At 37.0% G+C, this 60,948-nt stretch overlaps 2 protein-coding genes across 4 annotated transcripts; both read right to left on the bottom strand.

Moving 5' to 3' along the window:
• Nucleotides 1–8,348: 8,348 nt before the first annotated feature.
• Nucleotides 8,349–28,297, bottom strand: LOC119775074 (RNA-binding protein 6). 2 transcript variants are annotated; one of them, XM_038272949.1, is made up of 23 exons: nt 28,186–28,297; nt 27,564–27,617; nt 23,899–25,285; nt 23,717–23,806; nt 23,527–23,596; nt 22,712–22,785; nt 16,282–16,356; nt 15,916–16,189; nt 15,671–15,828; nt 15,474–15,574; nt 15,306–15,375; nt 14,930–15,035; nt 14,799–14,854; nt 13,731–13,851; nt 13,513–13,610; nt 12,008–12,358; nt 11,768–11,917; nt 11,621–11,686; nt 9,724–9,948; nt 9,562–9,636; nt 9,358–9,455; nt 9,191–9,242; nt 8,349–9,110 (listed from the first exon to the last, which is right to left on the bottom strand). In XM_038272949.1, the coding sequence occupies exons 1-23, from the start codon at nt 28,215–28,217 to the stop codon at nt 9,018–9,020; spliced, it is 3,876 nt and encodes a 1,291-aa protein (XP_038128877.1). In that variant the 5' UTR covers nt 28,218–28,297; the 3' UTR covers nt 8,349–9,017. The 2 variants fall into 2 exon arrangements, with proteins under 2 accessions (XP_038128877.1, XP_038128878.1); XM_038272950.1 differs by having other exon boundaries at nt 14,930–15,014.
• Nucleotides 28,298–32,696: 4,399 nt separating this feature from the next.
• On the bottom strand, nt 32,697–51,763 carry camkva (CaM kinase-like vesicle-associated a). 2 transcript variants are annotated; one of them, XM_038272953.1, is made up of 12 exons: nt 51,472–51,763; nt 38,845–38,985; nt 38,609–38,740; nt 35,841–35,915; nt 35,619–35,757; nt 35,351–35,471; nt 35,155–35,230; nt 34,928–35,064; nt 34,751–34,829; nt 34,037–34,124; nt 33,232–33,576; nt 32,697–33,061 (listed from the first exon to the last, which is right to left on the bottom strand). In XM_038272953.1, exons 2-11 carry the CDS (start codon nt 38,937–38,939, stop codon nt 33,265–33,267), a joined length of 1,254 nt encoding a protein of 417 aa, XP_038128881.1. In that variant the 5' UTR covers nt 38,940–38,985; nt 51,472–51,763; the 3' UTR covers nt 32,697–33,061; nt 33,232–33,264. The 2 variants fall into 2 exon arrangements, with proteins under 2 accessions (XP_038128881.1, XP_038128880.1); XM_038272952.1 differs by having other exon boundaries at nt 32,697–33,576; nt 51,472–51,762.
• Nucleotides 51,764–60,948: the final 9,185 nt, after the last annotated feature.

The following is a 60,948-nucleotide window of genomic DNA, read 5'->3' as shown; positions in this document are numbered from 1 at the left end:
AACAAACAAGGGGAACAGCTGAAAATCAAGAAGCCCTGTAGGATGAACCTCAGCATTTTCCTATTGCCACAGAAAAATTCTCAGGCATGAGAAAGGCTGTGTCTCAGAAAAAAAACAAAAAAAAAAACAAGAGGAGATGTGAAGAAAGCAAAGGGAGTTGGTTGGCAGAAGATGAGGTTAGTATGTTAGACAATGAGATGATCCAAAAGTTCAACAAAACAGAGATTTGGTGTTATGTCAAGGTCTCTGGGGCTGTGTCATGTTAGCCAAGAAAGACGCCCTACAGTGTGGTCCAAAGTTGTGCCACAGAGTCTTGGTAGAAAGAAAGAGTTTTCTAGTCAGTCATTAAGAGGTACCGGTTGTACCTGAAGAGAAGGAATCTCTCCTTTTGTAGCTGGAAGTCTTCAAAGTCAAAGATCTGAGAAGGATTCAGAATGAAGAAGCAGGGCACCCAGGAACGGTCCTTGGTCCATAACTTCTCAAGTCCACTAGGTATTGAAAACCTGAACCAGCAAAACAATCCACAATGCTTCAAAAAGAATAGGCCAGATGGGTATTGATGACCGGGATTTGCAGAAGGCACAAGGAGCGTGTGAGAACAGGCTTGAGTTGGAAGACAGAGACAGTGGGATGTTGGTAGACATACCGAGTAGGATGAACCTTGAGGTGGGCGGGAAGCTTTAGGCGGACAGCAAATTAACTGCTAACAGTTTTATTTTCATAAGGAACCTGGAACATAGGAACTGGAGAGAGAGTTACTTGGAGAGAGATTTAAAGGGATATCTTTAGATAACAACTATACCTTTTAACCAAGGTCTTACATGGGGCAGATGGGCATTTTCTATCTGCAACTTTTTTCCTGTGACAATGGGAGAGACAGGAATCAAACAGTTGGCAGGATATAATCTGGAAAAAAAGGTTGGATAATTGAAGACTGATATCCTAAGTAAGCCTTAAAAGGGAAAATACCAGAGAGGAATGAAATATGAGAGTTGTCTGTACATTCAACCCAAGTGAGAAACTTGCTCCACTTAGTGAGACTATTGCTGCACATGCAGCCAATCCTGTTTTGTACTTCTTGGTGTAGACAATCACATTGTTGGTTAGCTTGTGGATGAAAACTACATGAAAGTCGGGACTGTCTGCTAAGAGCAGCACAGAAAAAAAATTCACACTAATCCAGTGAACTTGGGTTCTATATAAGAAATTATTTTGGAAAGGATGCGGTACAAAATGAGAACATGATTAATGAGGAGTTTATCAATAGTGGAGGCTGAAGGTAGCTTTAAAAGAGGTATCGGGTGACGAGCTTTGTAGAATCTATCAATAATGGTGAGAATAACTGTCATATGTTTAGAGGGAGGTAAACCTGTAACAGTCCCAAAGATTTTTTTGGAACCAGGGACAACTTGGAACATACAAAGGGTGTAGGAGTCCATCAGTGGGTTGATAGGAGCTGTTGTCTCTGGAGCAAATTGAGCAGGAAGCGACATACTCAGAGACATCCTTGTTAAGAGAAGGCCACCAGAAGTAGTGACAGAGAAGGACAATGTTGCAGCTCATGCCAGGGTGGCAGGAAAATCAAGATGAATGGGATCCATGTATAAACCTTATTTCTGGTATCTGATGGAACTCACAGATGTCTTGGAGGATCCCTAATTGAATCTGGTTCATTTTGAGTGGCACAATGAATCGGGTTTTCCAGGTTCCAGGTGAGTGCACTAATTAGACAGGACTGGGGAAGAACGGAACAATTTTGCAGGTTTCTTCTTTAAAGAAGAACTGCAGAGAGAAGACATCAGGTTTTATATCTTTGGATCCAGGACAAATGTGTGTAAGAACAAAGGCAATAGCAACGTGACTGTCTGGGGTTTAAGTCCTAACTGAATATAGATATGAAAGGTTCTTATGGTATCTCTGCATTATGATTGACTCCTCTTGGCCCTCCAGCCATTCTTTCCATTCCTCTCCAGGAGCTCCGATTTCCCATGACATAGTACTGCTCTACTGAGAGGAAATGCTTAGAGAAGAAGGTGTTAGGATGAAGCTAAACATCTGTGGAGGATGGTTGTGATATGACTGCCCCCACTCCAGCATCGGAGGCATCAACTTACAAACTAAAAGGGGAGAATTTTTCAGGATGGGGTAGAGGAAAACCTCTCTTTAAGGGAATGTTTGGTCAGCTTCAGGTAACCAGGAGAAGCCCTAAACAGAAGGGAGAGAAGTTGGGGAATATTTATTTGGTTATCACTGTCGGGTAGGACATCTGTTCCATTTGCTCCAAAACATAAGCACCATTCCTGTCAGGTCCTTCTGACCTTGGAAGAACAAATGCAAACTAAATATGAATTAAAGGATTTACATTTCTAAATGCTCCCTATTGTGTTTTATTAAATTATGGCACTAACCAAAAGCAGGAAGAGAGACTAGAGTTACACTTTATTGCATTTTTTAGTTTCATCTCTGAAAGAAAACAAGTTATACATCTACCTTTGCACAGCATACAGTAAAGTATCATCTGCACACACTTTTCAGCAACTAAGCAATAAAGTTAGTAATTTGTTGCTTGGAATATTGCGATGTGACTAACAGAGTTAGTTTCTTGTACTTGTGTCAGTACCTGAGACAAAAAGGATCCCTGGTCATTCCAGCACTTAAATCTAATCATGTGACTCAGTCTGGAACATGCAATTAGATTATTACTATTTTATTGCTTTTGTTGAGGGGGGAATATTTTGCTGCCTGCAGGCAAAGTAGTCTCCTCCTAATTATGCATGTTCAGCTTTCATGAAAAAAAAAAAAACATTGCTGTTCCCCACCCCCAATGCATTTAGCAGAAATAAGTGGATGTCTTTACTGATGTCTTGTAGGGAGTCAGCAAGATAAAAAGTGCAATTTGTCAAGATTAGTAGCACAATAATCTATTCTATATCTATTTGAAATGGTTGACATAGAGACAGTGGTCTGTACCCCTGCTACTGAGTAAGGATCCTTACAAGAAATGTGTTCCCTCAACCCAGTGAGCTGAATGACCATGAACAGTAGCTCTGACATCCACCAATAAAAATACCTTTAAAATATAAAAAAGAAAAAACATGCCAATGATGCCTTACACTTTGCTTATGGGGAACATTTTGGTCTCTAGGATGCTATCCTATCCCTAATCCACAGAACCTCACATTTGGACAAGGATTTGTGACAATTAGGATTCCTATTTTGGATTTTCTAGAGGGCTTTTCACTCCAACCATCTCCCTACACTTTCAAACAAATTGTTAGGAATGCAAGTGCACAGCAGCTTGGTTGTATCTACAACAACCTTCTAATGCTGCAGTATGTTGAGTTGAACAATATCACATCTCAGAGTGTGCTCAGCAGCACAGGAGTCGCTCAGGGGACTGTGTTGCTCCCTTTCCTCTTTACACTGTACGCTTCAGATCTCTGAACTTACTCACTTTCAGATGTTTGCAGACCATGGAGCCACATCTATCATGGGTTGCACCAAGAATGGCCAAGATGATGAGTATTGGAGTTTGTTGTCACACAAACAAATTACAACAAAAATATTTCATAAGTTAAAGCTAATAACAGATTTCAAAAACTCTAAATATTTTATGTAGTTTTATTAAATGACTTTGATCAAATTATTTTTGGTATATTTCAACAAGCGTTGGACATTAGCTAGGTGTAATTTTTAAATTCTTCCCGACAAAACGGATGAAACTGAGTCAGGATTGTCAGCCAACTTATTCACAGACACACCTTTATTGTATTTCCCTTAAACACGCGTGTTAATAACCTGACTGTATAATTTGGGTCTTTGTCCATTTGGAAGTCCTGTTTTTTTGCAAGCTTTAACTTTCTGGATATTGTCCTAAGATGATGCACAAATATTTCCATTTCATGTTCCCTGGTTTCCCACAAGAATATTGGGCTCATCATAAAATGATTTCATTTTAGTTTAATCAGAATACTCCATATTAAATAAAACCCCCTGTGGATTTCTTCTGAAGCAAAAATAGTAAATTTTCCAATTAAACTTCTGCCGATTTTTGTGTCTAATCTGGAGTTCAACATCGTGGTACGATCTTTGTCCATGTCGCTCTCATAGACAGACTCTTGCTCAAGCCGTTTTCTAACCTCCCCATATATGCTCAAGGCTATTATGTATGTCAAAAGTTATCTTGATAACATTTCAGAGATGATATGAAAGATTAGTAACCATTAACACACACTGGCTTTTAGTTATCACTTAAAAGGACAAAAACAGGTAGTAAAATTTGTCAAGCTGAATTTTGCACATAGCATGTAATAGTACAGGATCTTTCTTTCCTTTAGGAAACTATAATCACATGCAAGTCCTTAAGATAGTCAATTTACTCCAGGATACATGTCTGGCTATAGTGGACAAAGAAAACATTTGAAATATAAACTTTGAAATGGCATTAATGTAGCCATGTTTTAAAGCTTTTCTATTGTATGAATTTGAATAACCTTACAAATCCATTCGTTCCCATCAAACTTTGTATGCATTCGTTCATGCTGCAACCACAAACATTATGTTTTTTTTAAAGAGAAAAGAAAATTGTATTTCTAAAGCTTTGCAATTAAAATTCTTAAAATGTTTCTATTTAATCTGTAATCTTCTGTTTAATACCCCTACTGTATATAAAACCCAGAGCAATTAAACGTCCTTCATTGCCAGCACCATGTAATTTAAAATCAGTATAAAACAGCTGTTCTGTAAAGGCATCAAAGGTCTGGTAGAGAACATTTCTTAACAACCAGCATCACAACAACAATAAACTGTGAACATTCAAGAGAGCATAATTTTCTCTGTCATTCTATAATAGAAAGGATGTTTATAATCCACCCAAACTGAAAGGACAAGAAGAGCATTAATAGGAGAAGCACTAAAGAGGCTCATTATGAGGGAGGAGCAGCAGCAGTAAACATCTCCTGATGGATAATCTGTTGATTCAAACAATTGATTATTTACTGTAAAAACTAACCTCTATGGCAAGTTGTAAGAAGTAAAATGTCCTTAGTCCGTAGATGACAAAATATAAGAAAGAAGGTGATTTGTTTGATAAGACCAAACCTTACGCTGAAGCCAAACTGCTACATGTGGCAGAACAGTAACTCTGTAAGATGAAAGGACAACTGTGAGATATTAGGAGGGGACATTTAGTTGTGGAGAAGCTTTTCTTCAGAGGAAACACAGCAAACTGGTCGCATATGATGAGAAAATGGAGGCAGCTGAAACAGGTTGATCATGAAAGAAAACTTCTCCAAAGCTGGAAAAGACTTGAAACAGGATCCAATGGTGTGTACTGAAATTCTTAAAAAGATGTGCAGCAATAGTTTAAAAAAAACGTTGATCTAGATTTTAACTGTGTATCCTTCTTTTTTTCCTTTTTATATTTATTATGAAATTAAATTCCTTCGTTATTTTGGAAGGCAAAACATTTTTCTAAGATAAAAAAATAAACTTAACAAAATCTAAGCTTACAGTGACAGTAAGTCTGGATATTAATCATTTCATGACAGTTACTGTATGTTTTTCAGCTTAGCTTTCACTTCAGTTTGCATTAAATTGTTGCTTGGACTACCCAAGGTAAAGACTTCAAATTATCTTTTTTACCGCACCTGCTGCCTATGACTTCTTCTATCTTTCTGCCAGGCTTCACCTGCCAGCTGCTAAAGGACCACAAGCCGGGACAATTAAGTAGAAAAATTAAAGTTTGCTGCTTTTAGTTGGCCCTCTCATCTCCCCAGACTAATTGAACATTAATTCTAATTCCACAGCTCATTAGGACTGGATAATGACATCAGTCACCAGGAGCAGGAGACTTTTTTTTATTTTTTTGTTTCTTTTAGGTCATTTGGCGTAGCTGAGAAAAGATAAATGAAAATGGGTGCACAGACACACACAAAAAAAAAACGAAGTAATTGAAAATTGGAAGAAATCCTGCTTGGCGATCCTCATCTGCTAAAGTAGGAAAAAGGCAACGCCAGATAATCCCTCCTTAGTGATTTTATTTTAATAAATCCCTCTTTTCAATGCATCTCCTATTTTGATGGCAGAATAACCTCAGCCCTGGTAAAGACCAAGGGATTATGTGCTGACAGTTGTGTTTAAACTGCAGAACTTCATGCCCCACAGAAGTACAAATAGTGCCAGTCTAGCATTTTCAACTACTGTCAACAGTGGTACAAATCTGTTATATACAAGCAAATACACGGGCAGCGGTTCAAACCTGCTGCAGAAAAAAATGCTTTCATAAGATTTATGCCTGCGATTACACTGACATAAAAAATAAAAAAAATCAAATGCAGAGATTTTAACCAATCAGTGGAATACTGCTGCAAATGTGGAAGTAATTTCAAAACCTTTGCATGTGATCTATGGTTGATATCAACATAGACATTCAAGCAATCCGTCTCTCCCAGGAAAACGGACCAACAGTGACCACAAAAAAGCTTTATATACAACGGCTTGCATGATTTCTCTTGGGAAAACTCTGCTCAACTTTCGGTCATAATGTAAATAGACAGGATGCAGTTAAATGTTATTGTCTCCCTACTAAACAAAGAAAACGCAAAACATACCTGTCCATGTGTCCATTTACTTTTGTTGGAAAGATGGGAAACTTTCCATGATATCCATGATCAATGCTTTTAATATACCTTGGATACACTGATTGAGAAAAGATTACTTATTGACTAAGGTTGTACATGTAAACTTCAAACTTTAGACATTATATACATGTCTTTATTTTTGGTACACTATGAAAGGTGTGGTGCACAGTTGTGTTCATCACCTTTGACAAATGAAATCCAAGTCCTTCGCATGTTCTGTTCTGTCTACTTATGAATAGGTTTTACAAACTGAAGGCTGGTAGGTGGTTTGGAGCTGGTTAACTTTTAATTTTAAAAAAGTGTTTCAGTTTACTTCAGTTAAAATAAATCAATTTATGTTCATTTACTCATCAAAACAAGTTGTATGAGCTTCACTGCTCTAGTCTGAACAGGTCATTTACTGTTTTTTATAGTTTATATCACCATATAATCCATTTGTCACATGTTGGTGTGTATATTTAATTTCCCTAACTTATTTCCTCACAAAGTTTGTGATTCCAAACATCAGTTACATAATGTTTTTGTTTTATGAGAAATTAATTCATGTATGTACCAGCATTTTCTTCAACTAATTCAAAATAAAAAGCAAAAATATTTAGAACGAAGCAGTGTTCAAAAGTTAGCACCTAAATACATAAGTTGGCTTTCTATTAACTAAAAATCATCTTCAGGATTCATAAACTAGTGTCTCTTCAGGATCTTGACAAACTATTTTATGCATTTATCTTTAGCAGTAATGATTACTGCAAAAGTGTCTTCACATCTCTGCCTAAAAAACAGCTGCAGTTGATTCAGAATGCTGCTGCTGTCCGTATCCCTAATAAAACTGAAAAAGTAAGGCACATTACCACAGTTCCAAATCTCTTCCACTACCTCCCTGTGCCCCAGACAAAATATCTGTCAGTCTACATATCAAAGAAAGGCCTGGAATAAAAAAAGCAGACTTTTCAGTGCATCAATCACTCAGACATCAGGTCTTCTGGCTCAAGTCTACTTTGCTTATTCAGAATCAACATGGAGCATAGCAGCATTTAGTTCCTATGCTCCAGATATCTAGAAAAAACCCTTCGGAGGACTGTAAAAGTGCTTAAACCCTAAGTTGCAATAATTGTTTGTAGTTTAAAGTTGCCTTAGAATTTCTATTTAAACTGTTTAATAAAACATAAGCCTTTTACCTGCCACTGCAATGTACCTTAACGTACAGATAATAGTCAGTGAATAAACCTCCCAGACCACTCCAGTCTTCTAGTTGAAGCCTACTTATGTTCATGTAAAGCACTTTGAATTGCCGTGGTAGCAAAATGAGATATACAAATAAAGTTTCCATGCCAGTTCAATTATGTATCCTTCATAAAGATGCAAGGTTTTGGCTTGTTATAAATATGCTGGTTAGTGAATTAAATTTTCTACTAAAAAAGTCCTATAAGAAACCATATGCTTTATTTTTTCTTTACAACTAAAGAAAATGCAGTTTCATAGCCTTGTCTTCCAGTAAGAGACTAAATGTGTTGTCAATTACTAAGAAAAAAAAAACTATGAAAAATAGCCTTCTTGAATTACTTAGTAGCAGCAAAATTCAACATACATCTTTGTGCCTGCTGTTCCTCTAGTTAATGCTGCTGTTTTGTGTCCATATAGTCACTCAGATAGGCATCAGCACAAACTGTTCTACCAAAGAATTTGAATAGAGCGATTTATTTCTGAAAATGTCATTGAAGTAGGTTTATTCTGATAAAATCAGCAACACAAATCTTTGTACAGTAAAATACATGTAAAACATCACTGGTGGGATATTGTCCAGATAAATGTATAAATATTAAGGAGACAAAATCCTCATGAATACACCTGATTCAGAGGTATTTTTATTAGATGGAAAACAGTTTTCTTTTAAAGACAATATGACCTGCTGGATACCACAAATTATTGAAAAACAAAGTAGTACAATTGTGCCACCTAGTGGTGAGTTGATAACTTTACAAATTTACATCATAAGAGACTAAACTTCATACTTTACTTAACAAAAGCAAGTAATAGCAATCTAAATCCCTGAAAATAATAATAAAAAAAAGCTTAAAAAACAAACAAATGTATCTATGGCTATTGCGAAATAAAAAAGGCTTCTCAAATATACATGGAACAAAAATGAACATGTATTTTTTAAACAAAATTAATTGTAATCTTTTTTTTTTGACTGTTCAGATCAGCTTCAATAAATCATTTGTCTCCTTATATCAGTGTAAACTGTAGCGTTGAAGACACGGTGTCTCAAAGAAAAGATCTCAAAGAGTTGAGGCGATTCCTCATGCAGAATTTGCTGAGCACATCATTTACGTTTCACATTTTCAGGCAATGGAGATAATTTTCCGACAACCGAGATCACTCGAGTTCCTTAAAACGTGCAAACATGGCTTTGCGTACTGCTTGTTTGTAAGTGCTGTGGTCCCATACGACATGCTCCTTTTTCTTCTTCTGCAAGAAAAACAAAAATATTTAAACTTTACATTTACTGCAAGAGTCAATATCTTTAACAAAAAGATAAAAAAATTTACCTGGACAGGTTCAGCCCCTAAACCAGGTCTCTCACTCACTTTGCCTGTTTCTCTGTATAAAAAAAAAAGAAAAAAGAGGAAGAAATAAGCATCTCTTTGAAAGAGCAGAAACAAAAATAAATTTCACTTGTTCATCATATTTCATATAAGTTAAAACCTTAGCCTACCTGGAGCTTCCAGCCCAGCTGCTACGTTGTTGAGGCTGTTGGTGATGCTGTTTTCGTCTTTTCTGTTCTGGTGATCTGGAAGTCTCTTTGACGTTTAGCTGTGAAGGTCAAAACACTACCTTCAGTTTCATTCGCTAGTATTTTTACATATAATTTGTATGTATCATTAACAAAATTATCCATCTTTAATTAATGCCTGCTTGCCTGTTTTTCCTGGTTTTCCAGAGCTTCAAGTTCCTTTTTTGACTTCTTGATCTTGAGATGAATCTCCATGTTTTGCTGATTAGACAATAAGACAAGTGTTAAAAAACTTAACAGAAGTAATTAGTCTTCAAATCTTTCCATATATAGAATATGAGTTGGTACTTTATGTAGATCAGAGAGCTGCTGGTGGCGGATCAGAGCATCCTTATTAGGAAACTGTCTCCTGCACAGCAGACAGGCCATCTTCTTCCAGTCAGTCAGCCTGTCCTTTTCCTCAGGCTGGCTCTTTTGGGTGCTTTTAGTTGCCTCCTCCTTGTCTTCTTCAACCTCTTCATCACTTCCAGCTCCATAGTCTGATGCAAGCAGACCCAAAGACCCCATTGGACGCTAAAGACAAAAGCAAAGTTTATCCAGGAGCAACAGCTACAAACTTACACTTTTTATTTTTCACACAGAGATGTGCAATTTCTTGCTAACAAGTTGCACATTAGACCAAGCCGCTGCCTGGGCGACTGGAGAGGCAAGAATCCCGGCTTGAGACGATTTTGGAGAGACCAAGACTATCAGTCAGCCTCAAAGCAATTCTGGCAAACAGTCAAACACCTCCAGAGGGGGGAAGCAGTGCTTCGCTAACGGTATTTTTTATGTGGCAGGAAGCTGCCGACCTTGACTGAGAATATTTTTGGATGGTGTAAGGAGTACTTTGAGGATTTCCTGACACCTTCTGTGATGGAAGCAGAGACAGTGATCATAGCCAAACATGCTGACTTCAACAGGCCTAAGTCTACAAGTTGGTCAAAAAACTCCATTGAGGTACGTCTTCGATAAGCTGGGGCTCTCTTTCCGTTACTGGGCTATCATGGCTGACAACTTTACAATGTTGTGTGGTGTTTAGGGACAGGGCCCTGGACCGGTGTTCTAACTATAGGGGGTGAAGGCCTATGCAAGCGTGCTGAAGAGGAGAGTACAGCTGACTGTCAAAGAGGAGTAGTGTGATTATTGTCCCGGAGTTTGTCCAACTGATCCACATGTATTTTGTGTACCTGGAGAAGGCATCTGGCCATGTACCCCATACTGACCCGAGGGAGTGCTCTAGCAGTATGGATTTGGGGGCCACCGTGTCTCAAGTGGACCAGGTGTTTGGTCAGCATTGCCAGCATTAAGCTGGACCTGTTGCCTTGGACTTTGGCAGGGGTCCTTTATGGAAAGGATTTCTGGGAGTAGCCAAGGGCCATTGGGGGTTTGGTTTGGGGACCAGTGGACGTTGCCTGTGCTTTTAGCAGATGATGTGGTTCTGCTGCCTCCCTACTGCTAAGACCTACAGCATGCACTGGGACACTTCACAGCAGAGTGTGAAACGGCTGTGATGAAGATCAGCTCCTCCAAGATCAAGGCCATGGTTCTTAACCAGAAGAAGGTGGGTTGCCCCCTTCAGGTTGGAGGAAAGTTTCCTGCCTCAAGTTAAAGAGTTCATGTGTCTTAGGATCCTTTTCATGAGTGAGAGGAGAAAGGAGCGGAAGACCAATAGATCAGTGTAGCTGCTGCTATAATGCCAACCCTGCTCTGATCTGTTGAGGCGAAGAGAGCTGAGCAAAAAGGCAAAGCTCTCGATGTACCAGTTGGTCTACATTTCTACCCTCACCTATGGTCATGAAATCTGGATCATGGTCGAAAGAACGAAGTTGCGGGGAGCAATCGCAATGAGTTTTCTCTGCAGGGTGGCTGCGCGCTCCCTTAGAGTAAGGATGAGCAGCTCGGTCATCCAGGAGAGGCTCAGAGTAGTCGCTTCTCTTCCACATTGAAAGGAGTCAGCTGAAGTGGCTCTGACCTTTTTTATTTGGATTACCCCTGTAAATCCCACTAGTAGGAGGCCTAGGGGACAAACCTGGACACACTGGAGGAACTATGTCTTCACAGCTGGAGCACCTCATCTTCCCCATGAGGAGCAGGAGGAGGTGTCTAGGGAGAAGGAAGTCTGGGAGTCTCTGCTGGGACTGACTGCCCAGTGACCCGTTCTTGGAAAAGAGAAAACTGACAATGACAATACAGACCAACTTACTTTAGATTTTTCCTCTTTTTTGACTGGAGCAACAGGCTTCTTAAAGAGATCTTCACTTCCTGTGATCTAAAGAAACAAAAGGATAAAAACAGCTGAAAGTAAATTTGTCAAATAGCAAATTATGAATGGTGAAGAGCAGTAGCCAACCTTCCGCTCGAATATAGCAAATGCAGCATCAGCTGACTTGGACTGCTTCTTCTCATCATCAATCCCAGACTTTAGGACTGGAGATGGAGCACGCACAGTTTCTTTCTGACGATTCTGGATCTTTGCCCAACGCTCCATATCTTTCATTATCTGCAAACAGCAGCAACAAAATACTTGTTCATCACCACCTAGCTACACAAACTCCACCATGACTTGGGATTTGTTTACAGGGAATGCTACCTTAACAGCGGCAATACTTCTTGGTTTATCGTCTTTGCCATCCTTTTCTTTATCCTTTTTTGGAGATTCCTCACCGTCCTTCTTTTCGACACAGGCTGTGAGAGATTGGACAGACCCTGCAGAGTTCTCTGTTGAACCAGCAACAGGGGCGGCAGAAGCTTGGGGTGGTGCTGAAGGTTTCTTCAGCTCTAAAGGAGCATCTGCAGCTGGATTGGAAAGAATAGCCTGGTCTTCTGCAGTCATAGTGGGTGTCGTTTGGGAACCTGTGGAACCTCCTTCTGGAACTGGGATGTAGGTTTTTGCTGTTCCATCCCAGTACAAATACTCCTGGGATTGAGCGTTATAGAAATACTAGACAAGAAAAATGGGAAAAATAGCAAATATGATTTCAGAAACATAAAAATAAAAATTATATACAAATCTCACAAAGATCCTAGAATTGAACAAAACCTGCAGAAAATGTGAGGAGGGATAGGAGTTTTAGAACATATAAGCATTGCACTCAACAGGCCGCTTCACCGTTAATTTTTTTTATTTGTTTTAAAACATGCTGTCCTTCAACAATCTGAGATTTTATTGTACTTAATTTGTTCAAGCTGTTAGCCGTATCTTGTGATAGTTCACTCTGTTTTATACCACGTTTTCTAGTTTATTATTGTGTTTTAAGTCCTTTTATTTTATTCCTCCTGGTGGTTAGCACTGTGTTTTAGCTGAGGCTCATGTTAAAGCCCTTTATAAATAAAGTTGATGAGGAAGCAAAATTAGGAATATATGCGAAGATAAATATTTAATTGTACAACTAAACTTTAATGAAATTAAGAAACTTTCAACGGTAAGAGTGAAAACTTACAGTACTGTTTAAATCTTAAAAGTGGCACAGTTTGCTGCACTGCTAACTTGGAGCAAGAAGGTTTAAGCTTCAACTCTCAGCCTAGGCTCTTTCTGCATGGAGTTTTCATATTCTCCCTGTGTATGCCTGGGTTCTCTCTGGGTACTGCATTTTCCTCCCAGTCTAAAACCATAACTGCGTATGTCCCAGAGGCTGTATGTCTCTGCGATAAACTGGCCACCTGTCCAGGGTGTACCCCGCCTTTCGCCCATAGCCACCTGGAGATATGCACCTTCCCCACCGTGATGAATAAGCAGTGGATGGATGGATGGATGGATGGATGGATGGATGGATGGATGGATATGTAAGGAAGAACTCCTTTAGCTCCTTATGTTTTACATGATGGCCATATCTTTGAGGATTAATATGCAAGTTTTACATTACTTTTACATGATACTCAAAGAGCTCAGCAGGGCTAAATCAACTCAGAACACTTTTTTTATTTTTATTGAAAAGGTTCATTAAAGAGAGAGCAAGGTTTATTAGGAATCCCCCACCTTAATGACAACATAAGACAGTCTAGCTCCTAAAACTCCCGATCTTAATTTTACACGCCAAAGACAAAATTGCACATATATGCACAGCATATATGTGCAATTTTGCATATATGCCTCACCCTTGAGTTTGGATCGTAGTACAGTGTTGTCTCAGGATCGTAGTAGAAGCCCGACGTTGAATCATACAAGTAACTGGACATGTCTGGAGTTTCAGAACCTGGAAAACATGCGACATTGTTATTTTTGTATAACATGTAGTTGCTGATTTATACCCTATAATGGATATACTTTAATATATAAAACATCTTCCAAAGGATCTAAACATGTTTTTCCTCACCATAAATATATGTCTGTGCACCCTCAGTGGGGGGCTGTATTGCAGCAGAGTCTGGAGGAGGAAGAAGTTGACCAGTTTGGTTTGATGGGGCCGCAGTAGTCATTACATTGTAGTCCCTTCCCTGAGAAAATATTCAGCATTCAAATGTCAGAAAACTACACCAAGAGTCAAAAAATATTTAATAAGACAGCTTATCTAGTTCAGGAGAATTTACTAAATGAACCCTGAATGTATTATAGGTTTGTTACTGTGTTTTTTTCAGATGGTTGGTTTTGTTTAGTTGGATGCCTGAGGCTTACAGCAATGAAACCCCTACAATTCAGTCAATGTTTTCCTGTCATATATACATTTATTAAATAAAAACATCAGTCTGAAACAAAAGAAAATTGGATTCTGTGTTTTTCTACTTTTCCTCCAGGCCTTTGGACCCCGAGAGTCCAATGACTTTGGACCACGGAATGACAGTACATGTAATTTTCCACCTTGCCAAAGTAGGACACTTCTGACGTTCAACAATTCAAAAGTGACTTAATGCACGTATTGGTCGGCGTGGTGCTCTTTAAACCACACTCCATGTCTTCCCCAAACGCTGAAAGGATTTTGCCTCACAATGCTTCCAAGGCGGTGGTTACATCTTTTACTTGTGCAGCTTCACTTTCTCCTTACACTCAGCTTTACATTAATCTACTTAGATGCAGGGTTATTAATGTACAGTGTCTTCGATATTATGCAAATTATTCTAATCACGGATGAAAGCTGGACAATTGTTGGCTGCATGCTCATTATTGAGGCCATAACATAACAAGCCTGCATAGAAAACATATGACTTTTTGCAAGACACTAATGTAATTATTAACTGAATTTGGGATTTTGATTTGCTGTAAACCATTATGTTACAAATACAAAGAAACAACTAATGAAACATCATAGGATTAATTTGTTCATGAAATGACTTAATCTGTTTCACTTTTCAAATTGGATAATTTAAATAAAGCAACTTTAGCAGGGAGCTCCTTCTGTAAACATTCGTATATACATATCGTATGGTTTGAATAATATGAAACATACCAGACTATGGCTAGGGGCTGAAGCAGCGGGATTCGCACAAAGAGTCATTAAATCACCTACAAGCAAAAACAACGAGTTAGGGTATTTCAGTAGAAACTCACAATCTAAAAAAAATGTGAAAGAGCTCTCACCCTGCATTGCAACCTCTGTTGGAGGAGTGCCAACAACAGGAGCCAGTAGAGGATGCAAGAACTGTGGTGGTGGTGGGAATGGCGGCTGTAAAACAACACCAGAGGTCTACCAGATTTGGTTAGTCAGTTTTCCCTCAAGAATCCAAAGATTAAACAAAAATCTGACACTATGCCACCACAGTCTAAACTGGTTTGTAATGTAATGAGGAAAAATAAGAACATTATTTTCAGCACTTAGAATGCTGAATCTCCTCACTTTTAATATGCCCTTACTATGCATTTTAAATTATTCCAACATTCACTGAGTAGGTTTTCTGCCTAAATTTTATATAGCACTCACAAGTGATGTCTGATTAGTCATTAAATAGAAACTTACCGCCATTGTGGCATCCTCAGGCAGATGCCCAACAAGTGGAGGGTTTGATGGATCATATTCTCTTCTTAAACTAAATCAGCAGGGAAAAAAGAAATATCCAAGTAAAGAAAAACTTTATTTTCTAAAGTAGCGGGTTGATGATGGAAGACTTCAATCAAGGTGACTTACATGTGGTTTTTAAGAGGTATAGCAATTTCCGCATGGACTCTAACTCCATCAATATACAGGGGTCTGGGTTTGGTGAGGAGATCAACCAGACGTTTCACTTGCTACAAAAAAAGAAAAAAGAAAGACAATGTTCTGTCCTGAAAGTGATAAAAAGGTAAGCTTGACTTCCTAACTAATGAAATGACATCTGACAGTACCTCGTGGGAGTCCATGTCGACAAAGCAAAGGGACTTTGCCCCATTGGGCTTTCCTTTCACCAAACGGACATTTCTTTCATCCAGATATGCAAAGGGGTCCAAAGCTTTTAAGATGGTCTCTACTGTGGTGGTAGGCTTCACATTCTTTATTATCATAGCTACATAAAAGGAAACAAAACAAAAACTAAACTGGAACATCTTTTTAACAAAAAGAAATATGAAACAAGCGGATCAGGTTGACGTACTTTTGCTGTCTTTGAATACAGACTTGGGTTGTTCTGAGATGTGAAGAGATGTGTTTGAAGAATCTCCCAGATGTTCCGCTTGTTCAAGCTTTAGCTGCTGGTCAACTTGCTGCTGCCACGCCTCTGGAGTCAGGTCAGTGTTACGCTGGAAGTGAATGCGAGGAGGCTCTTCCATAGGATGTTTAACATCGATGTTAGACCTCAGATCTTCTAAAGGCTTATCAGATGGGGGTTTCTGTGTGTCCAGCATTTGAGGTACTCTATGATCAGGTTCCTTTAACAAAAAAACCCCAGCAATTTCTCAATGGTTAAATGAATGACTGTCATCTTGAAAATAATAAAACCTAACTCTATAATAATACTCACAAAAGGACCTCTTTCACACTCATGTGGCTGGACATACTTCAAGGCAAATGTCTTAGTGCCAACCTTTATGCATCCCTGGAAACAAAGCCGATAACAGTGAGAATTTCACAACATTAGTGATCCAGCTAAGATGACATACAGCATGCACTATGTCAGGTTTTGTCCGCCCGTAAAATGCACCGAAAAAAACAGCTCAGCGTTTTTTGGTATGGTGCAGACCTCAGATCCATGCATTCAGCAAGGCCATCTTGCTGCGCAGTAGAAATTTAGTTCCCAGAGTAGAACAGCTTCAGAGAAGCTACCGTTTTGGTCTGAAGTTGAAAACAATTTTATTCATCGCCGACTTGTGTTCTACACTATCCCCCCAACAATCTAATTGTACGATTCATACCATGTCAGACGACAGTAAAAAAAAAAAATCACGTTTAAAGGGTGGAAGCTGTATTCTACGACGGAGTATTAGGGCCACACATAAAGAGAAAAAATATTTTTGCCATGACGAGATTAAACTCGACATGTCGACTTTAAAGTCGACATGTTGACATTAAACTCAACATTTCGAGAATAAAGTTGAAATGTCATGTTGAGTTTAATCTCGCCCTGTCGACTTTAAACTCGCCATTTCGAGAATAAAGTTGAAATGTCATGTTGAGTTTAATCTCGACGTGTCGACAATAAAGTTTAAATTAGTTCAAGAGAGCCAACCGCTGCACAGGATACATGCACAGAATCCTATACAGTTGCAGCACGTCAAAGACTACCTTCACTCTTAAAACGCAGACTGCAGCTGTGGAGCGCGGTTGCTCTTTTCTCCAAACTTTGGAATGTCGAGATTAAAGTCGCCACGATATATCAACTTTATTCTCGAAATGGCGAGTTTAAAGTCGACACGTCGAGATTAAGCTCAACATGACATTTCAACTTTATTCTCAAAATGTTGAGTTTAATGTCGACATGTCGACTTTAAAGTCGACATGTCGAGTTTAATCTCGTCATGGCAAAAATGTTTTTTCTCTTCATGTGTGGCCCTAATACACCGTCGTAGTATTCAGAGTTAGCCCGAAAAAAAGGAAACTGAAAAGCCTAAAGTAGATTATGTTTTTTTTTTTGGCCGTAATAATATAAGCCACTAATCTAGCGATTTCTCTGCCAATATTTAAGATGCATTGATTCTAATTTTGTGAGCTTATTAATGCTTAATAATGATGGCATGTCAAGGGAAAACTGACAGCCTCTAACAACTGTACATCTCTATTAATAAGCTCTTTTAAATGTTACGGCATTAATTTGTTAGCGTAAGGAAACTACTTAATGTCCCTTTTCTATTATTAGCCTTCTACTGAAATTAGATTGGCTCTATATTATAAAGTTTTGTTTGTCTTCAAATTGGAAACCCACAACATCACAATGTGGGAGGGATTGTTATCAAAGCAGCCCCACAGTCTGAAAAAGTAATGTGATTTGATCATTAATAACCAACAGAAGAGTTAGGGACTGTCATCAGACTAAAGGTGATAGAAGTTGAGTAAAATGTGATTGTTACTAATATGCCCCATCTACACTAGTCCTCTAAAAACAAATCTGTGCCAATTGGTTCTCACGGCCATTTACACATCATGCTAACACGTTTCCTTGTCTCCTACGGCGCTCCACGATACTAAAGCTTCAAATGCATCTAAAGGAATCACACAAACAAAAATGGTACCGCCCATAAAATTCAGGAGCAAACGTGCCCGGATAGCGTCCTCCTCCCAAATTTCAATGAAAGCCTTGGTCTCGGCATCATCCCAGTTGGCATCACATTCTTTTGATGCCATTTATTGTTAATAGGCTGAGAAGACGTTTTTGTTGTAAACAGGGGAAGAGATCTGTGAATTGCAAAGCCAGACACGCCGGAAAACCTGCAAAATAAGTCAGCTGACTTTATATAGGAGATGACGCGGTCTGCTCATGCGCTCTTTTTTAACAGCCACAACAGAACTGTATCGAGCCCTACTGCTGAACTAGTATTAGCTTTAACACAGTTCGGTTGTGTCTGACACAGTCCAGTTCAGTTGTTTTCCATTTACACTCAACAGTTCTCTCTGTACGGACTGTTCTTAGCACAGTTTAAAAATGGTCGTGTAAATGGGGGTATAATGAGTCCAAAAAGCGATTATAGCCTTATCAAACCCGGCAAAGAAGGAACTAGTTGACTGCACTTTTACAGACCATAGGTTCTTACTGGGCAAAAACCCAGTTTCTAGAGCAGCTCACACAGTTATGATCCCATCCTGTATCCTAGCACAGACCAGAGACCTGTACCCCAAAACAGTTACAACAGTTGCAGTGGTTTTATCCCAAACCCTGGAGTGGTTCTCTCACAATGTGAATGTCTGCCAGCTTCCAGCACACATAAACCAAGTAAAAAGGATTTGATGTCAGAGCAGGACATTCAAGTAGAAGGAAAAGCATATACTACCCATCTTGGCCGCTTGAGTCTAACCAAAAACAATTCCAACCACGTGAACAATGCTGTGTCAAAAGATGACTGCACAAGGGTGTAGTAGATTGGTCAAAGAATGTCATACAGATCCCCTAGTAATTCAGACGGTGGATTGGGTTGGACAATTTGCTTTGAGTCCTGATCAAATTATAGACTTTCTTCTTTGTTCTGCATCCTGTCGTGTGCCAGGTCTAAAAGTGCTTCCACCATAAACCTTTGGACTGCTTTGAACCGTTTCAGAGTCCAGCTTTGGAGCAGATCACATCGGAATGAAAATCAATCTGGGAATTGCTGTCCAGGGTACAATTTATCTGGTCTGTGGAGAGATTCGCTTGCAGTGCGAAAACATGCCTGTCCCACCACAACAAAAGCAAGAAGAGAAGATGCTAGAGCAGCACACCGAGTAGAAGAAGAAAAACACTTCTTGAATCCGAAAATGTAGTAGAAAATGTCTTGTGGAGCTACATGGAGTAGTGGAAAAATGCCAGTGAAGAAGCAAAAGAACAATAAACTAACCTAATTAGATCCACTTTTTTTATGCATTTCCCCTTCCTTAAATCATCACAATAGTGGACAAATACAACCTCCTGAAACAAGTCCTTGATGTTTTTTGGCCCAACCTAAAAATAAGCAAATAAAGGAAAACCAGTTGAAGCTATGAATACTCCAATAATATAAAATGGGGTCCAATTACACAACACCAAAATACATTTATTTAAACTGATAATGTATTATTCTCATTTCTTATTGTTTTAAAGAATATGTTGTTGATACCACTACTATACCAGAATATAGGATTAACACAACCCTTGACAAATATCCAAACAACGACTTTGTGCATATCTATAAAGCTAGAATAACAGAAACTGTGAGGACAAAGCTCGAAAGATGTGAAAAAAATGATATTGCCAGCTTTCCTAGGCTTTTGGTTTTAAGCAGTGAAAATCAATATAATTGAATGTGATGGCTGTAAAAGGCTACACAAAGAAAAGTAAAGCTGGTAAGGATCATTGCATTGCATTAGTGACATCCCATAATATCACAGTTGTGTGATAACCCATGCAACCGAGAACGCCTACTTCAACCCACTTGTATGGGTCAACCCATACAAGTGGATCTCTGGGACCATTGAACTATGTTTGCTTTCAGAGGAAGCAGGTGGAACCAAAGAGGGTTTTGCTTGTAACCCAGGAGCAGTGACACAAGCACCTTTATGAAATATTTGATGGTAATATCCCCTATACCCCTATATATAAAACTGTTTTTTATTGTTGACTATTAAATCTATGAATAATTTACGATTAAAATTAAGCTGTAGTCTCATTCTTTAGATGTCTCCTGAAACAGATTCTGTAGATAAATGTTTTTTTTCCAGAGTAAACAGAGTCCTCAGCTTGCACTGCTCCTCTGCAGATTTTGTATGCTGCTGTCGACTTTTTTTAAACTAAGTTGAATAAAACGTTTAGACCATGTCTAGCTCAAGCACTGAGTAAATGATTAAAGATTAGCTATGTAGTATAAAGACAGTTAACTTGATCATTAAGAAGTTAGCCAATTCAGTGGTTATTATAATTCCAAGCAGACAAAAAAAAAAAAAATGTATCTTAAAAGTAGACCGCAAAAAAAAAAAAAAAAAAAAAAAAAAAAAAAATCACAAAAGCATCAAACTTGTATCATTAAAAAAAAGATAAAATGCCTAAATCCTACGAGGAATTCTGGCTCAACTGCTGAACCTAAAACCAGATACAAGCTTGAGACCCACTGACCGTACTGCAAGGAGTCCAAACAAGGATATAAAACAGATTAGCAAATTCATTTAACATGCCCGCAAAAAAAAGAATACTCAAGCTTTTAGAGAAGGCAAACTTAATACTTTTTCTATAGGACACATCTGAAGAATTCCAAGGAGTTAAGGGCAAAGAATAACTTGCTGCAAAGAAAGCTGCAACAGATTGCGATCTGAAGCAACCTAAAAGGAAAACAGACAAAGCTCAGGAAAGTTGGAAAGTCAGAACATCATAGGTCACAACAACACACATCTGCACCAGACCTTTTAACCACATACTGCAGTAAAACATTCAAGTTCTTACCCGTCGACTGTAAGCCAAACATAGCAACCCAACAGCTGTCAAAAGTATTTGGCACAACCCAAAAAACTAATATTAATTAAAATAAAAACACAAGGAAAATATAACTTAAAAAGTGAATTAAAACATATATACACATCGAGGCCAACAAATCTAGATTCAAGATCAACACCATCAAAGCATGCTTTCAAAAACGTCTCCGATGCATTTCGGGCGACTAGCGCAACAAAATATAAAATACCTGCTAAAATAAGGATACAGTACTACCTACATTATTTTAAAAAGATTCATAGCACAACTTGCCCTTAGTTGCCTTTGATTCAGCTCTCTTGAACCTGGGTTCACTTTACATAAAAATTTTCACACAGGCCAACAGGGATCCCTGTTCGCTTGTAACCGCTTCTGCACCACAGAATCGGCAAAGTAGTGACATCATTCAGGTAGTCTGTTGCTTTACTTGTTGCAACACTTCAGTTTCCTGCCATAAAAGCAGGACGGGGTGTTATAAAAACTGGTATTATTAAAAGACAATTGTTGCTTCCAAATTCGGGTTAAAAATTTGCTAATCGACATGATGTGACTGCAAAGCAACTGGCCAAACGTCAAGCGCAATTTTTTTACCAAAGGAGAACACTGCTTACCTTAAGGAAATGCACCCGCTCTTTCCTCCGGCAACAGTGTCTGAATACTTTATTACGGTCACGGGTGATGAGGAATTTCAGCTGCTCAGTGGTCACCAAAGCAAGCCATTACAACTAATCACAGACTTGGCTAATTTTTAACGCAGGATGTTTTTCTTCACACAGATGGGATTTGAACACAGGTCCCCCATATTAAAGTCAAATACTGATTCACAATTGGGCAAATTTTAGCTCCTATTGTTTAACCTTTCACAGGGTCAGCGGTTAGGAAACTATCCTCGGTAGGAAAGGAACCCCGAGTTGCGATATGGAATCTGGAAAGACTTCCGGATGTGAATACGAGATAGAAATGAACATGGACGATGCAAGTCAAATTTGGATTAATGCCTTTCAGTAAAAGTACTACAGAAAACACAAGTTACACAAATGTAGCGAAAGGCTGGGTTGTTCCCTTAAGTCCTATCACGCAAGAGATTGTGGGCAACCGTACTGCGGCAGATAAGAACATTGGGATGTTCCTATGCTAATCAAACCATCAGTAGGAGGCATCCTGCTTCTTCTTCAGACCTCTGTCCTTACTGCGAACGCTATTTGGACAGCACGTATCGTGGTGACTTCTGATGCACTTCTGCATTGGCTCAAGGTTCATACCGATATACCTGATTTAGATGGTTCCAGAGACTTAAACTACTTCACAAGCAGCGACGGTTGCAGTCATAGGTATTTCAAAATAATTTTTAAAAAGATAAACCGTCAATAGGAAAAGCGCAATTAAGACAAGTGTTATCCCTAGCGTTTAGGGTAGTCCCTAGAAGAAAGCTTTTCACTAATGGCTGCATAATTGTGTCCAGAGCATAGAATATTCTTTAAACATCAATTTCTTAGTGCTCAAACTATCAAATGTAAGTCGAAGCCTGGGGTAAATGAAATTGGGACTATTCTCTGTGAAGTAACCAGATCGTTTTTAGCTGGTGTTCTAAAATCTGAAAAGATAGGAAACCAATAAGCTTACAGGCAAGATTTTTTCCTGAAAGCAGTGGTAAATAATAGGAAAACCATGACATGAACTTGATTTCGAGGATGTATGATAATGGAGATTTAGGATCAACATTTTCTTTAAAGCCCCTTCCCAATCCCCCCAGCTACTGAGTGCCCTCTGAACCCCTTGCAATCCAGATGGGAGAGACAGCCGTCTTAGAGTGACGAGGATGGGCCACCTTGTTGGACTCCATGAAGTGGACTGCATCCTCGAGGTTTAAAAACTCCACAAAGGCCATATCGTAGCTGTAACCTGGGGACAGCATTTGAAATACAGATGGGTTTTTGTTAGTTAAACTCAGAAATAGAAAGATTTTTAAAAAGCATTCGTGAAAACATCGAGATCATTGCGAGTACATTTTCAGAGTTTACCCAAAACATACCTTTTGGACACAACATACTTTTTTTTCATTTGTTTTTCCTGGTTATTATGCCACTGACTACGGCCAAGCCAGGTCCTTGGGTACAAATATTGCAAACATTTGGCTGTAAATGTTCGCATTGTGAGCGGCATAGTCAGTCTAGTGCCATTTGCATGAATTAGAATGAAAATATGACCATCAGGACATAGTCTCGATTAAATGCTTGATCTCATCTAGACAAAATCTGTAGCGCAAATATAAAGGACGTTTTATGCTACCACGTGTATTTTTCTTTTACAGTGAATCAAGATGAACGAAGTTACCGAGACGATTCGTCTGAAGAGGGTTTTTTTTTTTTGATAAAGCATCCCAGATCTTCTGATGAAACACTAAGCAACTCAAAACATTGTGAGTCATCCTTAGGTAACATAAAAATGTTGGAAAAACAGAATTCCCCCAAATCGTATTTTCAGTGAGCAAGCGTACAGACACCGCCAACAAAAGCAACCGGAACAAAGAAAAAAAAAAAAAAAAAGAACAAAAAGCAAACGCTTTTACAGCGAAATACGAAGGGACATAGTAGCGATCGAGTGCCCCAAACAATCCGGGAGAAAAAAAACTTTCATTCTTACCTGGCACAACATTTCTGATATCAATTCCCTGTATCGGCATCCCATCACGGACCGCAAAGGCTCCAAGGATCTTGAAAATGAAACCATAAAAAGAAAGATTAATACTTAGAGAGTAATAAAACACATCATTGGCAACTACAACTACTCAAACATATATGGTTAATTGAAACCTGCATTTCTTTTGAATTACCTGATCCAACGAATCAGTCTTTGGAATACCACTTATGGAAACGATATTTGAAACTTTTTCCTTGACCGATGCATTCCTGTAATCTCGATCCTTTTAGACAATGGTTATGGCATAAAAAAAAAAAAAGACAATAAGTAATAAACAAAAAGCCCTAATCGTAAATAGAGATGGAAAAAACATACCTGGGAACCAGAGTCTGTGAATTTTGAAGGTATAACTGGAGGAGGTCCCTTAAGAAATATCTCTGATGGAGGAAGTTCTTCATGATGGTAATCATAAACCCTTCTAGACGCCGTTCTGTAATCTATGTCTCTGTAGTCTTGATCTCTTCCCTCTACTGTGCTTTTTCTTTGGTAATCATCGTCCTCCTGCAGCTTTTTCCTGAATGGTATTTGTTCAGATGGTATGTCGTTTATCTCTCCAAAAGGATCATTTGGCTCCTTTATCTCATGTGAAGGTTTCTTTGGATCTTCAAAGTAAGGGGGCCTTGACTCACAACTTGTTTTATTTTGGATAAACTTTGCATCCTTTTCTTTAGGCCATTCTTTACTTTCCCTACTCTGACAACCTGTTAAGGGGTTCACTTCTGGCCTTTTCCTTTCATGAAATGGCGTTGGATCCATTACAATCACATTACTACTGAGAGCGAGAGGGAAGCTAGGAGCAGGTTCCAAATCTTGTCCTGCATAAGGCTTCTTGCTCTTTTGACGGTTTTTCCATTCTTCAGCTAGAGTCATCTCCTCACCACCCCAATAATCCATAATGGGGCTACCACTAGTTTCAGGATAATCTCTACTTCCTGCAGTGCCTCCAGGACCCCTAAACTGTGGTCTGCGACCAACAACATCTGGGGGCATGTCTGATCTTTCCCTTTCTTCTGGAGAGAACTCACCTGGTCCAAATCTTAAAGGAGAACGTTCCCTGCCTCTGATGTCAACAGGGGGTCCAGGTTGATTCCTAAAGTCCATATCGGACTCAAATCTGCCTCTTGGGTTGAATGGTGGCCCTCCTCTTCTGTCGATATCCAGTCTCTTTTCATGTGGAGGCAAGTCCATCTCATAGCGATTAGAATCACCAATATCTCCTGGGTGTCTGTCAGGCATGTCCCTAAATCCACCATCTTGCACCATTCGATCCATGGGTAAGCCTCTCCTTCCATCAATATTAGGCCTGTCAAAGCGTGGCATGTTATGAAACATTTCTCTGTCCCTCATGTCTAAAAATCTGTCATTAGGCTCCCAAGGAGGCATATCTCTTCCTCCAAAATCCCTGCCTGGCCCACGAAACCCAGGGGGATCAAGGATTTCGTCTCTAAGAGAAGTTTCTGCATGCCTCCTAGGATGGAAGTCTGGCTCCTCTCCAGGTATGAAGAACTCTCTGCTTGGATCTCTTCCTCGGAAATCTCGGGGATCCATATCATGACATCTCATGGGAAAGGCATCCATCCTTCTCTGGTCCATCAGTGGAACAGCAAAAGGTCTAGGACCCATATGATGCATGTTTATGCCATCTCTATAATCAGGCATTGGACGATCTCGACCCCAAAACATCTCTCCACGGTGATCGCTGCTGAAAGGTACCGAAATGTATTAGATTGCTGATTCAAAACACAAAACAAAACAGCAAAGCCAGAAAAGTGTGAGCTACTCGCTACATGCCAACTTGTCTTATTTTATTTGACAACTTGCAGCCCCCGTATTGGATCTATGACTGGCCATGGTGTCTCTTTTAACAAACAAGGTTTTTCAAAGTGTATTTATCATATATGACATATTACAAGCCATGCTTTAGGCTATATTCATCATCAGAGGAGCTGTTGGAAGAGCATATGTGTTCGCCAGGAACCTGATTCATCATTGCAATAAATTCCAATGACATTATCAACTGCAGCCCTAGACCCATTCCAATACCAAATAAGCTTAAGCTACTTCTTGTAGAAAGATGACGTTTGTTGGAGGTCATATAGATACATTATCCTTCAGTTGAATAAGAGAAAAATATAGCAAATCCCAGTAGGTAGCCCACTGTCTAACCGGGTACCAAATGTGTGGTAGGTAGGTGCTACCATTTCAAGTCAAATAAAGAAAAAAATCAAAACGAACAACAGCGACAAGGGACAAAATGACCCAAACCTGTTTTTGTCTGTTACGACTGAGTCTTTTGGAGGGTTTCACAATAATAAATAAGCTACATCAATAATTAAAAAGATTCTTTACAATGCAGTCAGTTACATGGACTACTGGTAGTAACCTATCAGAGGATTTAGAGAGGGCTGCTTGTAAACAATTAAACATTTATTGTTAATCTATATGAATAACTGCAATAAATTTGATCAGGTGATTATGCAAGGCCTGGTTTCAAGTAAACGCGCATTTAGAACAGGCTTTAATACAAAACTACAGGAATCTTGACACAATGTATCATTGTTAATGGTTATTTAAAGCAAGACCAGAAAGAAAAAGCACATTCTGCAGATTGTGCACTTAATTTCTTAACATTATTTAATGAGCAATGAGAAAACAGGAAAAATGGAAACAATTCAGTTCATTTTTTTTTCATAAAAAAAAAAAAAAAAAAAATGCATTTAAAGCTGAAAAAATTCAACTAAAAAAAATTCCACAAGTTTCACTTGTGTAATGTATGTCATTTAAATTCAGGCATAACAAAACATTATCCCCATGTTATATCCCACAGGCTGACCAATTAAAACAATGTTCTATTGAAAACAAAGGTGGAGGCCAAGCAGTAGCACTGAGAGCTGAGCTGTGGAAATAGAAAGTCAGTGGATGCCAGCTACCTCACCGGCAATTTTCATTCAGTAAAGTTTTAATTGAACTTACTCCTTTAAAACGTCAACTCTTTCTCCTAGCTTCTTTATGGACATTGTGGTCTCTCTACATTGCTAAAAACCGCACTTACCATCATGTATTAGCAGGGTATGCTATCAGTAACCATGGCCATCTGCCAAACGCACTGTTTGTGTGATATAAAGGAAGCCTTGAGGCAGATTTGTCTAAATTAATTTTAGTAATCAAGGTCTTCGAATAATTCAATCAATTGTTACAAATTGTTATGTGATTCTGAAAGCAAATTGTTCTGAGACACACTAAATGTCAGAACACACCAGATACAATATAGCATGTGATCTGATGGAGAGATGTGGTCCTATTAATTCATGGCACTTGCATCTTATCAAAAAGCATGAGAATGGTCAGACCATACATGATTCTCTGCAACACCACTTGCCTAGCTCTGACTAAGGTACACCCCTGGTCTATGATTATCAGTCCTAAGAAGCAATTTGATGAGAATGTCAGACAGTAACAGCTTAAAGAAAAACCCCGTCACTTCAGCACGTATCAGCCTAAAAAATAATATAAAGCCAAATGTCCAAGTATTCAGAAGATACATTTAATACAAATGAAGTGAAAGAAACTGCTTTGTAAAATCTTAATAAAATTATCATAAAACAGAGTTCATATTAAGTTTGAAAATAACTAATATAATCAACTTTTTGTGCAGCAAATTTCACACAAATAAGTGCTCTTTAGTGTCCAGACACTAAAGAGCACAGAGTGATTTATTTTAATGATATATGAGGAAATGAGAATTGAAGGAAATGTGGATTCTTCACAACTGATTTTGTGCCGTAAAACACTTATACTGCCAACTTATGATCTTTTAAGATCTAATTTATATGATATCTCGTCTGTATACAGGAGTTTAAAGGGCTCTAAACAGTTACTATCACAAATCCAACTGGACTTTCAACATAAATCAAGCAACATTGGTTTACATAAAAAAGTGAAACTCTTATAAATATTAGGAATAATCGCCGTTCCCTTACCGAAAGGGTGGTCTTCCCCGTGGTCCTGGTCCATCCCACATGTTTACAACTATTCTATATTTAAAAAAATTCACAAATACAGACAGTTAATATTCGTATCCTGTAAAGAAAAAAAAAACACACACACACACACACAATGTAAGTGTTTATTTTTCAACAAGCGAGCATATACATGTTTCTTCCAGTCAGTTAGCAACATTGTTGTTGTTTTTTTCCTTTTCTTTTTTTTGGGGGGGTAGGGAGTGAATTCTTTGAAGATGGTTGCAGTATTTTGTCAGATCAGTGGTAGAAATGACTTGAGGGAGTGACTGCAAAAAATTGGGGCGAGCTAACTTTAGCTTCCACAACAAGGCCCTTTATTATTCGGAAAAGCAGACAAGTGATAAATTACTGCACGTATGGCGATTCAGAGAAACCATTAAATGATGACGGTAACATGTAAAATTTTAAATCTAAAATCTCTTTTTCTCAGATAATGAAGAGTAATGCGATGACGCTTTGAAGTGGCTAGCTAATGTTTAAGAGCTTGTTCCCCAGCGTTTACTCGTACTCAAACAAATGCTGTCCCATCGATAACACTTTAAAATATTAATAAAAGTAATATTTTCTCAAGGAGACCTACCTTAGATGCTCTTTTAATAACGTTTTATTCATAAATCCTGTTGTGCAGCGTCTGTTTAAAAGAACTGAAGCAAAAATGGAGACGAACTGCTGCTGCTTCTTCTTCTTCTTCTTCTTCTTCTTCTTCTCCGGATTGCTGGCGACTGTCATCAAACGTTAAGATGCATTATCGCCACCTCCCGTTTTGGAGTATCAATACTTCACCCTTCACTAACCCAATCAATATTTTTGCAAACAACCCCGTTCCTTATAAAAATAAATACATTCTCTACATATATGTTTTTTTTAATTAATGTAACATTTATAACTTATAATTGGCGGCCTAGTGTTTAGGGCATAGAGCTTGGAATCGTGAGGTTGTGAGTTCAAAACCACTCCCCCAGACTCAGGGGCGGATCTAGAAAAATATTTATGGGGTGGCAAGAGGGGGGCAGGAATTTTTTAGGGGTGGCAACATATGGCATTTGTTTACACTGAATTTATTCACAGTTATCACAGTTTGGTGAGAATAGTATGTACAGTACTAGTGTTTCATGTGAAACAGTTCATATTAGAAATACATCGTACAATGAGATCTCACTTAATAGGAGATAGAAGAATGATAACACTACTTCTAGAGGGGCATTATCACAGGAAAGGTATTAAGGTAAGACACAGGCGCTGAGTCACAGATGTGTGAGATTGACTGTCAGAGAAGAAACTATAAAAAAGAAAAAGTTACCCATCAGAGATCTATGGACTGAGCTGTACTAAAGTTAGCATAACTACACAGTAGAAATAAAAGGGTCAAGGCACCCAAAAAAGGTACTGGACATCTATGTATTGGTTACTCTGAACACACATTTACCACATTTGTTCCTCAGTAACTTGTCATACAGCAGTTAAGGCAACATGAAAGGGACATTTCATGCATGTAAATATGCTGTAGATAGAGCTGTATATGGAGGACCAACTCTGCCATATTTAAAAATAAATACAGAAATAAATAAATAAGCATACAATTAATTGCCACCAAAAGTACAACCAACAAATAAATGTAATTAGAAATTATATTATAATGGCAGGCAGAAATGTTAAAAGGGCAGGCAGAAAGAAATAGCGGCGAAGAAATAACTAGGGTAAAAATATACAAAGGAAGAATAAAACAGACAAAAATATGATAACATGCACATAAATAAATACTTAAAAATATAAGTAATGAAAAAATGAAGTTGAAGATAATAAATGACAAAAAAAATAAATAAGGTAAATTTTAAAAAGGCAAAGCAATAAAGAAGCCAATTAAAAGAGTTATATACCTTTATGACTAGCTGTATAATTTAATTTCTACTTACATTTATTTGTTGTTTGTATTTTTGGTGTATTTTTGGTATGCTTATTTATTTATTAAGCATTTATTTATTTCTGTATTTATTTTTAAATATGGCAGACTTGGTCCTCCATACTGCTGTATCAACAAATCAACAAAAAGGCGGGTTCTGTATGTTACATCAAAATCTCCACAAATCTGAAAAGAAGCAACATAAAAATACATTTTGCTTGTGAGTAGGTTCATACGGGTCATTTCTGGATAGTGTCATATTATATATACAAAAAAAGAAACAACAACTCTGCTTCATATTAAGCAGGATTCACACCAGTATCACATTTTTAACTTTTAACACTTTTGGTTTTATTAAAGGAAATATCAGATTTTCTCAGGTGCCAAAACAAAATGTAAGATCTCTGTAAAGGTTCACCAGAGAGCATAACATAAAGTTAACATGACTATAACAGCTGAATGCAGTGATTTCAATGTTGCTCAGCAAAACGCTTCACAACTTTATTTAGATCCAATGCCTTTGTGCGTTTTGATTTGAGTGCAACCAAACTATATAGTCTCTTTTCTGTCATAGTTGACCGTAAATATGTCTTTATGAGCCTGAGACGTCAGGCCTAAACTAACATCATAGTTAGAGAAATAACGTTCTGCAACCTGATTTTTATCATCTCAAAATCAGCATTGCAGCTATGCTAGCAACATTGTGCTTTCATTATGATTTCATTTCTCTATAGATAGTTAATCAGTTTTTACCTGTTTCATCCCGTGTCTCCTCTCCCCATCACCCCTGGCTCCCTCGCTTTGCCCCATTCGGTTTTCAAAACAAATCAGTCTCAGTCGCTCTCGCGTCATCTCGTGCTGCATTCACTGCAGTCCGACATTGGAAATTAGCGGCCGTAATTCTCAAATGATCCATAATTTATAAGCCTCGCCACCCCTACCGCCAACTGGGGTGGCAGCAGGGGTGGCAAGGCTGTCATTTAGGGTGGCAGTTGCCACCCTATGCCACCCCAGTAGATCCGCCTATGCCCAGACTGCCACTCTGAGTCTCTGAGCAAAGACTCTTAACTGCTCCCCTGGTCCCTGAGGGATGGGTTAAATGCAAAGAGTGAATTTCGTTGCGCTGTACTTGACAGTGTAATGACAATAAAACATGGGGGGAAAAAAGTCTCTACTTACTACTTTCTCACTATAAACAGTATGGTCTACTGTTTCCAAATCCATTCACCACTCATATTTGCATGGTTGATGTATTTCCATCATATTTAATGTTGTATAACTGTATATGTTTTAACTTTAATCTTGTTATTACCGCTTATTTTTCTTCGCTTTCTGGAATTTGTGTCCATTCTTTCTCAAATTTCAATTTTCTTTAACATCTTTTGTATTTGAAATAAATGTCAATATATTGTTCTTACCTCCAAAGGCTGCTGCCATTATGATTTGTTTGTATTTTTTTTACTAAATACAATTTTAGAAATTTGTACCTTAATTTAAATACTGTTTTTGTGTCGACCATCTGCAACTTTTTTCAACCTCATAATTATTTAATATCTATTTCAGTGATGTGCAGTGATGTGCAGCATTGCTGGTGAAAGGCAGAAGCTGCATACTTGCAAAAGAAAACAAGTATATTAAAAAGATAAAATATAATTTCTTCTCACCCATATGGTTTATTAAAATGCATAAAGATTGATTGCAGGTTGTGCAAAGGTAATCAAGGGTTCATAAGAGTTTTTCAAACCAGTCCACTGCGCTTTCTGGACCTGGAGAAAACATTCAGTTATGTCCCACATGGTATGTCGGGGTGCCCTAATCTGAAGCCCTTTCTTAGTGGCCATCCAGGCTCTTTACAAGCAAAGCAGGGCTCAATCTGTCCATAATGATTGCTGTCTGAATAGTACCGGCACTCAGCATGGAGCTAGGTGCAGTAGGTAGTATGCCACCTAGCACCAATGTACCACCTTATTTTGTGTTATTTACTCTATGTGATACCTGATCATTTACACAGCTTTATTTGTTTGAGGCTTTATAAGAGAGAGGTTCAGTTGTTTGCTACACTTAGGTAACTTTAATTTTTTTGTGGTTCTTTTCCAGTAGGCTGTTGTTCGAATTTGATCAGCGTTATTCATGTGTGTGTCCACCACATAATGACATTTATAAGGCTGAAGGCTGTCTGCATTCAGCGCAGCAGCTCCTATCCTAGCCTGGATAGTGTTTTCCCTGCTGATCCTGCAAAAGGTGAAGGCATAGGAGCTAAGAACAGGAGGTATGAGCTACCGTTTGAGTTACTCGGATTGAGCCCAGGGGTCTGATTGGAATTGGACGTTTTCCAAGGGCATGTTTGACTCTGGCAGCTGGGCTCCCCTCTGTCACTGTCTTGTTCATAATATTCATGGACAGGGTTAATGAGTGGGAGGAGAATTAAGCGGGAGTTTGAGAAACCGCTGTAAAGCTGACTCTCCACAGGTCTGTTGTGGTAAAGCGAGAGATGAACCAAAAGGTAATGCTCTCAATTTACAGATCAACGTCAATTTTTGCAGACAGTGATACAAATGCAACCTGCATCTATTTTTTGTTGCATTTAAATCACAGTCTTCAACTATTTCCCTTGAAGTGTCCTTTTTCTGTATATGAAAGGTAAAACTGGTACACTCCTGTGTAGTTATATCACAACTCACTGGTGATGTGTGGCATGATATATCTAGATAATTTTAACCAACACAATAAACCTGTATACACAAATATAATGGCTTTACAATAAATTCTTTATTTAGTAATTACAATACAGCAACAGTGAAAACATCACAGTACACAGAACATCCTAAATAATTTTCGTTTTCTTTTTGTGTAGAATAAATGAAGCCGTGAGAGAGAACAAATACAAGAATCAATCAAAGACCCAAAACGGAAGTCAATTAAACATTTTACATATTTCCTTTAATTCAAAAAGCATTGTAAATCAAGACTAGAAACATGACTGCAACAAAAGATAAGGCACTTGAACTTAAAAATGTGCATTCTTGATGCCTTAAAATTTTAAGTTGTTTGAGGAAATGACTAAAGCACTAAATGTGTAGATATATGGTCAATAAATTTCCTTTTTCGGTTATATAATGTTTTATTAAAAATGGCTCTTGAAATTGATATCAACATATTTTTTTTTACAGTTCTAAATGTTCTAAATATATATGTATATGTCCAATTGTCCAAAAAGTCTCATAAAAATATTCACACTTTGTCTTATTTTGTCTTAGGAACATTCACTCAAATATGCTCAAAAAGTATTTATTTAATTTAAAAACAACTATAATGTGATCAAAGATCAACTATTTCAACTTATAATTTTAAGTTACAAGATTTAAACTCAGACTTCAAGGTTCTAAAGCTAAAAAGTAGCAATTTATTTTGATGAGTGTATATACAATAAGGCTACAATTATTTTTTTTTCTCACTAAGTTACACAATGAGCAAAGAATTACCTGAATATTTTATACAGTTCTCAAGGAAGGGGAAACGATTAAAAAGCTTCTTTGCAACCATCGTTTTGGGCGACCTATACACAATATAACAAAAGGAAAAAGGAAGGTGGAGAACACTTATAATCAACCAGTACAAAAGGCAAAAGATGAAAGGTTTGCAAACTATGATTGTCAGACAGCACAAAGACGTATTCATGATGCCAGATGGTTAGATTTTACATGTGCTTGTTGGCCCATGACTTACCGTATCATGGGTCTTATTTGTGTATCAGTTGGCTTAGTCTCCTTTTCTCTGTGGCACCATTTGTGGAGCATCCCCATTGCACCGTGACTGCTGCGGCTCCTCCTGCCTGGCTGCAGGCTGCACAGATTGTGCAGGGTCGGTTGCAGTCTGTGTGTCAGAGGCATTTTCTTTAAGAGCAGCCTTAATCGCCGCGGCCATGCTGATGCTGCCCCCAGCTGAAGGAGCAGGATCACCACTGGGTGTGTGGGCATCGGCTGATGCCCCAGCAGCGCCCCCCGCAGCACCTGAGTCACCCTGATCAGGACCTCGAAGCCGTTTCATGAGGGTCGTCACCCGGACAGCTTTCTGTAATAAAATCTTATTTTACCAGAGTATAATGAAAATGTCCAAGCAAGAATTCTTTGAATTCTGGAAAACATTCTTCGTACTTAATTAAATAAAAATCATATATTTGAAAAGGTAATTGTTAAATAAGATCAAAATATAAATACAAGTAGGAAGAGCAACAGAAAATAAATTAGATGACTAAATTCTAACTTAAACCGTGTGGGTATCAGGGTTGTTCTTTTAAACCCCGTCTTTGGTTGCATAAATATTGATTTGGATTAAAAACCTAACTTAGTTTGTAGGTAACAGCAATAATAAAGTCCTGGTGTGTTGGATTAGCCTTGGTCTGTATCTGATCATATGTTATGCTGGATTTAAATAGCTTAGGAAATCATATTGGGTTATTTTTAAAATACACTGACATCAAATAGATATTCAGTTTGATGTGAATATTTATGATGTAGGTGAAAGATACTACCTTCCATTTTGCTTTGGCAAAGTTCTTTTCAATTTGTGCACAAACACCATCTTTTATATTCTTGTCTGAGGCCGCATTTCCAGAAATCCTAAACCACAAAAAACAGAAGAATATTCTTCAGTTCATACAGAAATTCAAAAGATTAATGATTAAAATTGTTGTCACTGGGGTTTATACAAAACTAGGCACAAAAAGCTATGAACCCAATTAAAGGTCGGCTGATCTAGAACGAATTTGCTGCACACTAAGAGCTTTTCATAGAATTATTTGAAGCTGCAGCATCACAAAACATCACCAGAGGGCATCAGTGGAATCATCACATGTGGAGTTAGTTGGTCAAAACAATTTGGGAAATTTCAGGAAGACACAGAGAATGCTTTGTATTATAACAGAGCTGTGTAATGGAGATTGATGGGGGTTCAAATTCCCTTCAGTCAACCAAAGCTCCTTCAAACAAATTTTATATTCTTCCCAATGCAGGTAAAAAAAGCACTATAATATATTTGCCTCTGACTTGATCGCAGTTATTGGAGTCTTTATATTTTAGTGTGTAATGACACTTCCTTTGAGATTATTGTTTCACTAATGAAGTAACCACAATTAAACACCCATAAACCTTGATTTAGAACCTGAATCATGCAATCATCTTTAAAACTGGAAAAATAATTATAGTTATTGTCATTTAAGTAAGTGTATTTGCATTTGTTTTTTTACCATTCATGGGCTATAGCTTCCTGAGCTGTCAACCGCTGATCTTGGTCGACATCCATTAAAGAAGCCACCAGGGTCTTTGCTGTAAAACACATTGCAAACAAAAAAGAAGGCTTCTGGTATTCAGCGTTTTGCTCAATGCTGATATTAACAAGTATGACTTGTAATTATATTTCTTACCAGAATCAGAAATATCATCCCAGTATGGAGAATCAAATTCATAGTCCCCAGACAAAATCTTCAAAAAGAGGTTCTTGTCACGACAGTCTGGGTCTTCTTCATCAGAATCGTCATAGAAAGGAGGGTTCCCTGATAAACTACAGAGAAATATGAATCATGATTTTGTTAAGAAGCTAAATAATGGACATAAATATGTAGGTATGTAAAGATAGTAATTGAGCACCCACAGTATATACATGATGACACCGATGGCCCAGCAGTCCACGGGTCGTCCATATCTCTGCCTTCCAACCACTTCAGGAGCTACATGTGCAGTAAGATTAAACCCAATGTCTCATACTTATAGCATTTATTTAATTAAATTATGATTTGTTTTATGAAAAATCAACGATATAAACTCATTTAAGATGTTGTGTCACTCACCAAGGTATTCTGGGGTCCCACATGGGTCCTTAATGAGTCCGTTTTCCAGTTTTGCCAGCTGAAAGTCACTGATAACAATTTTGGAGTGCTTCAGACGATTATAGTACACCAAGTTCTCCAACTGCATTCAAGAATGACCAAGAAACAAAAATTCAGTTTGCTGATCATATATTGATCTGTGAAGGTTGCCATAATGTGCATTACAGCAGAGATTTTTCCTGTGGTGAAATGCTTCTTTTTTTCACTAGATGTCATTATTGCACCTTACCTTGAGGTTTCTGTGGACAATTTTAAGAGAGTGCAGGTAAGCTACAGCCTCCAGCACCTGCCTCATTACATTGCTGGTGTCCCTCTCTGAGTAGTACCCTTGATCCAAGATCCAATCAAACACCTCCCTTCCTGTAGCACTGATGAGACCATAAATCCATTGTAAAATATTGAGTCACATCAGTGGAGTTTTTTGATGAACAGATACCTCCAAAATACTTACAGTTCCAGAAAAATGAAGTACTCTTTCTTAGTTTCAAATGCATCAACCAGCGAGAGGATGTTGGGATGTTTTACCCTTTAAATAACCACAAAAGTGTTAGCAGAGAACAATGATGGATGTCAGGATAAAAACCACAAAACATCAATAAAACCACAAATTCAGCTACTGTATATTTGACTGCTCAAGCTACCAATCAGGTACATTAAACCAGAGAGTAGTCTGCTATCATCGCTGTCAAGCACGGCTGTTTTCATGTCTTAAATAATGTTCATATGCCAGATTCTATCCATTATTTTGGATTCAGTTGAAGTGCTACTGTATAAACACATCTACTTTATACACAATGGGCCGGATTTATCAAGATCCAATTTTGCGTGCAGTAATTTGCGCTCGCAAAGTGGAATTTTGCGCGAGGGGCTGAACCATGGTTTGCGGGTGATTTAACAAGAGCGATTGCGTAACTGGTGGAAGGTGCAAAACTGTTGGAGACGCCCTATTTAAATGATGGTTTTGCGCGTTTTGTGGTTTGCGGCAAAGTAGTTTGTAGTCTGTACAAACTAGTGCATTAAGAAATTTAAATCTTACAGTGACCCCCAACAAAAATAAATAAATAAGTATATATATATATATATATATATATATATATATATATATATATATATATATATATATATATATATATATATATATATATATATATATATATATATATATATATATATATATATATATATATATATATATATTTATTTATTTATTTATAAATTGGCAACCTTTATTCCCTAAGGTGGTATGTGCTGCAGTAAAAAAACAAAAACAAAAAAAAAACAGGTGTTTTGTATTGGCCTGTGACTGTGGATGAGATCCCCGCAGCATTTGGCACGTTGCTCCACAGGCGCAGGGGGAGAACCCCGACCCCGTCGGACAGCACTTCTGAAAAAACGAGATTGGGAGATCCCAGCTCTCGCTGCAACCGTACGCTGGAATGACCCAGATGCAAAAAAGTGCAATGTTGCAAGGAGTTTTGTGATATCTGTTATTGCGTGGGTCCTCCTTGTGGCTGGCTCCAAATCCATTCGGAGTTCCCCCAACAGCTCCAAAATGGCAATGCTGGATAAACGATATGTTTTGATGATCGTTTCCTCGTTCATTCCAAAAATATTCACACGGAGTGAAAAAATGCGTTCTCTGCGTCTCCTTGCTTCATTTCCATGTCTCCTTCTTGCGACAATAACCGCTGCCATGTGTGCGCAATTACGCATACAGACCATTTGCACCTTCTTTTGAAACGTGTTAAATATAGAGTCAGATACCGTTAGCAAAATTGCGTTCAAGTTTGATAAATCACTTTGCGAGTGCTAAATTAATATATTTACATGTTCTCCTCCCACAAGACGCACTTTAGCGTGTAAACGCCCCATATTGCATATTCATTGCAGAAAAAGTACTAAATGGATCACAGGCGCTATTTAGCACGTTTTAAAGATCAAATGCTTTTAGCACGCTGTTGATAGATCAGTTTGTACATTTTTTAGCGTGCGCAGTGAAATAGCTCACGTTTTAATACACGCAAACCTTTGATAAATCCGGCCCAATCTGAATAAGATTTAGGACTGTTCTTTGACTGGGCCCATGAGCATTCTTTGGTATAAACCCTTCCATGTTTCTCTAGTTATAGGTTTAATGAGGGCTGGAGGATATACCCAAAGATATATAAATCTATTTCTTTATTTTGATCGGTACAATGATTCTGATAATGATATAAACAATTAAAAACTGCCAAATATGCCCTCAACAGATATACGGTATGTAAAAACTTTTGGAAATCATTTTCCCAAGTCTATTAAACTTTTTTTTTTTTTTTTTTACATTTTAATAATATATACAGTTTAACAGTGTTTTGAAGCTGCAAGTTCAACAGATTGGATGCACATTTAACCAGATATTTATCTCTCCTTTCTCATATTTCTCAGTCCATGGGTTCTTGCCTATTCATCAGTTTCTTTTTCATTGCCTCCTTTGTTTTTCTGTGATTATCTGTCATATATTTAAGGAAAAAAACACACCTTAGCCTGTAGGATTAGATTAACAAAGCATTATACTAAATTAGCAAAAACACTTATAAATAACTCTGAAATTAGAAGCTATTTTTTTTTAACTATAACAAGAAAAGGGCCTCAATACAATTGCACAGCAAACTTTTGAGAGTTTTATTTATGAATAAACACAAGACATTTTTCCTTCCATCTCACATGAATATCATTTTTGTTTCCAATGTGAAATCCCAACAATAATTCAGGATGTAAAGGTATAATATAGAAAAAACAAATAAAACTTGAATTGGTCCGAGCACTTTTAAAGGCCACTGTGTAAAGACAGCAACAATAAACAATTAAATACAAATATTATCTTCAAAAATATTTCTTTTCTCCAAATCATTTACAAAACAGCTGAAGATGTGTTTGTAGGAAAAATGCTGTAAGCTCAGAAAGACTGACTTACTATCGTCTCTGCATAGTGATAAAGTTGTTTAATAATTCATTGTGAGAATAAATTCAGTTTCTTTAGTTTTTGCTTACCATTAAAGTTTAGATTTTATGGTTATGACTTCAAATTTTTAATGTAATTCTATGTACTTATATATAGTTTCTCTAATATCAAATATTTTTCTCACAAATATTTTCTGAAAAATTACGTCTGCCTGTATTTTTAACATTGATGCAGGTGGAGTACTTTACATTAGGTCAAATTCATTCATGCTCACTTACATCTTCAAGATCATTATCTCATTCTTTGCAGCTTTCCTCACTTTCCTTCCATCCTTTTTGTTAAACTTTTTACATGTGTACATTTTCAGGGTGTTCCTGTCCTTTGCTCGAAATATCTCACAAAACTCCTCCCTGTAGAAAAAAAGGGTAAACGTTTGAATTAAAATGGGTTAAATCCTCCCAAGATTTTGACAAATATCTGGGAATTAACCACAAAAACAAAAACATGCACTTACGACTTAACAACTTGTCCGAGGTCATATTTGTCAGTCACCTCTGTGGGACTGTTGTAATCCTTCTTCTCCCCGAGTGTGAGACAACCAAACGGCATGGCAGCTTGTGCCCTTCAGTCAGAGAGAGTCCTGCCACAGTGCGACCTGTCAAAAATGAGCAACACATCAAGTTTTCCAACAAAAAATTCTACATTTCTGCAAACATCTGTACTGAAAGGCCCACATTAATCTGAAGCTAGATTTGGTTAATGGATAAAAAAATGCAAACAATTAATCCACAATGATTTACTTAGGATAAAATGAATACAGTAAATTAAATCACATACAGTACGTAGGAAGGAGTTTGTAGTACGATTGTTCTTCTTTTCTAGTTATGCATCTGATAACTCTGCAGGTGAATGTAGCTGGGCATGTAAGAACTAATAATTTCACATTACAACAGAGCCAATAACAGCCATAACAATGACTTATTTTAATAATGTAGCTTTCTGCAGTGATCTCAGGCTTGTTTCTCACAGGGTCTGCGGTGAGTCAATGTCGTACTGCAGCACCAGCAGCTGCCGCAACATTCGTTTTCTATTTTATAGTGAAAGAAAATGAAAGAGGTCAATGAATATTTTTTTAATAGTCAGGAATGACTGATGCAAAGTGGAAATGCTGTTATTATTTCAGCCATTGGCGGTTTTACACTTGCAGCGTGGCTCTGCAACAGTTAAATGTATTGTTTTTATTTGGGGGATTTTGAGCTGTAATTTCATTTAAAATCTAGTCCTTTTTAATGGTGGAGAGCCACTAATATACATGTGAGGACATGTTTGAGGCCGTTTGTGCTAAAATGTCTCACCTATGCCAATCAGCCTTATGTAATGCAGAGCCCTTGATCATTTTCTGAGCTTTGATTAAGCATTTTTTAAGATTTATAAGCAAAGAACATAACAAAGAAGAGGGAGAAACATATGAGTCTTTGGTTTTGTTGAATGTTTTGCATTAAATTAATGTTATATAGTAGTACTCCTTTTGTATTGAGAGAAACTCGCTAAAATAATTTTTTTACATCAACATTATTGTGAAAGATACCATTAGGCCAAAAAATGTGTCATACCATGGCAGATTTAGGTTAAAACTCATCTTTCATTTTACCAAGCTGTTTCTTCTGACTGTAAATAATGTTAATGTTTTGGAAGGTGATTGCAAGGGTTCCTTTGACTTTCTGGTCATCCCCAACAATTAATCGTCAATATACTGTGCAAAAAGCTTTACAAGAAAGGTCTGATTATAAAACATTTTTTTTTCTTGAAATGACTATTGAAGAGGGTTTAAATCATTTTTGACATTCCTTTTTTTCATCCATAGCAGCTCATCCAAGAAGGACACCTCCAGACTGGACAAAGCTCTGTGATTGGCAAGAAGCTAGACTCTCTGGGGACGGTGGTAGAGACAAGGACACTTAAACTGCTGAAAATTATGAACAATTCCAGCCACACTCTTCACCACAGTTTTAACCACTCAGAGGAGCCTGATCATCCCCAAATGCAGGACAAACAGACTGCTGAACTCCTTTGTTCCTCAAGCCATCAAGCTGTACAACTCCTCACTTGGGGGGAAGGAGGAGGCAATTGGAAAAGGGACAAGGGTCAGCACCCCCTCTTTGCACATCTTATGCGAAACATTACCTATTGTCACTCATTTGCAATATTTTTTCTCTCACTGTGCAATAACACATGCTGTGTAGCCTGTGTATTTTTTTAAACTTATTTTATATGGTCAGTACATTTCTGCAGTGCAGGTGCAATAACCCAAATTAACTACTATATAGTCTTCCCTTAGTTCTCTACTGCAGAAATATCTTTATATAAGGGAAACATACTCCAGGACATTACAACATTCTTTTTTATGCTTTTTTGTACTATATACTTTGTTTATATTGTCTTGTCTTTAATGGCATCTTGCTTTAACTCTTTGTACTCTTTATAAGCTACTGAAACCAGAAGTTCCCTGAAAGAGTAATCCCAAGGGATAAATAAATTTTAGTCTAAGTTTCAGTCTAAGTAAAGTCTCTGAAAAGCCAAATTTAAAGTTTGCAGGACATATATTCTTGCCTTTATAAAAAAAGTATTTTTAAACAAAAATGATCAGTCTGTTAAACCATAACCCTAAAAAACCCTATAAAAAGTTAACCTTAGGCTGATACAAATGTACAGTGATATACAAAATTGAATTAGAGAGAGCGAAGTCCACTGCGAAAATACTGCAAACCTCCAGAATTACCATATAAATGTTTTGGCTTATATGGAATAATGTCTCATTTTTTTTGGCAGGCCTTACAATAAAAATGGAAGCTTGTGTAGAAGAGTGGGAGTTAAGAGATTCTGACTGTCTGCAACCTCAGTCAAGACAAAAGGCAGATATTTCTTGCGGCTTTAAACAAAGAAGCTAGAATGTGAAGTGAAAAAAACAAAACTTTGGGCTTATGAAAATACACCTTAAGAGAGTGTGTGTCCTTGCGGTACTTGTCAACTAAATTTCACCATAATGCAAAGGGCAAAATATTCCTCACTGAAAACTAGCTTTTGGAAAGTAAAGTTTATTTTCTAAATAGTGGAGGAAAAGATACATAATATATCAATATTTTATGATCGGAGAGCCAAACCCGGCTCACCGATCATAAAATAGTTCTATATCTAGTTTTATTCTGTTCTAAAAAGATGTGTACTTATTATTAAACTTGATAAGATATTTTTTTTATAAAGAAAACTGGAGATTTTTGGTAGTTGAATATATGTTAAATATACAAAATCTCCCAATAAGAAATTTCCTTCAAATATATTTTAAAAAATATAATAAAACTAATATTTTCATATTGGTCAAAATATTATTTGAATATAATACCTAGAACATAATTCCTTTATTTTTTATATTTTAATCAGCTATTAATGGAAATCAGGTGAGCTGAAGCAGGAAAACCCCTAAAACCTGTAGGACAGCGGTCCTCAAGGACCGACTTAAGGCATGCTTGATCTAGACAGAGGAATGATGAGACAAAACAGTGAGATCCAATTCAACACATGTTGGGATCCTATATGGGAAATTAATTTCATAATCTCTCTCAGAATTCCCCTAGTTTAGATAAATTAAGGAAAATTATTTGATTTTACCATTTTAACCGACAAAGAAACTTATGAGAAGGCACTTCTCAACATTTAAATACTGCAACTATGCCATTCAGGCAGATGAGATATATTCTGGTAACTCATTATTTGTAAGATAAAAAAAAAACACCTTTGTTTATTTGAAACATATATCTGAAACTATCACATGCACTACAAGATCTTTTTTATTTCACTTAATAAACAAAATTGTCTTTGAAGTTATACAGGGCAAGTAAGAGATCTACTGGTGACCTCTTAAGACTATTATTCTTAAACAAGTCTTTAATATCACTTATTCTGTGTAATTTGTGCACTTCAAATCTTTTTTAATAACCACACCGTCTTCAACAAGAGAGACTTGCAGGGATTGAAATATTCTTAAAGAATTTTGACACAACAGATAAAACAGTTCAGTTCAGTCGCTCATGTACAGTAAGGGGGTCAACTAGGAATAGCCCAAGGGATTACATCTCTGTTATTCTATTAGGTTTTCTTTCTCAAATGCGTCCCAGGAAACGGCGTTCGCTCAAGGCTAGTTTTATTCCAGAGGTTTGCACTAATCTTAGTGGACTGAGAACAACTAATACAAAGAGGCCATCTCTCTTTACAGAGCTTTGCCTCTACCATCTTTATTCTGCAGTAAAGCATCTACTCTTTCAAAACGTGGAACATTTCAAGATGGTCCGTTATAGTCCTAAAGGAAAGAACTCTGAGTTCCCTCCTTTATATACTGTGTACACAGAGGTTTAACAGTTACGGCTGGTTTCATCCACCAGAATTCAAGAAATATATATATATTTTTTTGTGTGTGTAAAAATACTGATAAGCTACTAAAGGAGAGACAAATCAGATAAAAACAAAATAGATTCTTTGTTGTTTGTTTTACATAAACAGCAAAAACTAGAATAATGTACAACCAGGGTCTTAAAAAAACTTTTTGTATAATGCCTAATGTTTCTCCTTGGTAAATTTGAACTGCCTCTGTTTTTTACTTCTCCATGTCACCAAAACACTGTCTCTGTGACAAACAATAGTCCAAACAGCAAGCAGAATAATGGCCAGCACTGCTGTGAGACCATTATTGCAATCATCAGATGCACAGTGAATCACAGCTCCTCACACCTTTCCCCGGAAGCTTGACTCAGTCTGTGGCAGTGTGCAGCAAACAACACACGGCACACAAAAGTCAGGCAGGATTTTCTGAGCATCTAGTCTTTTTTTTTTCATAAAAGCAATTTTAGAGATTAAAGCCCGTTCTACATAAAGGACACAAAGCAACCCACTGCTGCTGAATCGGTGCTATTTTATCTCTAGCTTTTCACAGATCGAGTGATAAATCCGTCTTTAATGGGAGCATCAGTGCCACTCCAAATTAATAATGCTGCAGCGATAATCATTGAGATAATTTAAATGTTATTGCTAATTGGAGTAAATGAAATCAGCACAACTGTTCTGTTTAATTTGTGTTTGACCAACTTTTAAGAATTTAGTAGGTAAACCAAAAAAATCTTTTTTTTTATAATGATTTAGCCAATGCAGTAGTGGATTACTGAAATTGTAAAAAGGAACATAGCAATAGTCAGTTATAGTTATAACCAAAAAAGAAGACATAAAGAGAGGCATTATGTTATAGTATATCAATTAAGCAAAAAGACACATTTCAAATAACTGTTCAGATAAAAAAAAACTATATTAAAATTTGTGGTGCATAACTGATGAAAGATTTGCTTATAGAACTACCTTCTGTGTTTTTACGGCTGTTTTCTCCTGTTATTTTAAAATTTTCTTTGTAATGCTTTGCATTTTTAGATGAAACAATGAATGAAAAATCCCTAAACAGAAAAAAAAAGTTTTGTTAAAAAGCAAAGGGCAGTTTTCCAATTTTAATGATTTTATTTAAAGAAACTCAATAAAATTAAGCTGAATTTTTCTTTTGATTCAGAATTATCACATTATAGTAAGCAAAATTTATGGGTTATAAAAATGTTCACAAGGTAACCAGAGAGTCAGTTAGCTTTTTGTTTTATTCTTTTTATAATGTTTTTATATAAGTGCTGCAGAAAATGATGCTTTTATTTGCAAGATCTACTATGTTAAAAAAAAAAGTGATCGTATTGATATGTAAAGTTTATTCATTCTTAGAACGTATACTTTTACATTTTGTAGTCAATTTGTTTGTTTGACATCTTGATCCCAACAAAATTAACTGAAAAAAATGTCTGAAGAAGAAAAGAGTGCAATGTACTAATAAAGCAGAGGGATCTGCCCATGAATGTGTTTGTTAGGGCCATCTCCAGCAGCATGGGGGCACATCATGCTTCTCTCCAGGCATGAGCTTTCTGGATCTTTATGGGAAAAAGATGGACTAAAAACAGTCTCACCATCTGCTGTAAAAATATTATAATTTACATGAAATAGGGAATCAGTGCATATAAGGCCATGATCCTTAACCCTTCAGGAAGCTCAGTGAAATACTTTGAAAATCCAAATTTCAAGCCAATAGTGTTATTGGAATCCAGGAAAAGACCTTATTACCTTTGTAACATTCAAAAATATGGATATTTTGATAGCAAAAAAGAATGTCAATGTAATAACAAGAAACGCCACCATGCCGAATATATTAAGAAAAATAACAAAAGTGTTTCTACTAGAAATGCATGAAAACCCCACCGAGAGTGAAAGATTTTTTTGTTTGTTTATTTTCTCGGTAGAACATAATTTTAGAGGCACTAATGCTAATACTGACAGTACATTTTTTAGTTTATAAACATAAATATAAATGTTAACATTTTAATATTTCAATTTTCTTTTTACCTTTTTTTCTTGACTTGTTAACTTTCTTTTTTCTACTTAATTTACAGTAGGTAATACATCATTCAAGGGCTCATCTAATTGGTCAAATGCAGAAATAAGATGTACAGCCATGTAGCAATATCTTTGCTGAACCTCACTTAGGGATGGGGGGGCTCAATTTATAAGGGCTATGTATGACAGTGTTCAAAAACAGGTTACTTGCCCTATAAAGGGTTAACAATGGCAATATTATTTAAAGTAGAAAACAGGCTGCTTAGTGGTGCAAAGGGTAGCACTGCTACCTCGCAGCAAGAAGGTTCCGGGTTTGATTCCCAACTCAGGGTCATTCTGCATGGAGTTTGCATGTTCTCTCTGAGCATGCGTGGGTTCTCTCCAGGTACTCCAGCTTCCTTCCACAGTCCAAAAAACATGACTGTTAGGTTAATATTCTTCTCTAAATTCTCCTTAAGTGTGAATGTGTGTATGAATGGTTGTTTGTCCTGTTTGTCTCTGTGTTACCCTGAGATGGACTGGTGATCTGTCCAGGGTGGACCCCGCCTCTCGCCCATAGATAGCTGGAGATAGGCACCAGCACCCTTTGTGACCCCAGCAGGGATAAAAGTGACAGAAAATGGATGGGTGGAATGGATGGAACAACATGCCATGTGCCAAATTGTACTTTATAAATTTGGAGTTTACAACTTCTGATTTCCAAATATGACATCCATCCATCCATCCATCCATCCATCCTCCAAACAGAAAAGAAACAGAGACTGAACTAGATGTAGGGCCAATTTTAGTTAAGTCATGCCTGCATCCTGGTATTAATGCGTGGTGATACATGCTAATTTTTCCAGTCCGGTCATAATTATTTTGCAGATATTTGAAAGCTGTTTTGTCCAAAAGTAATTCCCCTCTTACTGCTTAAACTACTGCAGCTAGAAACCCCTGATTGTGGCCAAAATCTTGGTGTCATGCTGAACTCAGACCTTAACCTTTAGCGGCACATTAAGGGCATTTACTAAGTCAGCCATTTATCACCTGAAGAACAATTCCAAGATTAGAAGAATAATGTCCAAGCAGAATCTAGAGATACTCATTCATGCATTTATCTTTAGTAGAACCGATTAATGCAACAGTGTCTTCATAGGTTTGGCAAAAAAAACTCCATCAGACAGCTGCAGCTGACCCAAAATGCTACTGCCTGTGTTCTCACTAGAACTAAGAAAGTTGAAAACATCAGCTCAGTTCTGAGGTCCTTCCACTGGCTCCCTGTAGCCTCTAAAATCCTTCTGTTAGTCTATAAATAATTGAATGGATCAGCGCCTAAATACATAACATATTTGTTTTCAGTGTATCAACCTCCCGGACAACTCAGGTATTCTAGTTCAAGAAGACCTGAGAACTAGAACCAAACATGGAGAAGCAGCATTTAGTTCCTATGCTCCACTTAACTGGAACAAACTCCCAGAAGCCTGAGTTCCTTTAAGTCAAAGTTAAAAACTTAGACTGTTGAAACTGCTTTAAACTGCTTTAAACTGCTAATTTAGGTATTATTAGTTAAAGGTTGTGGTCATACTATTTTATTTGTTTTACTACCTGCTTTTATCATGTTTTTATCTTAACTTGCTTTATTCTGCGTTTATTTTTCTTTTCTTTTATTGTCTGATTCAAGTAAAGCACTTTGAATTGTCCTGGTACTGAATTGTCCTATAAAAATAAACTTGGCTAAGAAGTAAAAACTGTACTTCATACAAGTTTGTCATCTAAAATTACACTGTTTTTTTATGCTGCTATTTTTGGTTTGGACTGTTGGTCAGAGCGACACGAGACAGTGGAAACAGGCCAGAGCTGCAGATTTGGCCATGGTTTTCAAAGGAAACTGCATGGTGACATGGGGCAGATGGTAGTAAGGATTTTTCAGCCAATTTTTTAGCCTCTAATTACTTCATTTAAACGTTTGTCAGTGACATACACCAAAAAATCTTTACGTCTGCATTTCTGATTTTACATTCGGGGATGAAGGGGCTGATAACTTCCATCTATTACAAGCTCAGTTAAGACAAATTACAGCACAAGGACCAATAAAGCAAAGATATACATATGTGTGATCCCTAAGACACACATTTGAAGAACTTTATTACAGAGATGGGAAACATTAAGAAACTGAAAGATGTGGTGGAAGATTTTGAGTATCATGAATCAGCCTCCCTTTGTGCCTGTTTTTTCTTTACTCTGCATTGACTCTACCATTCATCTCTTTCTCAAGCATCACTGGCTCATCTGACCAGTTTCTTCTGATGTTGTTTTGTTGCCATGGTTTCCAAGTGCTACAGTATGCACCAAGGTACTGTCTGTGCAGAACAGCTCTGTGTGTTCTCACTGCCGTCACTGGCCAAGATTGCTGCCACTTTGTGACGGGTACAGAGCTGGAATTCAAACCAAAATCTAAAAATTGACAGAATATCATCCAAATTCATCTTATCACAGATTTTTACCCCACTAAACTCTGATATATTTTTTTTCAGATCTTCAAATGCCATCCACAAGTAAACATTACGTAAAGTACAACACATAGGCTTTATATCAACAGAAGGCAAATTACATAAATCTTAAAGATGTGCTGATATCAGCTTTTTAAGATCTCTTAAATTCTCATAACAAGCTATTAACAGTTTGGAAGAAAGGTGAAAATGGACATCAGTGAGGAAATATAACGGCGCATGGCATTGGCAAGGGCTTAACTGACATACAGAAAAAAGAGAAGCAACCAAAATACTGTTTGCTGTGACACTAACAAAGAAAAGAGATAATGATAATTAAGTTGGGACAAAATCCCAGCTGTAATGTCTGCTTATTTGTTAGTCTTAGCAATGCAGCACAACAACCTGTCACCAGGCTTTTCTAAGTGTGAAATGAAGGGTTTTAGCATTTTGCTGATATTTTGGCAGCAACCAACTACGTACACAGATCATTTTTGCAGGAAGTATTAAGTCGTTTTCAAAGGTTCTGCTTCTAAACTTCCATGGGAAAAGTTTTTTACTTCAATAAGTGATTACCTATGTCCCATAGTGTGGAAGAGTCTGTCAAGCAAAAGTGTTCCCATTAAACGTGTGACATTATAAAGACAAAACTACTACTATTTGAGAATGTAACCTCCCTTCTGGTAAAAACACTGTCCTTCTGGACTCTCAATGTTGTGCCTTTCTTCTTATCATAGCAATCTTAATTTAGCTTTGAATAAACTGCATTTATATAACAAAACCCTGGCCTGAGGAATTAGTGAACTTGAATCCCCCCAAGAAAAGCAGGCAATAAGTAATTAAATAGAAGGTTGAATTTAGAGCTATAAAATGTCTTTCTGTATTCAACCAACTTTAAAATTTACGTCAATGTTTTCTTTATAGCTTCATTAAAAAAATAAGGCAATGGCCAATAGTATGATTTGAAATCATAAACAGGGAAATCCTTTGAATTTTATTCCATTGTTATGTAAGAATGGAATATCTTCTACTGCTTGTCTTGTTTTATGCACAACACAGCCATTTTGGGAATGTTTTTTTAAAAGGAACACTAGTAGTCCTGCACCCCAAATGTTGAGGGTTCAATTTCAGTATTTCTCTGCACACTTAAAAATGTTTGCTAATACAGAAATTCTTTTTAGCGGTTTCTTTGACAAAAAAACAAAACTGTATAAATTCAATAATCGGCGCATATTTAGACAAATCTGCTTGTAGACACAATGCATGAAGTTTCTCATTTTTAAAGCGATTTAATTCAATTCAATAAAATTTTCCTTTGGGATTATTAAAGTAGTTTGTAATTGAATTGGATTCCCTTTGTTTATAAAACACAAATTCGAAACAAATAGGGTTTCAGTGCACTTTACAAACATATAAATCAGTTACAAACCTTATGTAGACAGATTCAAATGAGCTCACATACTTTCGTGGTCCTAATAATATTATACTAGTAGAACTAATTCAAATAATTAAATCTAATTGCAAAATTTATTTTATAATGTGAACTGGTTAAATGTTTTTTTTTTTCAAAAAGCCAATTGGCTGCATCAACTTATTAACTTGGTAGTAATTCTTCATAATAAATAAATACTTGGCAATAGAAAAACAGAAAAGACCAAATAATATATGTGTCAAGAACATAGACTGTATCGTAAATGTTCAAGTGTTTTACACTAAAGACAAGTGCTTAAAAGCAATCAGATGAGTAAACACACATAGACAACATATGTCATATCCACTGAGGTGAAGGGCTGGGTATAGCATGCTTGTTGTTTTTTTTCCCTCTCACTCTTTCTGCAGGGTGTAACTGACAGGTGGGGTCCAGCAGCTTCAACCCATCCGCACTCATCACAAGCTGCATCAGGAGGAGTGATCTACACGAGAAGGACACCGGACTGTCTTCACTTCAGTGGTGGATTCCTCCTCTCGAGTTTCAACCTGCGCCAGGCCATGGAGTCTACTACGTAGCTGTGAAACCCCCACTCCTTCTGGCCTTTTAAAGGATTCTGCTCCTGCTTGTCTGCTGGTTCTGCTCCTAATCTGCAGCCAATAAACTCACTTCCACACTTCTCACTCACCTGCCTGTCCACCCTCCACACATCCCACTGCAGCCTCTTTTGGGAGGAATCAGATGAACATAAACTAACCTGCTCATCTGTTATCCTTCTTCCTTGCCTCTGTGGAAGTGAACTCATCCTCCCTGGACTCCCCATTTCCAGCCACATATGCCTGAGTTAAACCCAAGCAGCCCCGGAAATCCATGCAGATATTTTCAATTTCAATAAACTTAACTCTATCTATATCCTGAGTCTGTAATCACTGCTTGCATAAGAGTCAGTTTGGTTCCAGGAAAGCAATTATTTACAGTTTTTATCTGCTTGGATCTTTAATATCAACTGTTGTTTTTAATTAACGTCCTGAAGAGGCTGAACACATCATGTAAGCATTTAAAGCACTCACTCCGAGGACTGAGTATGGCAAAAACCCCAAGATGATCCAAAAGATTTTATTAATATTAATAATGCTGGAGGATAATAGGTGATGAACTCTAGACTGCATCCTTTATGCCCATCATCAGCAATTTTTTCTCACTTAACCAAAAATGGCCTACAGACAGGTGGGACACTTTATTACATCCTTAAAAACATGTGTAACTTAACATCCTAATGTGTACAGCTGGATACTGGTTTCCAGAATCAATTGAATTCTGATTATCAACATACAGAGTTGATTCTTTTTGATCCGATAGAATCCAATCTCAAAGTGGATCAATGGTATTTAAAAAAAACATGTTACCTGAATTAAATGACTTTTTAGTTATGCATATTGATACTATAACCATATTTAAATGCACAGGCATTTAGTAATGCAATGCATCCACAAGGACAATAGAAAATTCATTTTTCAATTTATCTTTGGTTAAATGAATCAGTGTTTAGAACTGAGACCAGCCAATGTGTTATGTAAATAGTTACAGTTGCCATATACCTTACGCATGTTTTTTTTTTTAAAGAAGAACTATATTCAGTTTTTTTTTTTTTTACATAAAGTAGTGCTGGTATAAGTCATTTATAATATTGTATTGTTTCCCAAAATAACAGACTTAATATGTTTAATATGTTTATTCAAAATACAGTGAGGTGAACTGAGGATGTATCTGTTGGTATATGTCTAGTTATTATACACTTATTATGTAAAAATATTTAAGGAATAACCCATGCTGCACCCTTAATGTACTAAAATAAGGGCTATGAATTAGGGGTGGAATGACATTAAATTGAAGTGGATGAGGGTCAAATTCAAACACTGCTTTGGGCCCCAAACAGCAAGGAGTCAACTATGTAATTAATTAACCTTCTCTTGAATTGTATACAAACATCTGATTTCTGAACCATGTTATCAACTTTAAAACCATGCTTTTTTGAGCAGCACCCCTTGATGCAGCATTTTATGGCAGCATACTCCCATTATTTCTAAGACACACAAATATTATTCATGTTATCATACATTGCTCCAATATCTTCATATATAACCATCCTCTCAGCATTTTCCTTCCACTGGGAAACAGTGTTCTTATATTTTACTCACTGACACAGCCTTCTTCAGGAGTGCGTAAATGTGCGGCTTAAAAGCCGCTTTTCAAAAATAAGTGGAGAAAAACTGCTTAACTGTGAAACGATGACAAGTGATGACAAGAAGACAAGGACACGGCATGACTGAGTGTGTTAAACTCAAGTAGCGTTTCTATAGGAGCACAAAGCGCACTTTTAACAAATGCTGTCAAGTTTGTTAACGAATTTCTCAAGCAGGTCTTTCCACTAATAGTTATGGAGAACAAAACTTATTTTAATAAGAGAAAAAAAGATAGATTCACCTGCAGCTGATGCAGATTGACATATGAATTAATGTTTTTTTTTTTCATATAGTCAGATGTGGAAGAATAAACCATGTAAAAGACAGGATGAAACCATACTTATCTACTATAGCTACAGAAGTTTTAAAACCAAAACACGTACGGCGTCCTTGTGAGAATTAATCCAATCATCTTGCTGAATACATTATTCTCAGATAATATCGAAAAGATTTATTTAATTTTATTTAATCTTTTTTAAGCATTATTGATTTATGATTGATTTAAAAAAAAAAAAAAAAGATTTCTCACTTACCTTCAGAGAAGTGGACTTGTTCGGTTCCAATTAGCGATCTTGCGTCTGCTCCGGTTTGGCTGAGGGGTTTTGGTTTGTTTGTTTGTTTGTTTGTTTGTTTGTTTCTTATCTTTGCGCTTTGACTTTTCTTCAGTCCTCGCTAATGTTACATGCGCCTTGCAGTTGGACACATGTAAAGATCCTCAAGCATTTCCAACAAGTCAGCTTATTCACGGGAGTATTACGTGAGTGTGTGATGGTGAGAGCGGGGCTGTGATGATGCAGGAGGAGGAGTTGCGCGCCCGACGCGCGCTGCACTGCTTAATGTTTGATTGCGCGGATACAGCATTGCATCAAATCTTAATCATCATTTTTATTCACTTCTTTTTGTGTGTGTGTGTGTGTGTGTGTGTGTGTGTGTGTGTGTGTGTGTGTGTGTGTGTGTGTGTGTGTGTGTGTGTGTGTGTGTGTGTGTGTCGGTGTGGTATATTTGATCGTGTCCACGTTTAACATAAAGATTTTCACACAATAACTTGCAACTCACACAAAACAACATCTCTGAAATGTATTTATCAGATTACATGGAAAATAATAGAAAGAATCTGAATGATTCAATTTTAGGAATAAAAAAATAAAAGTCTTAAGGCGGTAAACTGCAACTTCATACAAAGCAAAAGCAGACCAGTCTGTGGAGAAACAGACAGCAAAATAAAGCAGCAATGGTGCGTAGCCAGTGCCTGCTTTTTTCTTACAGAAAATCTAGTAGGTGATATGATTAAGGGAAGCAATCCAAAAGAATTCTAGACCTTCCGGTCGTGTTAAAAAGCATCCCTGCGGTGCATTTCTATAACAGAGAAATGCAAACCTGTAATTGCTCTAAAAGAACTAATAAAATTTAGAAAAGTTTCAACTTCAATTAGACTAATTTCACACACAGATTAGCCTATATTTTAAGAGTTTATATCAGTCAATGTGGAAGAAAAGGGCAATGGAAATTTAGAATATAACTTTTTTTTTCTCTCCCCTGAAGTATGTCTGCATGCAATATGTTTGGTCAATAGTTTTCTAAATTATTATCAATGCAAAATATGTAATAATTGGTCAATATTTGCAGCTAGACTGGGAGAATACACTGGACCTTAAGCAGCTTGGAATTTGTGACCCACTATTCCTCTGCACTTCTGAACTTTGATTTCAAAGAAGGAAATGCAACATTATCTTTGAACCACTGTATGACTGTCCAATTTTCTATTTGGTGCGGATCAGATAAGTAAGCATTGTCTCTTGTTTAGGAATGGCCTAATAAAAGGCATGTGAGACATGTTGTGGATGCGTCTATGTGTCTATTGACAAAATGACTCACATTTAATTTCATAACTGTCCCTCAAACTCTTCAAAAGGCTTTGCTTAACAAACATGTCCTGCCTTTAATTAACCCTGTTTCTTGTATACTTTTTCCTTCCATTAGGCTTTCCATTATATTTGCTTGATAACAGGACTCTGGACACTTGATTAGCTCTCTAATTAGAGGGCAATGACTGTTTGTGGCTTACCTTTCTTAGGGAATATTATAAATGGTGGTCCCCTGGACAACTCTTAACTGAGTAATATTCTGTATGATAACATATTAATAAAATATTTCTGCATTAGAAATACCTTCAGGTGCATTTGCCTTCTGTTATTGCAAGGTAGTAATACAAATTCTTCCAATTTTGGGGGATTTGTTACAAGTAAGACATAGTCCAAATAATAAGGAATATTTACATCAAACACTTCATATAAAATATATTGATGTGTACTTATAGTTAATTGAAGAATTAGTGCTGATTTTCTATTCTAAAGCTTAAAAAAACACCAGAGCCTCATTATTTAAAGCTATATATATGACCAGGAACAAAAATATTTGGAATGTGATCCATGATAAGTGAGGACATTGCGAGCCATAAACATCAAACGCCCACAACACAAGGGGCGACTGTCCAAGTCAAGGTGAAAATTCTTTTTTTTGCCACCCTCACGCTTAGTTTATTATTGCACACTGTTCTGTGCAAAACATGGCTCTCTAAGTTGTCTGTTGTGTTTAGTAACAACACTAGATCATACCTTATGAATGCATCTTCCTGCTGGGATCATTCACTTCCTGACCCACAGCTACCTTCCTTAGAGTACACAAAAAAAAAAAGATTTTTTTTTTTTAAAGAAAATAACAAAAACTAGAGAAACATTGATTGTTTCTTAGTTTTGTTAAAGAATACCTATTAAAGATTTTCACCCTTTGCCATTATGCAATCTCAAACTTCAGCTTTATGTGGAAAAAGGAATACAATAGGGCAAATATAGGTAATGACAGGAAAACATATAAATGGTTTTCAATGTTATTTAGAAATGTAAATAAAAAAAAATAAAGCTATTATATACACTATATTGCCAAAAGTACTCACTAAACGGCCTTGACTCCCATATGAGTTTGAGTGACATCCCATTCCTAATGCACAGGGATTCAACATGACCTTGGTCCAATCTTTGCTGCTAGAACACCTTTACTCCTCTGGAAAGGCTGTCCACAAGGTTCAGAAATGTGTTTATGGGAATTTTTGACCATTCATCTTGAAGTTCATTTGTGAGGTCACACACTGATGTTGAAATAGAAGGCCTGGCTCTCACTCCCTGCTCTGTCAAAGTTAAGGTGTTCTATTGGGTTAAGGTCAGGACTCTGTGCAGGCTAGTCAGATTCATGCACACCGCAATGTGACATCCATGTCTTTATGGACCTAGCTTTTTGCACTGGTGCACATGCTGGAAGAAGTGGCCTGCTCGAAACTTTACCCACAAAATTAGAAGGATGGAATTCTCCAAAAATTTGCCTTTAACTGGAAATAAAGGGATGAAGCACAGCTCCTGAAACATATCCTAACTCTATGATCCCCCCTCCACCAAACTTTAGACTTGGTACAATGCATTTACTACATACGTTCTCCTGGCACCAGACAAACTCAGACTCATCCATCAGATTTCCAGACGGAGAAGCTCATATTGTTACTTCAGAGAACATCTGGAGTCCAGTGTCGGCATGATTTACACCATTGCAAATTGATGTGTTAGGGTTACTGTTGTGACTTTAAAGAGATAGTTTTTGGCGTGCTGCTCTAAAACAAGGAGAGGCTGAATCAACTTAACAGTACATTTAAAAATCAGTTGACTCAAGAGGCAGACTTGCAGTAGATAAAAATATTTTTTTTCCAATAAAAAAAGCAGCTATACACTAGTTTCCATTACATAATGTAAGATAATACACACCTCTTCAGACATTTGATTGCTGTCTGAGTGAGCAGTGTAGCTGTGATGCTGAGCAGCACAAAGAAGCTGTCAGTATTTACCACAGTGTTAATTTCAAAAGGTCCTGTAGGGGGAGCCTGACTGGAATATTTCTTGGTCAATTTCTTAGTTCTAAGTCATAGTACAGATTCTTCAACTTATTTAACCATCAGCAACCTGGGCCATTTTAACACAATTATAGGTTTTAATCAAATCAATTTTGTTTTTAAGTTTTACGATTATTTTTCTGCTGTAAGATAAACCTTTGTCGAATGCCTTTTCTCATGTAAGCTTTGTCTAGTACATAGCTGGTTGGAAACATTAAACAGCAACTCTTGTGGTATTTATCAACACCTAATGTATCCATACCATTGCTCTGCAAATAATATATCAAAGTGCAAAGCTAGTAGCTGCTATCCCAACAGATTCTACTCTTTGTTTTGGATCTCATTCTTCACATTGCTCTGACATAGTGTAATGTAAATATGCTCTTTTATTTGATTAGTGTCATCAAGAGATTCAAACTTGCAGGGAACAGAACTGTGCTTAAGGTCTAAAGGTCTCACACATGGATATTTAATTGTCCCCCTAAAGAGTGGAAACATAGGTAGAATGGTCTTGCAGATACATTTATCAAAAAAGTGACCTTGCAGTTTCTTACCTTCATTTTTGGAATGTATGTCCACTACACCTTTAGCCCTAATTTAAACTTGACCATTATTTTATTCCGGACCAATCTGGTCTTTTCCTTGACTTTATCATGCTGTTTGTTGATTAATGTTCTATAACAAACCTCAGAGGTCTTCCCAGAACAGTTGGATTTAAACTCGGAATGTATCTTGTACAGAAACCAAATTCATTACACTAATTTTTTTTTCAGGTGTATGAATACAACTGATGTAAATTTTTCAGATTCTAATTTTTAAAGCACTCTTTATGATTTCATGTATTATTTTACTTTTAGTAAAATAATACATGAATTATTTTACTTTTAGTAAAATAATACAACTACCAGTTTTAGTCTGTGAGGCAGATATCCTGCCTACTTTTAAGATTAGGCTTAAAACTTTCCTTTTTGATAAAGCTTACAGTTAGAGTAGCTCAGGTTAATCAGTGCTACCTCCATAGTTATGCTGCTATAACCTTAGACTGCTGTAGGACATAGAGACAACTTTTCATCAGTCTTCTTCATTCTATCTCTATTATCCCATTCTGCAGTATTTGTTAATTCAAACTCAAACTTTATGATCTCTCTTCTCATTCTTATCATGGAAGCTTCATCTGGTCTGTTCCTGTTTGGCTGTGACACCATCCCCCGAGAAAAATATCAGCTGTGCTGCTGTCATCAACGCCTTTGTTTATAGATGTTGGAGCTTGGCCTGTTTCTCAGTGTAGTCCCTTTTCTCTGACTGACTTCCTGGATGTGCTCTTTCTGGATGTCTGCTTCTATCTCCTTGAACCCTAGTTGGCCTCTGCAGAAGTCTGCTCACACTGCGCCTGGCATTTCTGGAGGTTTCTTCCTGTTAAAAGGGAGTTTTCCTCTCCACTGTTACTACATGCTTGGTGTGAAAGATTGCTGAAGAGTCATTGGGTTGATGCAGTCAGCTGATTTTTCTCAGAAAACTCTGAACCAATCTAACAGTATTAAATGGTCTCTGTAAAATTATATATGCCGTGAATGGTGCTATATAAATAAAGTGAATCAAATAAATTTTTTTTTGACATAAAATGTTTTCACATCGTTCTGTTGATCTCTTACTTAAAACAGCAACAACATAAACGGAAATTTGTTTTTGTAATATGAGGAAAAAGTATCAAAAGAAGGTGTGCAAACATGAACTTCATATATAAAAGACAGAATATTATTTAGTAAATGCTCACAGGTAGGCAGGCTTTGGCACCACTTTATGTAACAAAAGTATTTTCTTTCCTAAAAATGAGTAACACCACTAAAAGGCCACTGGGATAGCTGGAAAAGAGAGTGGTAGAGGATCTTTAACCTGCTCCCCACCAACCCACAAAACCTCCCACGCTTCTCTCTCTGACTGTCTGCATCACATGGTTTCTGCATACCTGGATGTGTTACATTATTTTCTTGTTGCATTCTTACAGCATGGTATAAATTCATAACCAACCCCCCCATCAGTCACTTGTATGTGTGGGTAACAAACATTGTGTTGTAACTCGAGTTCCTAAAACTAGATTTTATCACATGAAACCTTTTAAAGCTTTTCAAGCATTTTAAAAATATGTGATAAAAAAGAGTTCCACTAACACATTAGTAGGCGCAGCACATAAACAATGTTTTTTCTTCAAACACAGACAAGATCAACTCAGTCTGTATCAGAATTTGGTCAGAAATGTATTTTGAATAGGAATAATCTGATCCTAACTCAGGAACAACTTGACATAGAATGCAACAAGTAGGTCACTTCTCTTTTTGCAAAAGATGCCTTTACTCAGCACCTGCATGTTTGTGCTCAGGTAATTATATGCCCATGTGTTCGGCACAGCAGCCAAACTGACTCTAACATCTATGATGTTGGTGCACTGTCGCCATAGTAACAGGCTCTTTAGGATGATGATATTGCTGCATTTGGGGCAATTTGAAGAGAAAACAAGGCTTGAAAGACTAATTTTCCAATAAATCTTCGAGTTACCTTCAAAGAGACCTGAGGGTTATTTCCATATTTGTTTTTACTTGGTTAAAATGCAATTACTTTTAAATTAAAATACCATCTGTGTTTGAAAGGACTGAAAAATCTCTTTTTCTAAAACTGTCAAGAGTATCTTGGCATCTTTTCTTTTTTTTTTTTTTTGTTACTTTTAGATTTATGGATTCATTTTAATCACTTTTCCTTTGCTGGCTACAGTGCCTGAAGCCTTTACAACGATTAGAGCAGAATAAGAACTAACTTTAACATGAAATGCACAGCATATTCTTTTGGCATTCAAAATAGACAAGATGTTCTTGTGCAATCAATTACTACTGATGACACTAGCTATTTTCTGATAAAAGTTAAATGCAAATTATAGCTTTCTGCTAATGCAATATTTGCATTTCTCTAATGGAATCTATACTAGTTGAAATGATCAACAATGAGCTTGTTTAGTTTGTCAAACAGCAGAGGAACACGCAAGAGTGTAATCTGCGTCATAAAGCTCGCAGACAGTAGCATTCTCTGCTCAGAAAATGCTCGATGCTCAGCTCATCCTCATGTTTCCATGGCTGCACTGAGTTAATCCAACGTTTGTAAGACTGTGAATGGACTCATATGGCTCTCTTGCTAAAGACTCTCAGCATTTTTTCCTTTATCCCTGTACTTCTGGCCCATTTTGTCATGGGGAATTCAATACCACGGATTCAGATGTTTCTACGCGTACGGGTGCCATGCATCTGGTTTTAGGAAGCTGTTTTTTGAGAAAAAAAACCTGACAAAAACTGTTTAATTGTTGTCTCAGCCTGCAGATTATAGAATTTATAGAAGAGACTTACTTTCTTTTATTTCTCACAGGGCAGGACTGGCTCTTAAAATCCTTTTATTTTTATGTAGAAAGTATTTTTCTGCAGAATTCTGTACTCAGTCTTGTGAAAGATGAGTCAACTTATATTTCCACTGAGCTGCCATAGAAACCAAAACCAATAGTCAAGTGCTATGTTATGAAATTCTTTGAAGGGATGAAGTTTTGCTTCTCCAATATTAGAGAAGACCTTGGGAGCTATGACAGCAATCATTGAAGAGAGGCAAATAGTTCCCAAAAAATAAGTCAGAATTATGCAATTTACAATAAGGTCAAAAATAGGAAAAAAGGTTTCCCCAAATTATCCACTCTATAAACGACAGTAGAGTTTAGCTTCTTGGTGGGGTGGAAAGACCCATTTTTAACAAAAGCTACTGCCCCCTGAAGGTGCTTACGCATCAGAGATTTCACCCACTTCTTTGCCTATATGCAATCACTCTTAAAGCCACATAAAAAAAAATAATAATCTGGATATAGTAAATGGCTATAAAATAGGACTAAAAGTTTAACATTCTGTTAAACTTCTCTGTCTGGTTTTAGACAGAGAAAATGAACTGAATCTTACAGCGTTGGGCTCAATTGTTGATACAGGGCACCAGGTTCATAAGAATGAAAATGACTCAAAATAAACCATATTTTCGAATTGTTCTTATACTGTAGCTCATTGCAATCAATGTGTCTGCAGGTGGGAGGTTATCTCTCATGTGTCATCATTTCACACACCAATCATATCACAAACCCTGCCTCAGTACCCTGCTGCAACTTTTATCTCTAGATATGAACATGTGTTCTCTTTTGTCATCTTGGACCTTGAGAGGAGTGACTTCATTATTTATTATCTAAACAAGCAATTGTATTAATTTAATTTTCTCTATACCATTATTTTCCCTTAACCTTGTGACTTAATTTATAAAGAGGATTACTTTCAAAAAGGGACTTCTGTGTCAGCCTACAAAACTGTTTAGGTAGAATAAACAATACATTAGAAAATATACTTTGTAGTAATATACTGTTTAAACAACTATATACTTTATTGTAAATTATACATTACTTTTATATTTAACAACCTAAGGATATTGGGGTTTAAAGAGCCTTGTCATGAATTAAAAAGATTGATCCAAAAAAATACTATAACCAGTAGTCGAGTGCTATATAATGACATTAGTTGAAGGCTATTAGAGGAGAACTTTGGAGCTAAGACAGCAAATTCTGAAGAGATGTAAAATGTTCCCAAAGTAATAAGTCAGATTTATTCCACTTAAAATGTGTTAGACTATAGGAAAAAGTAACCCCAAGTAGGATATAATAAAAATCGATTCATTTTCTCAAATTAAACAGCAATAATTATCCAGCTATTGAAAATATTACCTGAAAGAATTCCAGTCATTATGCCTTGAAAGAGGATTTTCCCCAAAACATTTCTTCAGTGTTTACCTCGATAAAACATAAAAACATACATTTTGACCCATTCTTCTTTAAATGATTGTTTCAAATTGAGCCCATTTTTAGAGTCCATGAGCAAAAGCAACATGTGTAAGGTCCTCCCAAATTAATATGGATTTAAGATTGGATTTTGTTTAGCTAATAAATGTTTATTTTAATCAATTTTTTTAAATATTATAATGATTGAGTTTAAATTTGATGCAACCAAATAATTGTCATTGCTGATTATTGTTCCCTTTTTGACTAATATCACCAGATCAAGAATTTTCTTATTTTTATTTTACAAAATAAGAAATAAATGTATGTATGATTTGTGGTGATATTGTATCAGGCCCCTATCGGTGTCAGCCAAAGCTCAAAGCTTCAATAAAGGTATCATAGCTGAAATACAAAGCTGCATCAGGAAACCCCTATAACAATCTCACATGATTGTAGATCAGTAATGCTGCAAGATGAGGCATTTCCGTGTTGCTTGCTGTCCATGCTGGGAAGTTTGGTGAACCAATGCTAATCTGCATGTGCTAGTAGTACATGCACAACGCTCAGTACGCTGGTTCCACCCACCTGGAGGCACAGAACAGGGGAACCAGTGGCTAGCATGTAAACCTAAAGGAAATAGAGGCCGGATGAGGATATGAGACTTACAAGTTAAAAGACTGGCGCTTTGGGTAACTGCAACCACCAACCAAGCAAGCATGGGAGCGAGGAGAAAAGCATCATGGATAGACTGTTTTAACAGAACTGCCCTGGTGATGCTGTAATGCTGTTTATTACGTAAAAATTGACTATGCTTTGAGAAGATGGTGGTCATTTGCTGAGTGCAGAAAATCAGCTTTCATCTTGAATGATTAGCCAAACTTGCTCCTAGTGTCTAGAAACCTGATCAAGAGAGGTTGACTAGAGTATTTTCATTTTTGTTTCCTTTTTTCTTTTTTTTTTCTTTTTTTTTTTTTGCACCACTGGCCTTTTTGAAAGCATGCCTAAAAAACAGGATTGAAAGAGACAGACTTTAGAAAAGTTAGATTAAGGTGAAGAGGCCACAAAAACCAACTACTTTTTAAACTTCCTCCCAGATTGGAAAACTCTGAAGCGTTCCCTGATAACATCCCCTGCTTGATACCCCTATTTACGTAAGAGCCTTCTTATGTAGGGCTCACATGGACTATTATATAGCTGCAGTGCCAGCGTTGCAGGGGAGCTGCAAGGAAGCTAATAAGA

This window comes from Cyprinodon tularosa, unplaced genomic scaffold (genome assembly GCF_016077235.1).
Source record: "Cyprinodon tularosa strain WSP-4 unplaced genomic scaffold, ASM1607723v1 ctg85, whole genome shotgun sequence".
Lineage (NCBI taxonomy): Eukaryota > Metazoa > Chordata > Actinopteri > Cyprinodontiformes > Cyprinodontidae > Cyprinodon > Cyprinodon tularosa.
Note: the sequence above shows the minus strand (reverse complement) of the source record. Positions and strands in the feature narration are given on the sequence as shown.

Coding starts and splice junctions, on each gene's coding strand:
- LOC119775074 (XM_038272949.1), bottom strand. CDS start 28,217: ATGAATAAAACGTTATTAAAAGAGCATCTAAG. Junction 25,286..27,563: donor CGGGGAAGACCACCCTTTCG/GTAAGGGAACGG, acceptor GGTACCTTTCAG/CAGCGATCACCGTGGAGAGA. Junction 9,456..9,561: donor TGGAAAACCAGGAAAAACAG/GCAAGCAGGCAT, acceptor TGACCTTCACAG/CTAAACGTCAAAGAGACTTC.
- camkva (XM_038272953.1), bottom strand. CDS start 38,939: ATGCCGTTTGGTTGTCTCACACTCGGGGAGAAGAAGGATTACAACAGT. Junction 38,741..38,844: donor CTCGGACAAGTTGTTAAGTC/GTAAGTGCATGT, acceptor TTTTTTCTACAG/GGAGGAGTTTTGTGAGATAT. Junction 35,231..35,350: donor TGGGACCCCAGAATACCTTG/GTGAGTGACACA, acceptor CTGCACATGTAG/CTCCTGAAGTGGTTGGAAGG.